The sequence below is a fragment of the Paroedura picta genome, chromosome 1 (genome assembly GCF_049243985.1).
Source record: "Paroedura picta isolate Pp20150507F chromosome 1, Ppicta_v3.0, whole genome shotgun sequence".
Classification (NCBI taxonomy): Eukaryota; Metazoa; Chordata; class Lepidosauria; order Squamata; family Gekkonidae; genus Paroedura; species Paroedura picta.
The window spans coordinates 15,331,162-15,396,536 of NC_135369.1; the positions used below are offsets into that span (position 1 = coordinate 15,331,162).

General features: G+C 48.9%; 1 protein-coding gene across 2 annotated transcripts; it reads right to left on the minus strand.

The window, feature by feature from the left end:
* Positions 1-23,641: 23,641 nt before the first annotated feature.
* Positions 23,642-56,044, minus strand: VSIG8 (V-set and immunoglobulin domain containing 8). 2 transcript variants are annotated; one of them, XM_077325628.1, is made up of 8 exons: positions 55,870-56,044; positions 39,667-39,845; positions 35,520-35,721; positions 34,456-34,617; positions 33,221-33,340; positions 30,630-30,855; positions 23,995-24,136; positions 23,642-23,913 (listed from the first exon to the last, which is right to left on the minus strand). In XM_077325628.1, exons 1-8 carry the CDS (start codon positions 55,916-55,918, stop codon positions 23,656-23,658), a joined length of 1,338 nt encoding a protein of 445 aa, XP_077181743.1. In that variant the 5' UTR covers positions 55,919-56,044; the 3' UTR covers positions 23,642-23,655. The 2 variants fall into 2 exon arrangements, with proteins under 2 accessions (XP_077181743.1, XP_077181658.1); XM_077325543.1 differs by having other exon boundaries at positions 23,642-24,136.
* Positions 56,045-65,375: the final 9,331 nt, after the last annotated feature.

Sequence of the window (65,375 nt, forward strand, 5' to 3'; positions counted from 1 at the left end):
GCCACAAACTCAGGCTCAAAAAGGCTGGGCACCCCTGGTCTAGTGGTACTCAAAAGACCAGAGCTTTTGGGGGATAGTATTCAGTGATACCAACACTTTGGGGAGATGTGCTCTCCCAGTCCTGAGGGGAGAACTGGTGGAAATTGGCCCAGCTGTATATATGAATAGTGGCCTTTTTTGTGAAAAATAAAAAAGCACAGCTCAAGACTAACGTGTTTATTGTGACAGAAGCTTCTGTTCCTACAAATGTGTCACTCTCAAGGCTTTTGGTATTTTTTTAATACCTTGGCCTACATAAGCTGCAGAGAAACTTTCTTAGGAGGTCACTGAAGAGGTGTCTCAGCTATGACAGAGAGGACTTAAATAAACCACATAGAGATTTGAATCATGACTGTGGTTAGGGCAGGGAGACAGCTGAAGTGTGGCCTACGTCTCATTTTCGTTTCACCCTTCCACCAGGAGGGCGGTTCTCTGTGATTCGAGGACAGGGCTGCAAGCCTCCAGGAGGGACCTGGGGATCCCCTAGAACTACAGCTCATTTCTAGACTCCAGTTCTCCTGGCTGCTTGGGAGGGGGCTCATGGGAATTGTAGTTCATGGATATCTGGAGAGCCACAGTTTGGCCACCCCTGCACTATGGCAATGCACCCCTACTGAGGTCCCTGTCCTCCCTAGGCTCTACCCTCAAATTGTCAGGATTTTCCCAATGTGGATGTGGCGTCTCTAACCCCCATCCCATTCCGGTAGCCAGGGGGAACCTGACAACCGTATTCTGGGACGCTGAATAAAAATCCTGGATGGGTTCACACTGTCGGTGACCTCCCAGGGCTGTTCAAGGTAGGTGGGAAACTGCTTGAAGCAAGCTGGCCAAACCCCAGATGTGGTTACCAACTCTGGCTTAGGAATTCCCTGGTGATTTGGGGGCAGCACCTAGGATGGTGAAGTCAAGGGAAGAGTAGGGTCGCTAGACTCCAAACCCTGCTCCCTCGTCACTGATTACCTGGCTGGTGAGGTGACTCTCCAGTAGAAATACAAAGGCCTAGAAGGGGATTTTACTGGGTTTCTAACAGAGGATTGTAACCCGCTATGAGCCTCCGGGGAGCGGTGGGCAATAAATTTAATAAATAACAATAACAACAATAACAATAACAATACTAATAATAGACCATGTTTTCTACTTCGTACAGGAAGTGATATCATGCCCGCAACTTCTGGGCAAAAACTCTATGGTATAAGCTAGATTTACCATAGAGTTTTTGCCCAAGTGTCCGAGCATTGCCCAGAAGTAGCGGGCATGAAACATGTTTGTTGTTGTTGTTGTTGTTGTTGTTGTTGTTGTTGTTGTTGTTGTTGTTGTTGTTGTTGTTGTTGTTGTTGTTGTTGTTGTGTGAAGGGCACTTCCTACGCAGGCCAGGAAAGGACAGCAGTCTGGAATCTCTGGTCCAGACATATCAATTCTAAGTGGCCTTTCTCAGCTACTACGATTTTGAACAGAACAGCAGCTTTGAACTCACGGTCCTGTGGTTTTTAACCAGCTGTTTCCTCCCTGAGAGTTCTGAAAACCCTCAAGAAAGCAGCCTCCTAGAAAGACTCCCTAGAAAGATTTGCAAGAGGAGGAAGGTGGAAACACACCTGTCACCATCATGTATCGCTGGGCCACAGAACCATGAACCCTGCAAAGCAGCTGACAGAAGGCAGTGGGGGTGCTAACCTCAAGGTGGGGCCTGGAGATCTCCTGGGATGACAGCTGGTCTCTAGGGTGTAAACTGCACGGAGCTTTTATTCCAACCCCAGGTCTCCCTCACCACGTGCAGAACACTTTCCTGTTTCAATGGGGAGGGGGGGGGGGAAGAGGAAGACCCGAGTTCAAAGCGATCTGATTTCAAAAGGATTGACAATGGAATAAAGAAAGTAAGTGCAGACTCTGCCCAGGTTACGGAGCTCAGGTACCCTGGATAAAATGGCTGCTTTAGAAGGTGGACTCTAGAGTAGCGATCCCCAACCTGTGGGCTGCGGACCACATGTGGTCCGTCGACTAATTGGAGGTGGGCCGCGAAGGACGCCTTCTCCCCCCCCCCCCGGCCCTTTACTTCATCCCCCCCTTTACAACACACTTTGGGTGTCCTTGTCTCCCATCACTCCCAGATGGGACTATCTCGTTGCAGAGAAACAAGCTCAGAGTTCCCATTGATTTGTCATTGTCACGAGTTAAAATTTCCATGAAAATAAAATGTTCCTTATGTTCATGGTTGTGGCGTGTCTGTATCTTATTTTGAAGGGATGTTTAAACATGACCATAGCGATCAGAGACCACTGCTCTAGAGCATCCCATCCCATCAAAATTCTTCCCTTACCCAAACTCCACCTTCCTCAGGCTTCACTCCCAAATCTCCAGGGATTTCCCATCCCAAAGGTGGCAACCCCAGAAAGCGGCCATTTCCTACTCTGGGTCAGGAAACTTTTGGAGATGTGGTTTAGGAGAGGAGAGGAGCCTTGGGATTATGTACCCATCGTCCACCTTCCAAAACAGCCATTCTCTCTTGCTGACTCCAAGCTGGGAAATTCCTCAATTTTGGGGGATTGGAGCCCAGGGAAGGTGCAGTTTGGGGAGCAGAAGGACCCCAGTAGGATATATACAAAGCCATCCAGTCCACGCAGCCATTTCCCCCCAGGGCACCTGATTTCTGTGGTCCTGGAGATCAGTTGCAATCCCAGGAGATTTCCAGGCCCCACCTGGAGGGGAAGCAAAGAAGAAGAAAAAACGATGTATCGGCTTTTTCAAGAAAGAAATCGCATTTACTCCTAATCCCTCATGCTGTCTTGTTATACAATAGCACAGAATTCCAGTCCTTCACACCCTTGTGACCGAAATTCTGTCCTGTTGTCTAATAAGGCAACACGAGCGATTCGAAGTCAAGATAATTTCTTTCTTGAAAAAGCCGATACGGTGATTTCCCTCCTACTTTGCTGGTTCTGTGACATGGCCAAGCCTTCTTTTGCTGCAACCAACTAGAATCATAGAATCATAGAGTTGGAAGGGGCCATACAGGCCATCTAGTCCAACCCCCTGTCCAACGCAGGATCAGCCCTAAGCATCCTAAAGCATCCAAGAAAAGTGTGTATCCAGCCTTTGCTTGAAGACTGCCAGTGAGGGGGAGCTCACCACCTCCTTAGGCAGCCTATTCCACTGCTGAACTACTCTGACTGTGTATGACTATGTCAGACTACTGTGACTATGTCACTGTAACTACTCTGACTATGTCATTTGAAGGGAAGATATTACAGCTAAAGTTCACATACTTTTCACAGAATCATAGAATTGGAAGGGGCCAGACAGGCCATCTAGTACAACCCCCTGCTCAACGCAGGATCAGCCCGAACACATCATGTGATCAAACTCGCTAGAAAAATCATTGATAAGAACAGATCCTACACTTGATCTTAGCCAAGCGTCGAGAAGCTAGAAAAATCACTAATGCTCGGCATGGCCAGCAGCAAAAGGAAACAGGGTCGCCAAAGGATCTGCTGGCTCCACACGATCAAAGCCGACACAGGGATGACCATGAACCAACTGAAAGAAGCAGTCAGAGACAGGGGCGCATGGCAAAGACTTTCCTATAGAATCGCTGAGGGTCGGACACGACTGAACGGATGACATCATCATCATCATCATCATCATCATCATCATCATCATCATCATCATCTTTTGCTGCCCTGCTGGAGGGTGACAGACCTCTCTCCAGGGGAACTGATCTCGATAACACGGATGTGGATTGTAATTCTGGGAGGTCATCAAGCCCTCGCCTTGAGCTTGGCGAGCCAACCCTGCCTTATGCCCAAGGCGGGAAGGCAAACCAGCTGTTTCTCCCAGGCTAATTCAGCCAATGAAAGCACGAATCGCTTAACCCTCTTGGCTTTCTCCTGCCTCTCTGGCTCCGTCATCTGGAAGAACATTGTACGGCCACAAGGAATGACTCACTCGGAACGCTCTCATTCGGAGGGGACGGTGACCTGTGCTCAGGAAACATCCTTCTCTTGGCACAGAAAAAGTCCCTACGGTGGCATAATTAGCAAGCAGAAATCCTGCAAGCAGAACTGGTTGGGCCCAATGTTTTCAAAATGATTCAACAGGGAGGGTACCCGGAGCAGCTTGGATCCTCCGTAGGTCCCTGTTTTCTCAGCATGTCATGATTTATGGGCATTCATGTGTGTCAGAGATTCTCCGGTCTATGTCCGGGCAGGCACATTGTGGCAGCCGCGAGGGGAGGGAAAGTGGGGAGGCCTGAAATCCAGCTGTCGCAGATCCTATGCCAGTCTATCTAGCCACCCAAATCTTTGTGAACGTCTGCATGTTTGGTATTTCACCAGCTCTACCAATGTTTTGGTTGGCCAAATTTGCAATTGTCCTGGGTTTGCATGCAGAAAATTGATGGATTCTGTTGCACAGCGGCACTTCTTAGGGAGTGGCAAGTGGTTAGAGCAGCCCTTTTCAACCTTTCGACTGTGAAGGAGCCTCTGAAATATTTCTCGGGCGCTAAGGAACCCTTGAAGTGGTGCCATGCCCTTTCAGAGAAGTGGGCGCAGAAGTAAGATGCGGGAGCCAGCCAATCAACTGACCTGTCATTTACTATTTCCATTGTGGAAAAAGATGCCTGTAGAGCCATAGGGGAGGTGGGCTTCAGTGAGGTCTAGCAATGTCAGTAGCCATTGGAATTTCTGGAAAAGGCCACATTCCCCCTGGGGAGCTCTTGAGGAATGCCAGGTTTCCCCAGAACCATGGCTGGAATTCCTGGGTTAGAGTGTCACAATCAAATTTGGGAGATCCAGGTTCATCTAGCATCTCTAAGAGGAAGAGTCTTAATTCTTGTTTCATCAATTTCCCCTAGAAATCCAACAATCCATTTTTCTCTTTTTTTCAGAAATTGTCTTCCATGTCAACTCCATTCCATTTTGATCAAAGCAGCAATTCAAAGGGTTTTTCTGCATTTGCATTTTCCTTGTAAATGACTGTTTCTTGTGTGTGTATGGGGGGGGGGGGAGTGTTTCTCTCTTCTGTGCATGCTCTGCTCCCTCTAGTGGTCGTTTCTATATTACACCCATTTATGTCCAGCATTGTTGTTGTTGTTAGGTGCAAAGTCCTGTCTGACCCATCGCGACCCCACGGACAATGATCCTCCAGGCCTTCCTGTCCTCTACCATTCCCCGGAGTCCTTTTAAGTTTGCACCTACTGCTTCAGTGTCTCCATCCAGCCACCTCATTCTCTGTCGTCCCCTTCTTCTTTTGCCCCCAATCGCTCCCAGCATTAGGCTCTTCTCCAGGGAGTCCTTCCTGTTCAGTATTGAGGATGCACAATTTTTTACTGCCATTTATCATTTGGGAGTATATTCCCAGAGACGCTATCTCCGAATGAGGAAGTTCTACGAATAGCCATTAATCCTCCATGAATTTGTCAAAACCCCCTTTCCTGCCCCATACCCTTCAGAGCTGCTGCCAGTCTGGATGGAGACTGCTGAACTAACCGGGCCAATAGGCTGACTCAGCATCACGTGTTCTTCGGTAGAAATAAGAAACATGTCTAGGCAAGGCACATTTAAATCTGGAAGTGGTGGGGAAGGGGGTGGGAGCATGGCCAGCATTGAGCAGAGTGCAGATTGTGCAGGCACATCTTGCCCATTTCTACTTCCACTGCAGGATGCCATTTCTAACCCCCCTCCCCGCAGGGTTGCTAGCTACCCTATGGGATTGCAATTTCTTCCTTCCCTGGATCACCAACCAGGCTATGTGGAGCTTGAAAAAGTACAACTGATGCAATAAATTAGTTCACTGCTTGGAGAATTCTTCTAAGTCAATGGGTTATTTATTTCCTTGAGGAACTTGATAATATTATAACTCCTGTTGGGGCGACTGTAGAAGCCACCCTGCAAAACTTGGGACTACCAGATCCTCGTTTGGACTTCAGTTGGAACTAACCTGTTGGACTGTTATCTGAACTATTTTCTGTATTACACTTGTATTGTTGTATTATTGTACACATAAAAAGAGTACTGTTCGGTTACTACTTATGATTGTCTTTATGATACTTTACAAATGACTATTTTGTACTTTGGGAGGGATTATTTACAATAGTTTCCAAGTCACAATTAAACAGCCCCTGTTTTCCTGATATTTTCCATTTACTGTGCACCCCAGTTTTCGTTTGTCGTATTCTTCAGGTTCCACCTGGGGACTGGCATCCTTATCCGCGCCCCATGTGGCAGAGTCCTTGACGTTCCAGTCACCAAATCATCCAATTTGTGCCATTCTGCCCTTGTCCATTAACTGGCCATATTTTCCCCGCTTTGCTTGGTAAACTTTGCATCTTAACATCCAGGCCTTGGAGGCCAAAGATTTATTTGGCTGCTGGGTGGCTTGGAACGCTTGAAGTGCCACCGTGCGCAGTCTTGTGGCGTGGCCAAGCCCAGTTATGGGGCAGGAATGTTTGGTTCTGGCTCTTCAGTTCCTCTCAACACGATGCTGGTTTCCCTCCTTGGTTTAACTGGATTAATTTTACTCCTTAATCATGCTGATGTCTCATGCTTGCTGGCAGAATATGCCTGGCTTATGTGTAGCTTTCTCCTTTCGTTTCTGGCAGTGCTCTGTTTGATGTGGGACACATCTTCTGATGCAGCCCCTGGGACGGAAATGGGTACGGATGTGACATTCATAGCCCTGCGCCAGAGAGCCCGCCAGAAGATGCTGGGGCAGCACAGGCCATTTTGGGAGGAGGCCAGACCACAGCCACACTGCCTGGGCAGTTGTGGGGCAGCATGGTGGTTGGGCAGGGCAGTGTGGTGGTCAGGCAGCTGCCCCACTTGGCCAGGGGACATTGTGAGGCAGTGTGGAGGCTGGGTGGAGCAGCACTGCCACCAAGGTGAGGAAAGGGGGAAGGGGGAGGGAGCAGGGAGTCTGAGTGGTAGGGAGGCTCTGGAGGCCATTGTGGAAGCTGGGCATCTTGCTGAGGCAGAGGCACTGCTCCGGGGGCCATCCCCAGTTCTCTCAGAGTCCTCCCAGCTCCACTCACCTCACAGGATGCCTGTTGTGGTGAGAGGTGAGGAAGGTAATTGTGAGGCACTTTGAGACACATGAAGCTTGCTGGGTGACCTTGGACAAGTCATAGTTCTCTCAGAGCTCCCTCAGCCCCACCTATCTCCTACAGCCAGCTTGGTGTAGTGGTTAGGAGTGCGGACTTATAACCAACGAGCCGGGTTTGATTTCCCGCTCCCCCACATGCAGTCAGCTGGGTGATTTTGGGCCATTTACAGCCCTGATAAAGCTGGTCTGACTGAACAGTAATATCAGGGTTCTCTCAGCCTCACCCACCTCACAGGGTGTCTGTTGTGGGGAGAGGAAAGGGAAGGCGAGTGTAAGCCGCTTTGGGTAGAGAAAAGCGGCCTATAAGAACCAACTCTTCTTCTTCATAGGGTGTATGTTGTGAGGAAGAGGAAGGGGATATGACTGAAAGTCGCTTTGAGACAACTTTAGTTAGTAAAAGCGGGGAACAAAAACAACAGCTCCTTCTTGTCCTTTTCTTCTTCCTGGTCACCCTGCTCCTAGTCTCACACTCTGGCTGCTACAGCTGCACACTTCTGCAACTCTTTGTGGTTTATTTCCTCTCTGCCCTAGGAAAATGTTCTACTCTATCTGTGGAAGTTTTTCTCATTTGCCCCACCCACGACTCTCCCCCCTTCCCTTCCCTTCCCTTCCCTTCCCTCCTTCCCTTCCCTTCCCTTCCCTTCCCTTCCCTTCCCTTCTGCCTTCCCTTCCCTTCCCTTCCCTTCCCTTCCCTTCTGCCTTCCCTTCCCTTCCCTTCCCTTCCCTTCCCTTCCCTTCTGCCTTCCCTTCCCTTCCCTTCCCTTCCCTTCTGCCTTCCCTTCCCTTCCCTTCCCTTCTGCCTTCCCTTCCCTTCCCTTCTGCCTTCCCTTCCCTTCCCTTCCCTTCTGCCTTCCCTTCCCTTCCCTTCTGCCTTCCCTTCCCTTCCCTTCCCTTCCCTTCCCTTCTGCCTTCCCTTCCCTTCCCTTCCCTTCCCTTCTGCCTTCCCTTCCCTTCCCTTCTGCCTTCCCTTCCCTTCCCTTCTGCCTTCCCTTCCCTTCTGCCTTCCCTTCCCTTCCCTTCCCTTCTGCCTTCCCTTCCCTTCCCTTCCCTTCCGCCTCTGCTACCTCCTCTATTTTCCCACAGCTATCCTGGTTTCCATCAAGAGCCTAACATCAAAGAAAGCTAATGTGGGCACACCGCCGAGACAATTGAGGCAGTTTATCCAAGCTGCTCTTGGCAACAACAGTCTTCTACAGTAGACCCATCTTGAATCTCATCTGGTGTGTGTGTATTTGTGTGTGTGTGTGTGTGTGTGTGTCATGCACCCTCCAGTGTTTTCCCAGACGAAAAGAGAAGCATGCTTGGAACATGTCTCATTCCAAGGATCTGCATCCCACCGCTCCAGGCTCAGTTCCGACAGTACAGTAGGATGTTTTGTCATCCGGGTTTAAACACACAGTTGAAAAATATCCTACAAGATAATCAGCAGGTCAAAATATACTTAGTTGCAGGGTGTGTGAAGTGGCAGGATGTGCCAGGTGCATTTGGGTTCATGCCCATGTAATTCCCCAAAATTATGTTCTAGACACAAAAACCCTGCTGGTTCCTCTGTCGACCTCTAGGTGGAGCCAGGACTGTTTCTGCATTTGAGACATACCTTGCTTCAGCCTCATTTTGGATTTCGGTTGGATGCTGGAAGTCGACACTAGGCTTTCCACATCTGGAAATTCGCCGTATGTTTTCCGCATCTGATTTGGAAGGAGGCAGCCTCCCATCATGCTTTGCTCCCTTCCCCTTTTCCAAAAAGTTTATTTTTTGCAAAATAGTGCAAGCTTGTATCTTCCTTTTCATTGTGCCCCTTAATTCCACCATGCTGTGCCCTCAATCGCCTCCCCCCTGCCCCCAGGCATATTGTATGTGATTTTTTAAAAAAGTAACTAGCCACATTACAGTGTTGTGGCAGCGTAGCAAAAACGATGCTATTTTTAATGATTAGAGACAGCATTGTAACACAGTCACCCTTTATTATAAAGACGTCAGATATTTTGGGACAGAGCAAGGGGGAAGAAATGGAGGGGGGAGGGAGGATGGTGAAAGGAAGGGGGTGGGCACAAACGAATCAAAATGGCAACCAATGGGAAAACCTTGAATGCAAGGATTTCTCCATTGAGCTGCTCCAAATTAGAATCCTCGTTAAAAAAATTAAATTGCTGTAACCGGGAAATACTTAACTGCTGGGTATGTGAGTGTGCACTTTGGGTCAGCGACTAGAAATCTTGTTGGTCTCTAGGGTGCTGCTGAGCTCGAGTTGAGCTGTTCTACCTCACAAGGTTGTTATGAGGATAAGATGGATGAGGGGAGAGCTTCTTGGAAGGAGAGTTATTTTCTAGGGGTCAGGAAATAGAGCACAGGATCTCTCTCTCTCATCTATCTATCTATCTATCTATCTATCTATCTATCTATCTATCTATCTATCTATCTATCTATCTATCTATCTATCTATCTATCTATCTATCTATCTATCTATCTATCTATCTATCTATCCATCCATCCATCCATCCATCCATCCATCCATCCATCCATCCATCCATCCATCCATCCATCCATCCATCCATCCATCTATCCTTCCATCCATCCATCCATCCATCCATCCATCCACCCACCCACCCACCCATCCATCCACCCACCCACCCACCCATCCATCCATCCACCCATCCATCCATCCATCCATGGGGGCAGCTACAAGCAAATACAGCTTCAGGAAAGAAGAGGATAAACATCTGGAGCAAACGTCCCCGAGTGGTTCTTAGCCACAAGGTCTAGATGGAAGACTCTGTCTGGAGCAGTGATGCTCTGTATTCTGGGGGGGGGGGAGGCTTCTGGAGTTATAGCCTCACTGGTGGACCTCCTGAGGGTACCTGGCTTCCAGCCACTGTGTGATGCAGCATGTTGGACTGGACAGGCCATTGGTCTAATTCAACATGGGTTCTTTTACGTTCTTATGTTTAGGGCAGTGATGCTCTGTATTATTTGGTGTTTGTGGGGCCACAGTGGGAAGGATTCTGGAGTTCTGGCCTCACTGCTGGACCTCCTGATGGCCAATGGGTTTTGGCCCAGGGTCTTGGCCACTGTGTGACACGAAGTGTTGAATTGGATGAGCCATTGGCCTGATCCAACATGGCTTCCCTTACGTTCTTATCTGCTTGTCACTCACAACCCTCAGAGATCCACCAGGAATAAGCAGGTTGCTTCCTCTCTCTGATCTCAGCAACCACAGCCTTCTCAAGTAGGTATCACTACCCTCCTATTGTGAGAGATTTTGGGAAAGGCAAACATAAACATGAGCATTCCAGGAGCCCTGTAGGAGAGGCCAGTATCGACGTCATCCTAAGGTAGCTTGGCGTGGCTGAAAAGATGCTGGCTTACCACCGCGTGAATGCACAAACCAAGGATGTTTGGGCTGCCAGCTCCCTCTCTTCCTTTTACTACAAGACACTCAACATTCCTTTTTCGCTCTGCCAAGTGAGCACGGCCTTGGAGATTCGCCTTCCTGAAAAGTACACGCCTGTTTTGCCAAATTGCAGGCGAGGTTGTTTTGCTGGGCGAACGCAGCCAAGCTGAGCCCGAAGAAATGTGGGGGTGCGCATGCTTCTCCAGCCCAAAAGTTGCCACTTCTTACCCACAAGAATGCGATCGCATACCTGAAGATACGTCATAGCAGAGAGGGTTCCCGCCTTCATGGTTTACCTCAGTTTTTGTAAGATGGAATAGTTTACCCTGGGTGATAACTGAGTTCTCTGAAGACAATGGGTGGCATGGCCTTTGCTACAGAAAATGCAGGGCCACAGAGCAGAAATGGCAGGTCCTCATCCCAACACATAGAATCATAGAATCATAGAGCTGGAAGGGACCTCCTGGGTCATCTAGTCCAACCCCCTGCACTATGCAGGACACTCACAACCCTCTCGCTCATCCACTGTCACCTGACACCCCCTTAAGCCTTCACAGAATCAGCCTCTCCGTCAGATGGCTATCCAGTCTCTGCTTAAAAATTTCCAAAGATGGAGAACCCACCACCTCCCGAGGAAGCCTGTTCCACTGAGGAACCACTCTAACTGTCAGGGACTTCTTCCGGATGTTTAGACGGAATTTCTTTTGAATTAATTTCATCCCATTGGTTCTGGTTTGTCCCTCTGGAGCACCGGCTCTGCAATGGGCTATGAGTCCCTCTGCATTGTGATTGGTACCCAGTGGAAAACCCACTTATTTGTATGTGTGTGCTCTCTTCCATTTTATCCTCACAACAACCCTGCAAGGACAGGTTAAGCTGAAAGTGCATGGTTGGCCGAGGTTCACCCAGCAAGCCTCTGTGACACAGCGGGAATTTATATTTTTAATTTATATTTATATTTTAATTTAAAATTGGTCGCCCCAGACTAGGAATCAGATCCTAGTCCAGGGGTGGCCAAACTGTGGCTCTCCAGATGTCCATGGACTACAATTCCCATGAGCCCCTGGGAATTGTAGTCCATGGACATCTGGAGAGCCACAGTTTGGCCATCCCTGGACTAGTTCACTACTGGATTCCCAGAAGACTCTTGCTGCTCCTCCCTCTCCCTTCACACTTTTAAAAACTTTCTAGCTTTCCCTGTTTCTATGTTTAGGGGAAATTGGCTCACCAGACGCTGTCTGTGCATGTAGGTCACTGTATTTGGGGGGGAGGAAGGCTTTTAATTTGATTGTGTTGCCGTGCTGATAATTAATAATAATTCTTCATCATTCATGAATACTGATAATTCAACCATGGAAAGAGAGGGTGAGAGATGGGCAGCCATGTTGTTGTTGTTGTTATTAAATTTATTACCCACCACTCCCAAGCAGACTCTAGTGGTTTTGTTGTTGTTGTTAGGTGTGAAGTAGTGTCCGACCCATCGTGACCCCATGGACAATGATCCTCCAGGCCTTCCTGTCCTCTACCATTCCCCGGAGTCCATTTAGAGATGTCCAATTAAAACCGTAAAAACCCTATTAAAACGGACAAAAATTACAGATGTAAGTCTGTCTGCAGCAGTAGAACAGAGCCAGAGTCCAGGATCACCTTCAAGACTAACATTATTTGGGTCAGGGGAGGGGCTCTCGTGAGTCACGGCTCATTTCTTCAGATACTCTGATGGGTTTCCATTCTGTACAGCTAAATGCGGTGCCTTCCAGGGAAATAGATCGAGATGGGTAGCCAAGAGTAGAAAAGAGCAAGACTCCAGCAGCATCTTAAAGACTAACAAAATCTGTGGCACGGAAAGAGCTTTCGTGAGTCACAGCTCACTTCTTCGAAATAACTATCTGAAGATGTGAGAAGTGACTCACAAAAATTTGTTGCAATAGCTCCTAATCCAGACAGCTGGGTTTGACTCCCCGCTCCTCCACATGCAGCCAGCTGGGTGACTTTGGGCTGGTCACAGTTGATTTCATAGAAACATAGAGTTGGAAGAGGCCATACAGGCCATTGAGTCCAACCCCCTGTTCAGTGCAGGATTAGCTTAAAGCATCCATGATGGCTCTGTCCAGCTGCTGCTTGAAGACTGCCAGTGAGGGGGAGCTCACCACCTCGTTGGGCAGCCCATTCCACTGCTGAACTATGCAGATTGTGAACAATTTTATTCCTGATATCTAGCCAGTACTGTTCTACACATAGTTTAAAGCCATTACTGCAACTCTTATCCTCTGCTGCCAAAAGGAACCACTCTGTCCTCCTCCAAGAGCCAACCTTTAAGATATTTCAAGAGAGCCATCTTGTCCCTCCAGGGTGAACATTCCCAAATCCTTCAGCCTTTCCTCACAGGGCTTGGTCCACAGGCCCCAGATCATCCCTGCCCCTCTCCTCTGCACCCTCTCCAATTTGTTCACGTCCTTTTTGAAGTGAGGCCTCCAGAATGGCACACAGGACTCCAGGGACTTATCTGCACTGGGCTTTTAAAGCTTGTTGGGCTCTGTTTAGAAAACGCCATCTGCACCTGGCCCCGATTTCTACTCTGATAGAATCATAGAATCATAGAACCATAGAGTTGGAAGGGGCCATACAGGCCATCTAGTCCAACCCCCTGCTCAACGCAGGATCATAGAATCATAGAACCATAGAGTCGGAAGGGGCCATACAGGCCATCTAGTCCAACCCCCTGCTCTACGCAGGATCATAGAATCATAGAATCATAGAGTTGGAAGGGGCCCTACAGGCCATCTAGTCCAACCCCCTGCTCTACGCAGGATCATAGAATCATAGAATTGGAAGGGGCCATACAGGCCATCTAGTCCAACCCCCTGCTCTACGCAGGATCATAGAATCATAGAACCATAGAGTTGGAAGGGGCCATACAGGCCATCTAGTCCAACCCCCTGCTCAACGCAGGATCATAGAATCATAGAATCATAGAGTTGGAAGGGGCCATACAGGCCATCTAGTCCAACCCCCTGCTCTACGCAGGATCATAGAATCATAGAATTGGAAGGGGCCATACAGGCCATCTAATCCAACCCCCTGCTCAACGCAGGATCATAGAATCATAGAATCATAGAGTTGGAAGGGGCCATACAGGCCATCTAGTCCAACCCCCTGCTCAACGCAGGATCATAGAATCATAGAATCATAGAGTTGGAAGGGGCCATACAGGCCATCTAGTCCAACCCCCTGCTCTACGCAGGATCATAGAATCATAGAGTTGGAAGGGGCCATAGAGGCCATCTAGTCCAACCCCCTGCTCAACGCAGGATCATAGAATCATAGAATCATAGAGTTGGAAGGGGCCATACAGGCCATCTAGTCCAACCCCCTGCTCTACGCAGGATCATAGAATCATAGAGTTGGAAGGGGCCATAGAGGCCATCTAGTCCAACCCCCTGCTCTACGCAGGATCATAGAATCATAGAGTTGGAAGGGGCCATACAGGCCATCTAGTCCAACCCCCTGCTCAACGCAGGATCATAGAATCATAGAATCATAGAGTTGGAAGGGGCCATACAGGCCATCTAGTCCAACCCCCTGCTCTACGCAGGATCATAGAATCATAGAGTTGGAAGGGGCCATACAGGCCATCTAGTCCAACCCCCTGCTCAACGCAGGATCATAGAATCATAGAATCATAGAGTTGGAAGGGGCCATACAGGCCATCTAGTCCAACCCCCTGCTCAACGCAGGATCATAGAATCATAGAATCATAGAGTTGGAAGGGGCCCTACAGGCCATCTAGTCCAACCCCCTGCTCTACGCAGGATCATAGAATCATAGAATTGGAAGGGGCCATACAGGCCATCTAGTCCAACCCCCTGCTCTACGCAGGATCATAGAATCATAGAACCATAGAGTTGGAAGGGGCCATACAGGCCATCTAGTCCAACCCCCTGCTCAACGCAGGATCATAGAATCATAGAATCATAGAGTTGGAAGGGGCCATACAGGCCATCTAGTCCAACCCCCTGCTCTACGCAGGATCATAGAATCATAGAATTGGAAGGGGCCATACAGGCCATCTAATCCAACCCCCTGCTCAACGCAGGATCATAGAATCATAGAATCATAGAGTTGGAAGGGGCCATACAGGCCATCTAGTCCAACCCCCTGCTCAACGCAGGATCATAGAATCATAGAATCATAGAGTTGGAAGGGGCCATACAGGCCATCTAGTCCAACCCCCTGCTCTACGCAGGATCATAGAATCATAGAGTTGGAAGGGGCCATAGAGGCCATCTAGTCCAACCCCCTGCTCAACGCAGGATCATAGAATCATAGAATCATAGAGTTGGAAGGGGCCATACAGGCCATCTAGTCCAACCCCCTGCTCTACGCAGGATCATAGAATCATAGAGTTGGAAGGGGCCATAGAGGCCATCTAATCCAACCCCCTGCTCAACGCAGGATCAGCCCAAAGCATCCTAAAGCATCCAATGCTTGGTTTTTTCTTACCATCTGCACAGCTGTAGTATTGACTCTGCAGTCCTACTACTTATTCTCCTGCATCCCCAAGAATGGATTGACTCCACTCCAATGGGGATATGCGGGCCCACAACATTCTTTTTCAAGTGCTGATGCCTCTGGAGTTTCTTTTCCCACCTGCCACTCATGCCTCCAGCACGGAGATTGTGCTGAGGTCTCTGCTCATTGGTTGGCTCCCAGTAGCAGCAGACCTTTTCCGGTGCTGCCTAAAATCTGAGCTCTCTGAGTAATGCAAGAAGCGCCCATACTAAAAAAAGAGTTAAAGATCAGCCCACACGTACTTCATGGGGGGAAGAGGAAAAATGGGCTGCTCTTTCTTTCCAAGCTCAGCAATTTGTTGCTTAAAGTGAAGAAGAGACATTGGGGGGAAAGTGAGAGAAAAGACCAGAAAACAGTATGCTCATCAGTAAAGACTTCTGAAAAGTGTTTTCCCTCCCTCCCCTTCCCCCTTACAATCATTTTTAAAAGGAAGTGTTAAGAGTTAAGCTTCTCCTTAACTTTATACCACTAAAGTGTGAAATGCAAATCCCAGAATTGAAAGCCCTGCTCCTGCTGGAAACCAATCAACAGACCAATTAACAGCCAGCTGGAGCTTCACAAAACCACCGCTCCCCTCCCTGCACTCTAGCTATAAGGCGCCTACAGGTGCTGGCACACACCTGGTCTCCCCCCCACCCGCCCTGATCAAGCAGGGAGGAGAGAGGAGACTGACAATTGGAACAACAGCGTCTGAGTGAAAGCTGTTTCAAGTTAAAAAAAAAAGGAACATTACAGATCTATTGCAAGATCCAGGTTCAGATTGATCAAAATTCAGCAGGATCGAGAGTAGAAAAAAATTGTGACTACAGACAATACCCAGGTGTAGTATGACCAATTCATCACAGCAGGACTATGAAATCTTGTGATTTTGATGTGATGCCTCTGTTGATACAGCCACCGGATGCATTTTATTACATGGAGAGACTGTTATTGTGTGTGTGCATGTTTTACCTCATATTCGCGTCTTACTAATATCCTATGCAATTAATTTTCTTAATAAACAATTAAGCAGTCTTCCCTTTGTCTGTTTCTTTCTGGGGGCAAACTGCGGCTCAGGGCCCCGATATACACCTGGCAGAAGATCCTAACAATAATTACCCAGGATGCGCATGGGCAGGTGTGTGGACACACATGGGGCCCACTCCTATAGTTGAGGGGCACTCCGGTGCAGGCCATTTTGGCAACAGGGCGGATGCAGAAAAAACATCCTTTGTAAATGAAGAAACCAACCACCCAATCAACCAAAAACGTTCTGATGAAAACAGAGTGTGGTCTTGGAAACACTGAATATTAAGATCACCCAAGAGTCAACAGGCAGTTGGCTAAGAACATAAGGGGAACATCAGCCAACACTTTTGGCGGCAATTCTAAGAGCAGACTGATGTCACTTCAGGGAAGTGATGTAACACTGACAGCTGACAGCGAATATTTCCAAGATTTATTTCTCTCCCTGCTGGCTTTCTGAAGTGGTGGTGGGAAAAGGGGAAAGGGATTCCCCTACCCCTGTTGGGAGCAAAGCAGGCCTACTTTTTAAGGTGCCACACAACTCTTCCTTCCTTTTGCAAAACAGGCGAGCGCAGAAAGGGCCAAATGGTTTCGTTGTTGCATAATAAGCCCGTTTCCAAACCTCAGAGAGTAATTACTGATGCTTGATATGTTATTTCGGGTTCTGACTGCGAAGAAATTAAGCATCAGTTGAGAAATTACATCCCTTTCCATTACTACCTGGGGTTCTGAAATACGGTATTATGCAATCCAATTATCAGCCTCTTTCCAGATTCTTTCTGTCGGGGGGAAAAATAAAACAAATGCCTTCAACACGAATAGACCGTGGTGCAACTTTTCATGGCAAAAGAGCCCAATTTTAGGTGCATTTGTGCAGTTATGAGGCTTTATCAGCACGGCCACCTCTTCCATTCTGCCCCCCAATGAGCGCCTTAGATGGCAGCTAAAATTTGCTCTGGCTCCGAAGAAGTACGATTGGCCTCAAACAGAGGCAGGGCCTTTCTAGCCCTTGCCCCGGGGCCTGGTGGAATGCAGTGCCCACGGAGATGAGGGCCCTGTTGGATTGAAAGGCCTGCAAAATGGAACTATTCTACCAGGCCTACGGTTGAGGCTGGGAATCACACCACCTGATAACATCATTTTGGTTGCCCCCCCCCCCCGCCCCCACTGTGGAAAGACATATAGGGAAACATCCATTGGAGAATCCAGGGCGATTCTGTCCACTAAAGCAGGGGTAGTCAACCTGTGGCCCTCCAGATGTCCATGGACTACAATTCCCATGAGCCCCTGCCAGCATTTGCTGGCAGGGGCTCATGGGAATTGTCGTCCATGGACATCTGGAGGACCACAGGTTGACTACCCCTGCACGAAAGAATGAAACCCTCCTTAATGTTTGACTAACTGGTGTATATCTTGGGGAGCCTGTAAAATATTTCTGAATGCAATAGTGGTTTTAATGTGATTGACTGTGTTTTATCGATTCGTGGTGCCTGCCCCTGAACCTCATGGGAAGGGCGTGTTGTAAGAATAAAGATTTATGAATCATTGTTTATTTTTTAAAAGTAGGGCCTGGACCCCTTCCATCTTTTGACATAGGACTACGAGTTTCCTGCTTGGGGCAGGAGATTACCTGGCCCGCAGCTGCACCTGTGGCTGGCAGGAGGGAAAAAAGCAGAGGCGGATAGTCAGTGTGGATGTGATGTCACTTTGAGGGGTAGCATGGAATGCCATTAATGGCTTTAAGAACTCCCTGTGGCCCTGGCTCCAACCAGTTGCCAGCCATAAAATAATAGAGTGGGAAGGGACCTCCTGGGTCATCTAGTCCAACCCCCTGCACTATGCAGGACACTCACAACCCTCTCGCTCATCCACCGTAACCTGCCACCCCCTTGAGCGTTCGCAGAATCAGCCTCTCCGTCAGATGGCTATCCAGCCTTTGTTTAAAATTTCCCAAAGATGGAGAACCACCCCCTCCCGAGGAAGCCTGTTCCACTGAGAAACCACTCTGTCAGGAACTTCTTCCGGATGTTTAGATGCAATTTCTTTTGAATTGATTTCATCCCATTGGTTCTGGTCCATCTCTCCGGGGCAAGAGAGAACAATTCTGCTCCGTCCTTGATATGGCAGCCTTTTAAATACTTGAAGATGGCTATCAGATCCCCTCTTAGTCGTCTCCTCTCTAGGCTAAACAGACCAAGCTCCCCCAACCTTTCTTCATACGTCTTGGTCGCCAAACCCCTCACCATCTTTGTTGCCCTCCTCTGGACATGCTCCAGTTTGTCTACATCCCTCGTCAACTGGGGTGCCCAAAACTGAACACAGGACTCCAGTGGCTATACTTTTTAAACAGCACATAAAAACATGCCTGACCTCGGCCAGGGCCAGGGCCTTTTCGGTCCTGGCCCCTACATGAAGAAGAAGAAGAATAGTTGGTTCTTATATGCCGCTTTTCCCTACCCGAAGGAGGCTCAAAGCGGCTTACAGTCGCCTTCCCATTCCTCTCCCCACAACAGACACCCTGTGGGGTGGGTGAGGCTGAGAGAGCCCTGATATCACTGCTCGGTCAGAACAGGTTTATCAGTGCCGTGGCGAGCCCAAGGTCACCCAGCTGGTTGCATGTGGGGGAGCTCAGAATCGAAACCGGCATGCCAGATTAGAAGTCCGCACTCCTAACCACTACACCAAACTGGCACCACCAAACCTGGTGGAATGAGCTCCCTGAAGAGCTACGGGCTCTGTCAGAGCTCTCTGGGCCATTCCGCACCAGGATCTATGTTGCAAATTGGTTTCGGAATGAAAAAACGCCATTTTAAATAGTGGAATTCGTCATTATGCATACCTGCCTTTGTGGTGGAATCCAGTTGCGTTTCTATCGTTTCCCACAGGTTTCCGGTCTCGGCAAAAATCGCTAACCAGGAAGCGATATTGCCGAGCTTTGTCCTGCCCCTGGCTGTCAATCAAATTAGCAGCCAATGGGCGGCCATTATCATGCTCCCGAAAAGCCCCTTTCCCTTTAAGGAAGGTTAAAAAAAAACACGTTGCAACGAATCTGCGTTGATCCGTTGCAACGGAGAGACCCATCTAGCTAGCAGGTGGTGTTTGAGCTGCCGTTTCATCATTGCCACGCTCCCCCCAAGTGAACCCCCCCCCGCACGGGCTCGATTTTCGGCCGAAAATAGAGTGAAAAATAAACCAGCAAACGGGGCTGTGTGGTGCTTGATGCTTGGTGACTTAAAACAGCTCTGGGGAGCGACTGCAGCCGTGGAAGCCTCGCTGGGTAAACGAAGGCTCGCCGGTGCGTTGATCTCCGCTCGTTCCGAGAAAAAAAAATGGCGATCGCTTCGCCAGAAGATCAGAGGAGAGAGCCAGGGGGAGGGACTTTGCAGAAACCGCAACAATGGTAACGCACAGAACTTTCCCACTATTGTTGCAGATTGGTTGCAAGAGTGTAGCACTTTCCGGAGGGTGAATCCACTTTTTGGGATTTCCCTTAAAGCGCTACAACGAAGCGCTTTTTGCGGATTGGTTTCAGGAGTGTGGCAGATTGTCAACAACGTTGTGTATAACAGCAAATTAGTAGCAATTTCAATTTACAACCATTGTGCAATTTTGAACGAGTGCGGAATGGCCCTCTGAGTTCTGCAGGGCCTGCAAAATGGAGCTCTTTTGCCAGGTGTTTGTCTGAGGCCAGGAGGCGATTCCAGGGGTTAAGATCAGGCTCCCCGCTCCACTCTGCCCTAAGGGTCGAGGCCAGTACTAGATTGGCCTTGATTCAGCAGGTCCCATGTGACATCATCCCAATTTTCCACCGGCCCGTCTTTGGTCCACCCATCCAGCTCATGTGGGATGTAAATTGAAATTATTTATCACCATAAATTGTATCTGAGTTTTAGAATGTTCGTTTAATGGGGTTTTAATGGGGATATTATTGTTTTATTGTATGGATTGCATGGTGAAATTGCAAACCGCTGCGAGCCAGTTCTGGGAGCGGCGGTTATATAAATCCATTAATAAATAAACAAATCAATAAAAGAAAGCATTAAAGTGAGGCCTTTTTGAGGCCTTCCGCTGGCAAACCTCTTTTGCCTGTCATCGCTCTAAGGGGCAGTGGGAGAAAAAAAAATCAACAATTGCATCCTTGCACTACAAATCACTTACAGAGAAAATCCCCAAGGTGATTTGAGTAGTTCTAGGAATCTCTGGAAACTCTATGATTTTACTACAGAGTTGCCTGTAACTCCTAGAGCTACCTAACCTCACTTCCATGTTTTTTCCTGGGATTGACATCGTGGTGCATAGGACAATCCTCCCATGTTCCTGCTCCAAAACTCCCCCTAGATTTTTCTTACATTGAATTTATTTTGCCATGCTGGTCAACTGGAGCAGACCCAGTGTAACTCCATCTCCTTGGCTCTAAAAATGAGACATAGCCTTAAAGGGGTAAACAGCAGATTTATTTAACCACAAAAATATTTGGAAGTCCAATACTGTTCAGTCTATACAACCTTTTTTTTTTTTCTCCAGAAGACTATCTTGGCAAAAATAAAATTATTCATATTAAAACGATAGCAGGAGACGAACCACGTACAAATCTTAAAACACACAGAAATGAAGACAAATAATACTGAATCTCATGTACAGTTATCAAAACAGTCTCCTGGACTGTTAAGGGTTTAAAATAAAAATATTTGCTATCAAAAGGGCTCGCAAATGGTTAAGTATTTAACAGCTATGATCGTCTACATGCACAAAATCGGATCTTGCAATGGAGATTTTACAGTCTCTCCGAAATGAACGTGTTGGATTTCTTTTGTTTTCAGAAAGGTAGATGTGCCCTTCTTTTTATAATGTACATACACAATTTGGGAAGAGAGAGAAGGCGAGAGAACACAACACCACCTCCTAAACACCCATGAACTCTCCCTGTGCTGTAAAGGTAAAGGTATTCCCTGTGCAAGCACCGAGTCATGTCTGACCCTTGGGGTGACGCCCTCTAGCGTTTTCATGGCAGACTCAATACAGGGTGGTTTGCCAGTGCCTTCCCCAGTCATTACGTTTACCCCCCAGCAAGCTGGGTACTCATTTGACCGACCTCGGAAAGATGGAAGGCTGAGTCAACCTTGAGCCGGCTGCTGGGATTGAACTCCCAGCCTCATGGACAAAGCTTTCAGGCTTATCACTCTGCGCCACAAGAGGCTCTTCCCTGTACTATAACTTATGAACAAATCCAGGGCCCCCTCACACCCCACAGAGTCCTCTTGTTCCCCATGGGGGTCCTATGTTTTATGACTTCTGTGGTCAGAACAACTAGATACAAGTCCAGCAGTGCTGTAGACCACTAGGACTGGAAGGGAATAAGCTTTTGAGAGTCAAAGTTCCCCTCGCCAGGTACAACTAGGAACAGAGATTCTTCTTATAGCCCACTCAGGAAGTCACAGGAGTATTGGACTGAGGGATCTCCATTCCTGACAAAGAGAGTTTTGGTTCTCAAAAGTTTACACCCCATTCCCTAAATCTTGTTGGGGCCACTAGACTCAAATCTAGCCTTTCTTCTGCAGCCCAAATTGCACTCAGGCATGCAGGCCTAGCTTGGGACTATAGCTTGAGCAGATACTAATATGGAGAACCAGGTTTGATTCCCCGCTCCTCCTCTATAAGCAGCCAGCTGGGTGACCTAGTCACAGTTCTGGTAGAGCTGTTCTCACAGAGTAGTTCTGTCAGAGCTTCCTCAGCTTCATGTACCTCACAGGTTGTCTGTCATGGGCAGAGGTAGGGAGAGTAATTGTAAGCTACTTCAGGTAGTGAAAAGCGAAATATAAAGCCAACTTTTTTTCCTCTTTCACAGGAAGAAAGGGCCCTGGAGAGCCCCTATTTGTCCTATTAGAGGAACTTATTTGTTGGGATAGTGTAGGTCTTCTGAACAGGGCCAAACAGATGCCCCCAGGGCTGTTCCAGGTTGGGAAAACTGCACAGAATGAAGACTTAAGCTTCCTGTCCCTGAGGGGCACAGTTTCCCATCCAAATCAGACCCGGGGGCAATGGGACATTAAGTTCCAAGCCCAAAATTCCCACAAAAGGAGACCTGACAGGATGCGTGAGACCCAAGGACTGCGTAATGTTGGAATCAATTACTATATGCTCAACTGCTTTTAATTATTATTTTAATTTGTTGCAAGAGCCAATTGTTAATGAACACCTGCTACATATCAGAGCTATACTTATAACTTATCAGATGTAGCTCTGAGGAAGAATTCGGCATCACCGTCTTATGTTCAAAATAGTCTTGAAGAAAACTCTCTCAAAAGAACTCACATAGATTGTAAATATATCTGTAAATAACGCAGGCATTACAAACATGCCATAAATCATAAGAAGAGCCCTTCTGGATCAGACCAATCATCCATCCAGTCCAGCTTCCTGCCTCACACAGTGGCCAAGAAGTTCCTCTGGAGGGCCAACAACAGGGCAGGGAGGCCGAGGCCTTCATAAAAACATAAGAAGAGCCCTGCTTGGTCAGACCAGTGGCCCATCAAATCCAGCATCCTGTCTCATTCAGTGGCCAGCCAGTCCCTCTGCAGGGCCAGCAACAGGGCAAAGAGGCCGAGGTCTTTCCCTGATGTTTCCTCCTGGCTCTGGGACTCAGAGGTAGAATGCCTCTGAATGTGGAGATTCCCCTCAGGCACCAGTGCTTGGTCATCCAGAGGAAACCCAGGTTTGTCTTGCAGCTTGGGCAAAAAGGGGAGTCCATAACATGGGTGGGAGCGGTGGGATTGTACTTCCCTTGGAGAGAAGTGAGTCTGAATGAGTGAGCCAAGGGGGAGCAAGTGATAATAAACTCCACGTGCTGTGCTCATAGGAGATCCTGCCACCCATGGTCACTCAGGGATCCCTGAAACTTCCTTATGCCCACATGGAGATGGCTTGTCCATGGCTGGGAGAGGATGCCATTGATCCCATGGAGAAAAATGATGCCATTGGCTCCTGTCCATGTGATCATTTCATTCACACGGTACCTGACACCCACTCATAGAGCAGCAAATCCACAGATAGAGCAGCAAATGACACAGTTTACTAATGTAACAGAATTAATTTTTGTTATATATCCCCACTGTCATGTAGGGAGTTCTTAGTCTGAGGAAGAGGGCTTGCACTCGAAAGCTCACGCCTTGAATAAATCTTTGTTGGTCTTAAAGATGCTACTGATTTAATCAGATGACTCTGATTTAATTGTGCAAATCCAATGTAGTCCTGGAATAACATTCGAAAGACCTCTGGCTGATTTCATAACAAAAGATGTATCTCTTGCTTTGCCATAGAAACCCTTCCCTGCTTCCCCCCTCACCTTAGTTAAGGTCCCCTGGAGGTCGGCAGGCTGATAGACCACGTTCTTAATAAATAGGTAAACCAATCACGACTCTCGCTGGCCAACAGGCTGAAATCTGATTTCCAGGCTTGAAGGACAGAGAGATGGCAAAGCTTTCTGCAAAGACCGGAGTCATTCCCACTTCCCCCTCTTCCTCCCGCCCCTCCCCCAACCCGCCATACCCACCCTGGACTCATATCAAAAGCCCTTCTTTGCTCGCCGATCTCATCATGACCACGGCACCGTTGTAAGATCGGGGGGTGCTTCTGTCGTTCCACTGGGTGCTGTCCGTGTCCGAAGGAGGAGGGTTGTAATTGCGTGGGTCAGTGTAGATTTGGGCCTGGGAAGGCGAGTTGTTGGACTGCCTACTCTTGGTGTAGATGGGAGAGGAGTTCACGGGAGTGTAGGGCGACCTCCCCTTGATGGTGTAGATGGGGTCGGGTGCATCGCTCTGATCGGAAACATCGGGAGATTGGATGTCAGCGGCTAGAATAAGACTCAATTCACTGGCAGGGGGAGAGGTCATCTTTACCTGAACGATGGGGGGCATGTGCTTGCGGCCTTTAGTATACTGGACGACGTTCCGGGATTGGTAGGGGATGAGGGAGTGCATGCTGCTCGCTCGGCTGAAGGCCTGGCTGCCAGGCCTGCTTGGGGGAGCTTCGGCATCGAGGCTACAGGTGGGAAGGGGGGAAAAAAGGAAGGATCGTCAGTTGTGGGGCAGAAGAACACCAAAATCCTGCTAAATCTAGTCCAGCATCCCATCTGACACACCATGGCCAGCCAGTTCCTTTAGGTGGACAACAATTGGTGGCCTTCCCCTGATATCGCGCTACTCTGAGATTCAGGGGCTTCGCGCATCTGAATGTGGAGTTTCCTCTCAAGTCTAGTAGCCACTGATAGACCTATCCTCCGTGAATCTGCCTAATCCCCTTTTAAAGCTGTTTATCCCAGTGGCCATCACTGTTGGTGGAGTTTAAATGTGCAAAGCAGCCAAGCATTGGCTGCTTAATGAATAGTTTTATTAGAAAGAGAGGAGAGAGATAGTCCTAACTCTCTGACTCACTACATTTTCACAACTGTGAACTCACACAAGGATTTGATTTTCCAAAGAGTGTGGTGTGGTCGGTGGTGCAACAACTAACTTCCTTTTAATGACCTCAAACATCAATATATCGCTAGAGCATTGCAACAGGAGGCTTAGCTGATTCTCCAAATTCCTATTATTCATTAGAGAAATAAGTAAGTCTCTGTCCTTCTCCCTTGTAGAGATATGCCTAGAGACTAACTTTAAAAAAAATGAATACTGGGCATTCAAAGAACCTGCTAAGCTTTTTGTGACAATGCTTCAGCAATATAGCAACATTTTAGGAACTTTTTGAAAATATGAAAACCAGGGTGGGGCAGAGAGGAAAGGAAGTGGTTTGACCATGATGGTTCAGTCATCAAAAAGTGGGCTGGAGGTGAGTGGGCAGGAGAATTACAACCAACAGGAAGATTATGCAGTAGGGAAAAGGAGACTCAGAATCAGCTTCCAGGAAAAGAACAGGATAAAAGAGGTCTCAAAAGGACTGGGAGGAACTGGAAAAAAACAAACGAACAAAAACAAAGTGAAAACTAAAGTGGCAAAAAACGCACGTGGAATTGAGGGGATAAACTGCAGCAAAACGGGGCCACCACCGAAGGCACAAACCATGTGGAAAGCCCACAGTTGTCGCATAGCCTATGGCAGTACAGAAATCAGGGGGAACAGGGGGAGTTATGGGGAAATTTCCTGGTGGGCCACGGCCTTGGAAGCCCACTGGAGCAAGCCAAGCCCGTGTGGCTTTTGGAGAGCCAGTGACATGGGCTAGTCTGCTCCGACTTGACCAGCACCACCGATGAAGAGTATTGCTGTCAATGGTACATCAACAGCCACCGGCTGGATTCTGGAGATTTCTGGTGGGGGGAGGGGAATCATTTGGGCATGAAACTGGGGTCATTATGAGTAGGCAGGAAGTTGTGATTTCCTGCTTTGTGCAGGGGGTTGGACTAGATGACCCTAGGGGTCCCTTCCAACTCCATGATTCTATGCGTTTCCCGGCTAAACGTTTCACATTTACTATTTGTTCCCTTCTTCTGATTTTCGCAGGTGGTTCCATTTTCTCTCCCACTGGCAGTCTTCAAGCAAAGGTTGGATACACACTTTTCTTGGATGCTTTAGGATGCTTAGGGCTGATACTGCATAGAGCAGGGGGTTGGACTAGATGGCCTGTACGGCCCCTTCCAACTCTATGATTCTGTGATTCTATGATCCTGCGTTGAGCAGGGGGTTGGCCTAGATGGCCGGCGTGGCATCTTCCAACTCTATGATTCTGTGATTCTATGATTCTAGCTGATGCTACTGTCCAAATCTGAGCTGAGTTGCCTTGCATGGAAAGCTCGTAAGGCTCTGGCCCATTTCTACCTCCTAGGGAAGTAGAAAAAACTGCCTCCAGTCACGGAGGGAGGAATACCCATCTTCACCCTAGTGCCAGGTGCCAGCACGCTCAACCTGTATCTCTGTGAAGGAACGGAAAGGACAAGGACACCCAGCATGTCCCCTGCTCTCTCCTTGCAGTGAGTGTTCACGGCTTCCTCCTGAGAACTTCCAACTGGGAGGCCTCACAACACATTCCAGTCGGTTCAGGAATGTGAAGCCGGCTCTTCCCTCCTCGTCACCCGAAATTGTTTGTTTACTTCTGCGTTTCCCGGCTAAACGTTTCACATTTCCTATTTGTTCCCTTCTTCGGATTTTCGCGGGTGGCTCCATTTTCTCTCCCACCCAACCCTTCCCTTTTACTCCTCCTAGCTCCTAATTAGGTTTCCATTCTTTCCCATCATCACCTGTTGGTTTCCTGGGTTTGTCATTTCGTTTCTCGTTAGATTGGGAGCCCGAGGGGAGGCCCATCGGGCTATTGAGCACTAGTTGGCAACACACCCAGTGGTTAAGGCGCTTAACACATAGTAAATACTGTTTTCATGTCACGCTGAAAACCAGAGAAGTAATTGCTATATTTATTTTAAAAAGAGCAGTTCCGATTTGCTGTCTTTGTAGCTTCATCACCCGTCACCTTGTTATGTCAACAGAGAGACGAGGAGGAGAAACGGGTCGAGCTGGTGACGCAAGATCCGTGGCTATGAAATGGCTGGGCTTTTCCATCAGAAACCATGTGCCTGGTTTCTGTGGCTTGAGACGAACAGCGTTTGGTCACTGTATCTGCATTACGGTAGTCTGCACAGGGCTTTTAACCCACTGCCAGCTTGAATAAACCCCTCCCGTCTACACTGAATTCGATTTCCATTTTGATTTTGGCTGCTTTAAATTTTCCCTCTGCAACATGCATGATTGATCCGGAGTGACATGATATCCAGAAGTGGATATAAGCCTCAGTATTCAGAAAATCACCATCAGTAAGTTTGCAGATTTCTGCTTTTTGCGAATTAACTTCCTTCTCCATGCTTCGGAGCAAAGCAGTCTTCCCTGATTGGCCAGGGCGTCAGTTCAAATAGAATCATAGAACCACAGAATCATAGAGTTGGAAGGGGCCATACAGGCCATCTAGTCCAAACCCCTGCTCTACGCAGGATCAGCCCTAAGCATCCTAAAGCATCCAAAAAAGTGTGTATCCAACCTTTGCTTGAAGACTGCCAGTGAGGGGGAGCTCACCACCTCCTTAGGCAGCCTATTCCACTGCTGAACTACTCTGACTGTGAAAAATTCAAAGACTTCCTGGTCCCCCGTTGCAAGGCTTGTCTTAAAGTGACTGCGCTCCAGAAGCCCTGACTTCTCTCAGCAGATATTTGCCTCTTGGATTTATTCCCCCCTCCTCTGCTGTCTCCAATCCTCTCCACCCCACCCCTATTCAAAAAAAGAGACTTCTGCGGCTCTTGGCTCCCCTCCCCGTTCTGAGCTTCCCCAATCAAGTACAGAACACTTTCTGTTTCAATGGGGGGGGGGGAGACAGAGGAAGACCTGAGTTCAAATCAATCTGAATTAAAGCAGGATCCACAACAGGAAAAACAAAGTAAGTACAGAATCAGCTTGGGACCGTCAGTTTCCCTTTGGACATCAGTGGGGGATGGGAGGGCAGGTTTGCCAGATCCAGTTTGGGAAACTCCTGGAGATTTAGGGAAGATGCCTGGGGAAGACAGGGACCTCAGTGGAGCACAGTGTCATAGAGCCTGCCCTCCAGAGCAGCCATTTTCTCTAGGGGAACTGATTTCTGGAGATGTAGCTGTAATTCCAGGGGATTCCCTGGTCCCACATGGAGGCTGGCATCCCTAGTCTGGATCTAAATGAAGAAGGAACAATTTGGGAAATCGTCCTTTCACAAAAAGAACCAGATGGACACTCAGGGGTTGCCAACACAGTGTCTATCGGCACCATAGCACCCTCTGACACCTTTCCTGGCATCCTCCAAGTATTTTTTGAAAGCGGGTGACTCCAGGCAGGGCTTTTTATTATCATGACTTCCAATCAGCCATGGGACAATCAGGGAAGACTGCTTTGCTCCAAGGCACAGAGCTGTGAGTTAATCCACAAAAGGGAGCCATCTACACATTTACTGATGCTGGTTTTTGAAATATCAGGGCTTACATCCACTCCAGGATATCGCGGCGAAAACATAGAGTCACCATGAATCAAACATGCATGTTGCAGAGGGAAAGTGCCCAAAATCAAAATGGAAATTAAATTCAGTGTAGATGGGGGGGGGATTTATTCGAATGGGGAGTGGGTAAAAAGCCCCGTGCAGACGACACCCAGGAATATATTGGTTCTTGTTGTTGGAATAGGCAATGTCTGGTGTACAAAGTTAAGAGGAAGAAGAAGACCCCGAAGGGGGCAACAAGAAGACTGTTAGATAGGTCAGAGAGTTCAGAACCTTTCTGTCTTTTAAGTGTGCCTTTTGTCTGGCCCTAGACTGATACTCTCAGGGCAATTTCCTCTTTCTTCTCTCCGTCACTCTCTCTCTTGAGCTAGCTATGTAGGCAGCACTATCCGATCTCTTCCTTTGCTCTACCAGAAATGTCCTTCCATAAGTAAACTTTTTCCTCCTTTCACCTAAAATACAGAGTGTGCATATCAATGAATTATCCGCTGTGCTAACCCTTGTTTGTGCTTTAACTGTTGTAACACTGCGGTCACGTTTTTCTCCAAACAGTAACATTGGGTTTTGTTTTCCTTGCTGAGCAGTGGATTATTGTGCCTACGCATTCCCTTTGCCCATATTGTTAGAATTCCAAATAGGGTGAGGACCCCCAAGCTAAGTGATCTCCATGCAATAAAGAATGGGACTTGGGAACACATCTTGTCTGTGCTCCCCCAACCTGATTTGGACTGGAAAAGTCATACGTCAAATGTGAGAGAACTTCTTTCCCAACAGTTTCCCCAGTTTGTTTGTTTGTTTATTTGGCTTTTTATTTATTTGTTTGCTTTATTTATTTATTTTGGATCTTCACATCATGACCTCACTGGGAAGATTTCCCAGAATTCCAACTCATCTCCTGATGATTCATTCCTGGGGGCGGGGGAGGGAATGGCTGCTTTGGAGGGTAGATTTGTTGCCATTACCCCTCACTGAGGCCTCTCCCTTTCCAAAACTCTAGTCTCTCTCCAGGTTCTTTCTCCAAATCTCTCAGAGCAGGTAACCCTCCCCTTCCCCTCATAACACTTTCCTTATCTGAAACAGCCGTGCAGCTGTTTTGGGATTAAAAAGTCACACCGGAGGAGGCTGAAATCTGTTTCTCCTTCTGTCCCCAACTCAAATAAGAAATTTGCACTTAGGGTTGTCAGTTTTGAAGAAGAAGAAGAAGAAGAAGAAGAAGAAGAAGAAGAAGAAGAAGAAGAAGAGTTGGTTCTTATATGCCACTTTTCCCTACTCAAAGGAGGCTCAAAGCGGCTTTGGGTGGACAGCCTGCCCAGTATTCTCAGGACCCGAACGAAGAAGGACAAAAGCAACTTAGAAGATAATTCCATCATACAACCTGTGTCTCTGTTTCTTTGCAGCAACAAGGGCTAAATCTGCACAGAGCTTTTATTCCAATCTCAGGTTGATTTGGGTTGCCATCTCCACTGAATGCTATTTCCATTTTGATTCTGTCTGATTTAAATTTTCCCTCTGCAACAAGCATGATTGATCCAGAGTGACCCTAAGTTTTCCCCGCAATATCCTAGAGTGGATATAACCCTCAATATTTGAAAAATTGGCATGAGAAAGCATTTAGAGCTCTCTGCTTCTCCGAACTTGCTGCCTTGAGCCTGCAACGCTGTAGAAAAGCCCTGATTGGCCAGGGCGTCAGTTCAAAGGCTTTCTAGTTCCCAGGTTGCAAGCTTGCCTTAAAGGGGAAGCCCTAATTTCTCTCGGCAGAGTTTCCAGAAGTCCTAATTTCTCTTGGCAAAGATTTGCCTCTTGGATTTATTCTCCCTCCTCTGCTGTCTCCAATCTTCTAACCCTGCCCTTCAAGAAAAGAAAGAAAGAGACTCCTGCTGCGCTTGGTTCCCCCCCCCTTCTGACCTTCCCTAATCACATGGAGAACACTTTCTGTTTCAGTGGGGAGGGCGGAACAGAGGAAGGCCCGAGTTCAAATCGAGCTGGATTCAGCAGGATCCACAACGGAACAAACAAGGCAAGTGCAGAATCAGCCAAGTTCTGCATGTACAATATCAGGATGCCCCTTCTCGAGAAATAACCATGACAGAGGAAATTCAGCCAGGGATACAAAATGTCCACTATTTGCCTCAGGTTTGGCAACAGTTTCAGGAAGCTGGAAGAGAAATGGACCACCTGAAAGCCCTTCCCAGTACCTGAGAGGCTCGAGGCCTGGGCGGAGAGAGGGTGCCCTGGATCTTTTGCAGCTGAGGTTGCAAATATTTTGGCTTCGGTGGCAGCTGCCACCACAGTATGAAAATCTCCACAATGTGATTAAAGGTAAGCAGTGGCAGCCATTTTGTGGCTGGCTCCGCCTCTGGGGGCAGCCATTTTGCAGCAGTACTTCCAAGAATGACAACTGTTGTCTCAGCTACAGAGAGGAGGAAACGGCTCTATGGTGTAACATCCCTGCAGAGCTTCCTCCCCTCTCAGAATCGCCAGGAATCCCCCAAGCTCACCCCTGGCCTGTGGATTCCCCCGGAAGAGAAAAGCTTACCGGATGTCATTGCCTTTGGTCCCCGCGTACTCCGGCACATCATCGATGTTGTCCCCTCCGGCGATGCAACAGTCCCAGCAGTACCGGTCCCCACAGTAGCATCCAACTCCTGATCCGCAGAATCCGTTCCCCCTGCTCAAGCAGCAGGCGATACCTCCCAAGATCAGGCACAAGCCGAGGAGGCAGGCGAGGACCGATCCCCCGATGATCCAGTAACGGCTGAACCCTACGAGGGGTGGGAAGCATGTCAGGAAATGCCTCATCGTTCCCTCCAAGGGAAAGCCGGGGCTCTCTCAGGGGTAATTCGAGAGGACAACAAGGGCAACTAGCTCTGGGTTGGCAAACGCCTGGAGATTTGGGGGTTTGATAACCATTTTCAAGTATTTAAAAGGCTGCCATGTAGAGGATGGAGCAGAGTTGTTCTCTCTTGCCCCAGAGGGACGGACCACAAGGGGATGAAATTAATGCAAAAGAAATTCCGTCTAAACATCCGGAAGAAGTTCCTGACAGTTAGAACAGTTCCTCAGCGGAACAGGCTTCCTCGGGGGGGGGGGGGGGGTCCTCCATCTTTTTTAAACAGAGGCTGGAGAGCCATCTGACAGAGAGCCTGATTCTGTGTTTAATGGGGTTACAATGGATGAGTGATGGGGTTGTGGGTGTCCTGCATATTGCAGGGGTTTGGACTAGATTACCCAGGAGGTTGCTTCCAACTCTGTTATTCTATGATTCTTTTTGTTTTTAATATTAAACAGTCCTAAACAGCAGGGGTAGTCAAACTGCGGCCCTCCAGATGTCCATGGATTACAGTTCCCAGGAGCCCCTGCCAGCATTTGCTGGCAGGGGCTCCTGGGAATTGTAGTCCATGGACATCTGGAAGGCCGCAGTTTGACTACCCCTGTGTTAGAGAATAGCTGCGAGGCAAAGATACTCAGTAAATATTATTGCGTATTGTTTGCAAAGAGCCGTTCATATGCGTGGCTCTGTTGGCAGAACATTAAGGCCCCTGAGAAAATCTACAGCAGAATCTGAGGTGCGCCTCAGGGTGCGCCTCCCCCCTGCAGATTTTCGGCACATGAAAAGAGGGTGAAAGTCTGGAACAAGAATGTCTCGGCCTGTTGCACGGAAAGCTCTTCAAAATGGCGGCAGCTTCCTCACGAAGGCCCTGAGCCCTACAGTTAAGGTTGGGTCTGCGGAGACCCGGGTTCAAGTCCTCACAGATCAGCCGTCGCATTTATAAAGTTGCCCTGCGGTAGACTGTACAAACCCTTCCTGCCTCAGAAGGTTGTGAGGATAAAATGGATGATGGACGAACCCTGGGACAACCTTGCAGGAAGGGAGGGGAGCAAAAAGTGGTTTCTGAGGAGAGGTTATCCGGAGTGAAAGAGGAGGAACACAGGGAAACAGCGCAGGCAATTCTTCTGCCCACGAGTTCTGCTGTTGCGTTTTGATCACTATCAAGACAAACAGCTTGGTCTGAGATAAACGAGTTTTGTACGTCATTTTATAGCTTGTTGGGATGAGGTGCTGGACTTTGGGAGGCGCTCTGAGAGAACCGCCCTGAGTCTCAGGGGAGGGAGGTAGGTAGGTAGGTAGGTAGGTAGGTAAATAAATAAATAAATAAATAAATAAATAAATAAACACACACACACATACACACACACAGAGTCAGGGGGGAAATTTGAAAAACATAGGTAGATAACAAATCTGAGGTAAATTTTGAAAGGACTCGAATTAAACGATTCTTTCTTTTGCCTCCCCTTCTCTTGTGATGAGAGAACTCGTGAGACCTACAAACTCAAACACAGCGTCCCCCCCCTGCTTTGTATAACAGGTTAGTTCCTGAGAAATAATAATGAGAAAAGCTGGTTCTTCTATGCCGCTTTCCTCTACCCGAAGGAGTCTCAGAGCAGCTTACAGTCACCTTCCCTTTCCTCTCCCCACAACAGACACCCTGTGAGGTGGGTGAGGCTGAGAGAGCCCTGGTATTAGTGAAGAAGAAGAAGAAGAAGAAGAAGAAGAAGAAGAAGAAGAAGAAGAAGAAGAAGAAGAAGAAGAAGAAGAAGAAGAAGAAGAAGAAGAAGGAGTTGGTTCTTATATGCCGCTTTTCTCTACCTGAAGGAGTCTCAGAGTGGCTTATATTCGCCTTCCCTTTCCTCTCCCCACAACAGACACCCTGTGAGGGAGGTGAGGCTGAGAGAGCCCTGATATCACTGCCCGGTCAGAACAGTTTCATCAGTGCTGTGGTGAGCCCAAGGTCACCCAGCTGGCTGCATGTGGGGGAGTGCAGAATCGAACTCGGCTCGCCAGACCAGAAGTCCGCTCTCCTAACCACTATTAATTTTAATGGAGGGAGTGGGGGCCCACAAAAGTTATAGCATGGCTTCGGAGGGTGGACTCTTTGGCTCTCCAGATGTCCATGGACTACAATTCCCATGAGCCCCTCCCAACTGAGTTGTAATCCATGCTCACCTGAAGAGCCATCGATTGCCCACCTCTATGGCGTTATACTCTGCTGAAGTCCCTCCCTTCCCCAAACCCCTCCCTCCCCAGGCATTTCCCTCCCCAGAGCTGGCAAGCTTAGCCACACCTACCGCCTATGATGACATCTACGGAACAATAGGCCACGCCCACGTTGTTAGTCACGCTGCACCGGTAGGTGCCCAAATGTTCCTCGGCCAGGCCGTAGATATGAAAGTCCCCAGGCACAGATCCTATTGGGAAGAAAGAGAGAGGGTTGGGGCCAAACCAAGGGATTAGGTGCCTTCGGCCAACTCCTAGCAATGCCCTCCCAAAGCAGAGAGGATTAAGGACTGGCTGTCAAGAGATTTTCGAAAATTCCAGCACAGCAGGCTGAATACCTCTGAATTTGGCACGTGGGAACTTTGAGATGGATAAGCCTCCATTGGAAGTTCCCAATGTGAACTTTGATTAGGGGTGGGGACAAACCAGAGAAAGGCGGTTCACAGCGTGCTTGGTTCGTGAGCCATAAGCTGCCACGATCTTTTGAGTGCCAAACGAATTGGTTCGTTTGTGATATGGCAGAACAGCTCTCTGGGGAGCATGAGACAACAAACTCACAGGAGATCTCTAGCTGACTCTTCTCTACTTACCTTCCAGGGATGGTGAGGATTAGATTCACGGTCCACATACCAGCCCCCCAAAGAAGGTGCCCCCAGGAAAGTGCCTTCTGGGGAACTGACAGGTACAACTTCAGGAAGGTATCGAACGGGCCCTATGCAAGCTAGAGACATCAGACTCATGGGGGATCTTCCCCTGATGCTCCTCTACATACCTTCCAACTGCCCCCGCCCCCATAGCTTTGAAGCTTGGTCAACCTTTTGATTGAGCAGAGACAATCTCTCTCGAATTGTATCCATTCACACATCGCCACAATCATGAAAGTTCATAAAGTTTGTCCTGCCATGAACTTCAATTCATGAACTGGCCAGAATTCATCACGCACTTTAGTTTGTGAGCCGGTTTGTGTCCATCCCTAACTTTGGGATCCTTTTTTGGCTTTGTGACCATATCTGTGAGAAGAACAATACTAGTGATCCACAATTCTAGGGCTTTCAGGAACCTTCTAACAACCGGGGGGGGGGGGGGGGGATGACTTACCAGCAGCAAAAGTAGGCCTAGGCTGGCATTGTCAGCAACATGGTGACCACTTCCTGCGTGCCCTGGAAGTGATGATGACATCACTTCCTGTGTGCCCTGGAAGTGATGTTATCTTGTGGCAGTGAGTCCCACAAGTATAATTATGCATTGCTGCCCTGTTCTTCCTTCCAAAGAATGTCCTTTATATCTCAGGACCTTTGTCACTTACCGATCCCACTGGGAGACAGCCAATCCCTGAAGGCCTGCCCGTACATCATGGACCAACGATAACTGAGTGGAGGGGAGCCCGCCGAAGCAAAGCAGCGTAAAGTAATGTCGTTCCCATAATCCACCTCACCGACTATCATGCACTGAGGAACTGCTGGCCGTTCTGGTTGGCAGAGATGGAAACAAGAAACCGGTATCAGGACAAGCAGGTTTTTATGCCTGGGGGGATGCCTACTGTTAGAGGTTCCCCCCTCACCCCCATAATTGTATCCGGAGATCAGCATCGTGCCTCTCCTTTTCTGACACCAAAACCTCCTAACTGATTCCCCGCATGCACAAGGATGGCCTGGGAATTTATGCAGTCCAGGGTTGAGTAGGCATGCAGGCCCAAGTAGAATTACCACGTATGGCCTGGAAATTTGGGCAACAAGCATGGTTGTCAAGCAGCAGGAGGAGCAGGAGGTGGGACATGGGGGGGGGGGGGGGCGAGACATTCTCTATGCTGCTGCGTCACTTCCAGTGGAAAACTGAAGTTACACAGGGTAGCTCTAGGAAATGACAAAAAGTCTCTGGTAAACCATGGAGTTTCTGGCGATTCCTAGAGCTACCCTATGTGTTTTCCATTGCAAGTGAGGTAATGGTGCAGCTGAAAACATTTTTTTTCCCTCTCCTGCTGCCTCTCCAAGTGGCATTGGCAACTACGGCTGTCAGGGAAGGGCAGAGTTTGTGGAGGTGAGGGAGCTCAGTGGGACAGAGCTATCGCTCTAGGATTCCTGTTTCTACTAGACTCTCTGGTGTTACATAGAGTTAATCTCTGTAGTCTGGAGATCAGTTACAATTTGCTATTGCCTTCTTCTGTGTAGCGACCCTCAACTTCCTCAGTGGTCTCCCATCCAAGTCCTAACCAGGGCTGACCTTCCTTAGCTTCTGAGATCTGACAGGATCGGGCTACCCTGGGTCACCCAGTTCCGGGAAAACCGTGTATGAGGGGAGCCAGTTACAGATCCCATAACCAGTGGATCCGTTGACCCTCAACCCTCACACACCCTACAAAAGACATCCCACCTTGCACGGTGATGGTCACTTTGTGGGTGGCCTCAGTGGTTTTCTTCACCGTGCACTCGTACGTGGCCGAGTCGGCGATCTGAACGTCCCGAAGCTGCATGGAGGCGTCGTACAAGCTGGGGTCGGCGGAGGTGAACCCGACCCTTTGCTGGAGATCAGGCGGCCCAGGGCGGATGATCTGGTGGTCATGGTAGCTCAGCAACTTGTAGGGGCAAAGAGAAGAAGGGGGAACAAACTCAGTGATGACGATGAGGATGTGAGCCATTCAGTCGAGTCCGACTCTTGGCAGCCCTATGACTCAACTTTCGCCAAGATATTCGATCTTGTATAATGTTCCAGCCGATGTACATTTTGATTGTGTCTCACCACTGTATTCTTTGTCAGACTGGTTTCCTTTTACCACTGACCAATCCCAGCGTAATTGCTTTCTCCATTGAGTTAGATCGCATGATATGGCCACAGTTGGTGAGCCGGGATTTTGTGATTTTGCCTTCCAGAGATAAAACTCAGTAAGCCAGCCCAGAACTCTGAGAAAGGGAATGTGGATGTCATGTCCCCAGAAGGCAAAAACTGTATGCAGAATCCGGCTCCTTCAGAATCTCAGCTTCTGTTAGAATCATAGAATCATAGAGTTGGAAGGGGCCATACAGGTCATCTAGTCCAACCCCCTGCTCAACGCAGGATCAGCCCTAAGCATCCTAAAGCATCCAAGAAAAGTGTGTATCCAACCTTAGCTTGAAGACTGCCAGTGAGGCTGATTCTGTGAAGGCTCAAGGGGGTGGCAGATTAGAGTGGATGAGCGAGAGGGTTGTGAGTGTCCTGCACCATGCAGGGGGTTGGACTAGATGACCCAGAAGGTCCCTTCCAACTCTATGATTCTATGATTCTATGATTCTATGATTCTATGATTCTGATGGGCCTATAAGCTGTTTCCTTGAAAGGGTACAGAGGAGAGCGACGAAGATGATCTGGGGCCAAGGAACCAAGCCCTATGAAGATAGGTTGAGGGACTTGGGAATGTTCAGCCTGGAGAAAAGGAGGTTGAGAGGGGACATGATAGCCCTCTTTAAGTATTTGAAAGGTTGTCATTTGGAGGAGGGCAGGATGCTGTTTCCGTTGACTGCAGAGGAGAGGATACACAGTAATGGGTTTAAACTACAATGATATAGGCTAGATATCAGGAAACCTTTTCAGGGTTTTTCCTTCCAGATCCTCCTCGCTCTTGGTAAATCACTTCCGGGTCTCTATTCCCCCCACAGGCTTCTTGCCAGTTTTTTGAAAGGAGAGAGGATTTCCCCTGGTTTCTCAAATACGGAAGCTCAGGGAGAGGCGCCAAATCAGGGGATCCCCAGGCCAGTTGGGGAATAGCAATCCTTTATCTTAAGAGACCAACAAGATCTGTGGGGTATAGGATTTCGAGAGTCAAAGCATCAGGTATCTGATGAAGACAGCTTAGCAAAGTTCATATCCCCAAAATATTGTTGGTTTCTAAGGCGCTACTGGACTCAAATCTAGCACTAGCCCAGGGGTGACCAAACTGTGGCTCTCCAGATGTCTACGGGCTACAATGCCGCTGGCAGGGAATTATGGGAATTGTAGTTCATGGAAATCTGTAAAGTCACAATTTGGCCACCCCTGCATCTAATCCAACCTTTCTCAACCTTTTTACCACTGAGAAACCCCTGAAACATTCTTCAGGGTTTGAGAAACCCCAGAAGTGGCAGGATCATGCAGAGCTGTAGACACACCCCCCCGGGGCCCCTCCCCTTCCCACCCCCTCCAGGACCATAATTGGTCATTAGGAGGGTCAACATGAACATATATGGTGATATCACCTGATAAATGTTTAGCAGATTAACTCCCACCCATTCAGGAAACCCTTCCAGGGCCATCAAGAAACTCCAGGGTTTCCCAAAACCCTGGCTGAGAAACCCTGGTCTAGCCCCTGGCTGAATACACTACTCCGTGCCACCAGACGAGAATATTTGGTTCTTATAGGCCACTTTTCTCTACCCGAAGGAGTCTCAAAACGGCTTACAATCGCCATCCCTTCCTCTCCCCACAACGCACATCCTGCAAGGTAGATGTGTCTAAGAGAGCTCTGACAGAGCTGCTCTGCAAGAACTGCTCTGAGAGAACTGTGGTAAGCCCAAGTTTGCCCAGATGGCTGCATGGGGAGGAGTGGGGAATCTAACTGAGCTAGCTCTTGGTGCAGCTGGTGCACAGTGGCGGAACCACTTCCGACGGCCACGGAAGCAGCACTCCCAGCTGCACATGGTGCCCCGCAGTGTCACTGAAAGCATGTGGTGTGCAGTTTGTGAGCAGGCCAAGGGGGGTGGGCAGGAAGGGAATGCAAGCAGAGAGATGGTGGGTACACAGGGGAGTGTCATCCCTAGGCCCTCTGTCCAGAGGGCCTCCCCCAAACCTGGAACCGGCCCTGTATATGTATGAAGTGGTATTGTATGAAGTCAGGCCCCTGGTCCTTCTGGCTGAATAGATCTGCTTGCTTAGGCTACCAATTACAATTGGGAAATTTCTGGAGGTTTTAGAGCAGTGCCTGGGAAGGCCAGTTTGGGGATGGGAGGAGGAAGAAGAAGAGTTGGTTCTTATATGCCGCTTTTCTCTACCTGAAGGAGGCTCAAAGCGGCTTCCAATCCCCTTCCCTTTCCTCTCCCCACAACAGACACCCTGTGAGGGAGGTGAGGCTGAGAGCCCTGAGGTTACTGCTCTGTCAGAACAGCTTTATCAGTGCTGTGACTAGACCAAGGTCACCCAGCTGGCTTCATGTGGGACAGTGCAGAATCGAACCCGGCTCACCAGATTAGAAGTTTGCACTCCTGACCATTACACCAAACTGGCAGGAACCTCAGCAGGGATGTGCATCACTCTAGGTATCCTGTTTCTCTAGGAGTCTGTTAGTCTTCTTCCAAAACTGCCGTTTCCACCATGGGAACTGAATTTGGTAGTCTGGAGATTTTATTTTAGTTCTGGACTATCTCCAGGCCCGCCTGTAGGGGTTGGCAACCCTACATATACCATACCTCTAAAACATGAAAGCTTAACTTGGAGGAGCAAGGTGGCAATTAAAATGTATTCAATCGAGATTTACCAAAGCTATAAATAAGGGCTGCAGTGAAAAGAGCTTTGTTAACATTGTAACCTGCCACGAGCCAGCTTCAGGAGTGGCGGGGAATAAATTTCATAATAAATAAATAAATAATAAGTTCGCAAGCTCTCTAGGATCTTTGACAAGGAAAGGTCTTTCCCAACACCTGAGATCCTTTAATTGGAGACGCCAGGAAACAAACCTGGAAACTTCACATGCAAAGCAGGAATTTCAACACTCCCAGATTTAAGTTGGCACCTTCACTGATAAGAACATGATACTGGGCCAAACTGTGGGCTCAGATGGTTCAGAACTGTCTACTCTGACTGGCAGCAGTTGAGAAACACCTTTCCCAATGTGAAGGGTTGTGGCTCAGTGGCAGTCTATCTGCTTAACACGCCATAGGTTCCAGGTTCAATCTCCGGCATCTCCAGTTAAACGAGCACAAGACTATCAGGAGGGCCCTGCTGGGTCAGATCAGGGAGGGTCCAACCAGTCCAGCCTCCTGCCTCACCGAGGGGGCAGCCAGTCCCTCTGCAGGGCCAGCAACAGGGCAGGGAGGCCGAGGCCTTCCCCTCATAAGGACACAGGAGAGCCCTGCTGGGTCAGACCAGGGAGGGTCCCTCCAGTCCAGCCTCCTGCCTCACCCAGGGGCCAGCCAGTCCCTCTGCAGGGCCAGCCACAGGGCAGGGAGGCCGAGGCCTTCCCCTCATAAGGACACAGGAGAGCCCTGCTGGGTCAGACCAGGGAGGGTCCCTCCAGACCAGCCTCCTGCCTCACACAGGGGCCAGCCAGTCCCTCTGCAGGGCCAGCCAAAGGGCAGGGAGGCCGAGGCCTTCCCCTCATAAGGACACAGGGGAGCCCTGCTGGGTCAGACCAGGGAGGGTCCCTCCAGTCCAGCCTCCTGCCTTACACAGGGGTCACCCAGTCCCTCTACAGGGCCAGCCACAGGGCAGGGAGGCCGAGGCCTTCCCCTGATGTCACCTCCTGGTACTGAGATGTGGCTGGCTGCCACTGGATGTGCAGGCTCCCAAAACTCACCGGGTTGGCCTGCGGAAACTGCCCGGGTTTCACCTGCCTCCACTGGATATCCCAAGCGCTGTCGGGAGTGTTGTCTTCTGGGTCGGTCGAAAAGGGGCACCCTAGTTTGACGGACTCTCCCTTGGGCAGGTAGATGGTCTTCTGTCCATCTTCCGTGATCCGGACGGCAGAACTCAGCGCTAAAATGAGAACCACAGAGCCTCATCAGTATGGTTTCTCCAAGGGAAAAAGGTCCCCGCCCACAATGCCTTTAGCCATTATTGACCCTCCCACCAGGACATCTTTGCCCAATCCTTTCCCAGCCCTGGATTAAGAAACTGGGGGCCCTGTGGGTGGGCAGGTAGTTGTGAGTGTCCTGCATGGTGCAAGGGGTTGGAGTAGATGACCCTGGAGGTCCCTTCCAACTCTATGATTCTATGACTAGATGACCCAGGAGGTCTCTTCCAACTCTTCCAATTCAATGACTAGATGACCTAGGAGGTCTCTTCCAACTCTATGATTCTATGATTCTATGACTAGATGACCCAGGAGGTCTCTTCCAAATCTATGATTCTATGATGACCCAGGAGGTCTCTTCCAACTCTATGATTCTATGACTAGATGACCCAGGAAGCCTCTTCCAGCTCTATGATTCAATGACTATTTGACCCAGGAGGTCCCTTCCAACTCTATGATTCTATGATTCTATGACTGGATGACCCAGGAGGTCTCTTCCAAATCTATGATTCTATGATGACCCAGGAGGTCTCTTCCAACTCTATGATTCTATGACTAGATGACCCAGGAAGTCTCCTCCAGCTCTATGATTCAATGACTAGATGACCCAGGAGGTCCCTTCCAACTCTATGATTCTAGGTTTCTAAGAACTTCAGAAGAACCCTTGTGCATCACAGCAGTGGACCATCTGGTCCAGCATCCTCGCTCTCTATGGCAACCTAGGAGACCCCGTGGCATAGACTCCTGTTCCCTATCATGGTTTCACAGCGCATAGAGGAATGGGGGGTGGGAGACTCAGCATGGTGCTGACGCCATGACTTCATCACATGGGCACAAAGCTGCAGGATTTACACAGAGGCTGGTGAATCTAGAGCTCACATGATGCTCCTACGTCTGTTTTGCCCAGGAAGTGATGTCACAGCATTGGCGTAACAGCGATTGAGAAGGTTCCCCACCTCATGCCATTTCCTGGGAGAACTCATTGTCCCGGAAGGAGCTTCCCTAGATCCTGCCTCCCGGCACTGGTATCCAGAGGTTTGCTGCCTCTGTACATGGAGGCTCCCTCTAGTCATGGATGTGTCCTCTATGAACCTTATTACCTGTCTAAGCCGCCTTCGCACGGGGCCATGCCTATATCCAGCGGCAGCGAGTTCCCCAGTTTCATGACTTGCTGAATAAAGAAGCGTTTCCTTGTCTCTGCATTGATTTGCATGGCTGCGATCGAGACGAAACTCGTGAGCAGGTAGCCAAACACACCTGGCCGGCAAGCCCCGTTTGCTCACGAGCTCTTAATGGTTTCTGCGTAACTCGAAACGGGAGGCGCTTAGCATATGTTTGCATTTGCCTCCCGGGCAGCGAGAAGACCTTGTGAGCGCATGCGCAGAATTTACCGGGTCACCGGGGTCGATGGGAATTGTAGTTTTCTAAGCTTTCCCGTGCTATTCTGGAGGCTGCGTGGGCGGGGACAAGCTATCCATTCTTCAGCCCAAATTTACGCAGGGGGATACCGAGAAAGATTGGAGCTTGTCCTCTGTGCAAAGAGGCATCCGCCACACTAAATTAATCCCTCCTTTTTGGAAAGGCAAGGTTTGTGGCTTGAGGGTAAAGTTGCCAACTCCAGCTTGGAACAATCCCTGGAGAATTGGGGGCAGAGCCTGGGGAAGGCGGGGTTTGGGAAGGAGAGGGAGCTCCGCAGCGATATCATGCAAAGGGGACCGATCTCGGTTGCCTAGAGAGCAGTTGTAATTCGAGGAGACCTCCAGGTCCCATCTGGAGACTGGCAACCCAGTGGAGAGACCTTGCCAGGCACGTATTTGGCTCAAAGCCTATTGAATGCGTGCAGAAGGCCAACTATTTTGGGCAGGGGTAGTCAAACTGCGGCCCTCCAGATGTCCATGGACTACAATTCCCAGGAGCCCCTGCCAGCATTCGCTGGCAGGGGCTCCTGGGAATTGTAGTCCATGGACATCTGGAGGGCCGCAGTTTGACTACCCCTGATTTTGGGACTGATGGGGATGTGTAAGCAAAAAACGTGCACGTTTTTTGAAATGCATGGGTCTAGGGATGCCAACCTCCAGGTGGGACCTGGGGAACCTCCAGAATCACAGCTCATCTCCAGACTACAGAGATCCGTCTTCTGGAAAATGTGGCTGCTTTGGAGGGTGCACTCTTTGGCAATGAACCCCACTGAGGTTCTTCCCAGGCTCCATCCCCAAATCTTCGGCATCTCTCCAACCTGGATAAGGCAAACCTACCCCACCACCCTTCCTCGCTGGAGGGACAATCCTACCTGGGCCCCTTGCAAGGCAGGTAGGGGAAGAAAATGCCCAGGAGTCCACATTAGTAACGTGCCCATTTCAGAAGTGTTCCAACTGTGTCTAAGGGGCGTGTCATCTCTGCATTCGTCATCCCCGGTCCCAATAATAGTAATTGTTATTGTAATCTTAATCGTAACATCAACAACAGTAATCATTTTTATAACCTGCCCTTCCCGGTTTGCTCAGCAGGATAAGGTCACAGCAACTCATGAAACTGCTTTATGCTGAATCAGACCTTTGATCCATCAAAGTCAGTATTGTCTACCCAGGCTGGCAGCGGCTCTCCAGGGCATCAGGTGCCCGACGACCTGCTCCTTTTAACTGGAGGCATGAGGACCGAGGCCTTCTGCAGGAGAAGCAGATGCCCTTGCTGCAGAACCACAACCTGTCCCCTGTGACCGCCTTGTACCAAATCAGACTGAGAGTCCCATCAAAGTCCGTATTGTCTGACTGGCAGCAGCTCTCCAATTTCCATCTTTGGAAATTTTTAAACAGAGGCTGGAGAGCCCTCTGAGGCAGGATCCTGGCCACCCACGCATCGCTAGATCCCAACTGAAAGATCCAGTCAGTTTAAAATGAAACTGGCAAATAGCGCACACTGGCAGGAAGATCTATTGCGTGGCTTGTGTATATATTTTGGAGATTGGGGGGGATTCTGTTCAGTTCAACTCAGCTGTTTGCACGCTTCCCTTGAACCCACGGATTTAGCAATGACCAATAGGAGAATAACCTAATGCTGGGAGCAATCGAGGGCAAAAGAAGAAGGGGACGACAGAGAATGAGGTAGCTGGATGGAGTCACTGAAGCAGTCGGTGCGAACTTAAATGGACTCCGGGGAATGGTAGAGGACAGGAAGGCCTGGAGGATCATTGTCCGTGGGGTCACGATGGGTCGGACACGACTTCGCACCTAACAACAACAAAATATGTAGCATTTATGTAAGTATTTGACCAATATGGTCAAATCACCCGATAAATGTTGAGCAAATATTTAAATATATGAAAAAATAATTCACTCCCTTCCTTCCAGGACCATCAAGATACCCCAGGGTTTCATGAAACCCTGGTTGAGACAGCCTGCCCCAGGTGGATATGTACCAATCAGCACGGACAGCCAGCAAAATAAATGTTAACACAATCTCTTGAAAAGCCATGAATCAGCAAACTCAGGCAAGCATGGACACATTTCCCTCGCTGACCTTTGTGTTGCTTTAAACATTCACCGTAATTCATTCCAATTGCCCATTAGCATCTTTCATTCCTTTCCATCTGCTAATATAGGACAGAGCAGGCCAGCCATTGACTAACTTCATCATGTCCATTCAAAATAATAATTTCTTCCCCCTTGTGGATATCCTGCCTCAAATGGAGAGGCCAGCCTTATGCAAAACGATTCCGGATTTCATTATGAATGCTAATCTTGCCTGGGTGTGGTCCGCCTCCGTAAAGTCATGCCAAAAAAATTAAAATAACCATCGGTGGCCAGGTCTCTGTTGGCGGGAGGGAGCAAATCCATCCAGTAAGCTAAACACGAGCAGGCAGTGTGATGCAGCGGTAAAAAAGGCGAATGCCATTTTGGGCTGTATCAACAGGGGCATCACGTCAAAATCACAAGATGTCATAGTCCCATTGTATACGGTACGGGTCAGACCACACCTGGAGTACTGTGTGCAGTTCTGGAGGCCTCACTTCAAGAAGGACGTAGATAAAATTGAAAGAGTACAGAGGAGAGCGACGAAGATGATCTGGGGCCAAGGGACCAAGCCCTATGAAGATAGGTTGAGGGACTTGGGAATGTTCAGCCTGGAGAAAAGGAGGTTGAGAGGGGACATGATAGCCCTCTTTAAGTATTTGAAAGGCTGTCACTTGGAGGAGGGCAGGACGCTGTTTCTGTTGGCTGCAGAGGAGAGGACACGCAGTAATGGGTTTAAACTACAAGTACAACGATATAGATATCAGGAAAAAGATTTTCACAGTCAGAGTAGTTCAGCAGTCAGATTTTTCTGAACCAGCTTTTCGCATGAAGAACTTCACTAACCTTTGACTATTGCCAGAACCTTGCCAGGCAGCAGAGCTAAGTCCCTCAGGGGAAAATGGCTGCTCCGGAAGGGGAACCCCATAACATTAAACTCCACTGAGGTACCTTCCCATCCCAAATCCCGCCTACTCCCGGAGCCATTCCGCACCGGGATCCATGTTGCAAATTGTTTGCAGAACGAAAAATCGCCATTTTAAATAGTGGACTTTGTCGTTATGCACACCTGCCTTTGTAGTGGAATCCAGTTGCGTTTCTATCGTTTCCTACAGGGTTCCGGTCTCAGCAAAAATCCTAGGCAGGAAGCGCTGTTGCCGATCTCGTCCCGCCCCTGGCCGTCAAGCAGCCAATGGGTGGCCATTAGCATGCTCCCAAACAGCCCCTTTCCCTTTAAGGAAGGTTTTTTAAAAAAACACACACACACACCAGTTGCAACGAATATGCGTTGATTCATTGCAACGGAGAGACCCATTCAGCTAGCAGGTGGTGTTTGAGCTGTCATTTCATCGTTGCCACGCTGCCCTCGAGTGAAACCCCCCCCCCCTCACGGGCACGATTTTCGGCCGAAAACAGTGTGAAAAATAAAGGGAAAATAAACCAGCAAACGGGCCTCTGTGTTGCTTGTGCTTGGTGACTTTAAACAGAGGAACTGCAGCCGGGGAAGCCTCACTGGGTAAACGAAGGCTCGCTGGTGCGTTGATCTCCGCTCGCTCAGAGAAAAAAAAATGGCGATCGCTTCGCTGGAAGATCAGAGGAGAGAGCCAGGGGGAGGGATTTTGCAGAAACCACAACAATGGTAACGCACAGAACCTTCCTGCTAGTTTTGCAGATTGGTTGCAGGAGTGTAGCGCTTTCCGGAGGGTGAATCCACTTTTTGGGATTTCCCTGAAAGCGCTATAACGAACCGCTTTTTGCGGATCGGTTTCAGGTGTGTGGCAGATTGTCAACGACGTTGTGCATAACGGCAAAACTGTAGCGATTTCAATTAGTAACCATTGTGCTATTTTGGACGAATGCCCAACGGCCCCCGGTTCTGCCCCCAAAGGCTTTCCCAACCCATATCTGGCAGCTTCTTTGGTGGCCATGTATCTGCCCTGTGGCCATTATAACGTTCAAATTGGCCCTTGGTTACAGATGCTGAGAGTTTTACAGGGAGTTGTCATTATATAAATGTGTCATCCACCCTGTATTTTTGAAGACAGGGCGGAATATAAATCCCAACATACATTAATAAATAAACGAAAAGATCTGAAGGCACCAAATTCCCTTTCTTACCCCGACGTCAAGCTCATGGGAGCCGTCAGCAATGTATAATACTACATTCCTACGCGCTGCATGCATTCCGCTCACATAGGATAATGCACTTTCAATGTGCTTTGGCAGCTGGATTTTCCTGTGTGGGACCGTTAATGCACTGGAGGTTTCACGCCAAGCTGCAGACTGGAGTTTTAGCTGTGGCAGGTTGCCCCACCTCTTCCTGCACCCACACGGGGGAACATTTGGCCTGGTGTACCTCATCTGCCCCCAATTTGTGCTCCTGCATGGGAGCTGAGACACTGAAGTTCCCAGTGCATAAATGGGTCAGAAGAGGAAAATTTTCTTCTAAAGTGCATTGAAAGTGCATTATCTCCTGGAATAGAGAGATTAGTTTAATCCAGTGGGGCTCTTCTTATGTTCTCTGTGTACCCTAGGATCAACAGCAGTGAAACATAAGCCATGCACAGTAAAAAAAAAAAAATCAGAAATGTAGCCCCCCCCCAAAAAAAAATCATTAGGAGCATGAAAATCAGGAGTTGTGCAACCACGTCACAAAAGGAGTCAGTTTTTATACCCCGCTTTTCACTGTTCAAAGGAGTCTCAATGCCTCTTACAATCGCCTTCCCTTCCTCTCCCCCACAACAGACAGTCTGCAAGGCAGGTGGGGCTGAGAGAGCTCTGAGAGAAACTGCTCTGTGAGAACAGCTCTAACAGAACCATGACTGGCCCAAGGTCACCCAACAGGCTGCACACGGAGGGGTGCGGAATCAAACTCGGCTTGCCAGATTAGAAGCCGCTGCTCTAAACCACAACACCGTGCTGGTGTAGGAACCACGCTGGTGTAAGAACACCCTGAAACAGTAACTGCAGAAAAATCAAGTAGATACCTGGAGAGGCAAAGACAGAGCCAAGATGCTGTAATGGAATTTAAAAAGCAGGGAAGACAATAGAACTACGGCAGAGGAGAACACCAAAGCAGGATCCTGTTTCAAATCTGTTTCCCCTCTTTGGCTTGTGCTGCTTCTGGGTGGGCCCAAGCTGAGCCCTTGTACACCCTAGAGGGGGTCCCGGTCCCCAGAACTGAACCAAGTAACCCCCTGCTAGCCCTGGATCTGCCTCAGTTTCCCTACCCTGTGCAAACATCAGCCAATGCCTCAGGAGACCCGTCCTCCCCTGGGTCTGCGGTTACCAACTCCAGAGTGGGAAATACCTGGAGATTTGTGATCAGAGCTCGAGGAGAACGGGGCTTGGGAAGGGCTGAGGGCATCAATAGGGTCTAATGCAGGGGCAGTCAAACTGCGGCCCTCCAGATGTCCATGGACTACAATTCCCAGGAGCCCCTGCCAGCAAACGCTGGCAGGGGCTCCTGGGAATTGTAGTCCATGGACATCTGGAGGGCCGCAGTTTGACTACCCCTGGTCTAATGCCATAGATCCCGATTTCCAAAGTGGCCATTTTCTCCAGGTGAACTGTTCTCCGTCGCCTGGCAACCAGTTGCAATCCCAGGAGGTCTCCAGCCCCCACCTGGAGGCTGGCACCCCTACCTGGGGCCTAAGATTCTCAGCTTTGTCAACATAACAATGGAGGGCGTTGCAAAGCTGTGATGCCACGGGGAAGGCCCCGTCCACAGTAGCCAGCTCTTTCCCTTCCAAGGGTGGTGGTGGGGGCGCACGGAACCAGATTTCGAAAGCTCAGCTCTCCAGCAGATTTACACAGGACTCTTTAGATCTGCTAGACACCTAATCCAAGATTAGGAAAACGGGGTCTTTCCAAGTTAAAAGAAGGACCCGCTCTTTAGGATGCTTTAGGATGCTCGGGCTGATCCTGCGCTGAGCAGAGGGTTGGACTAGATGGCCTGTATGGCCCCTTCCAACTCTATGATTCTATGATTCTATGATCCTGCGTTGAGCAGGGGGTTGGACTAGATGGCCTGTATGGCCCCTTCCAACTCTATGATTCTATGATTCTATGATCCTGCGTTGAGCAGGGGGTTGGACTAGATGGCCTGTATGGCCCCTTCCAACTCTATGATTCTATGATTCTATGATCCTGCGTTGAGCAGGGGGTTGGACTAGATGGCCTGTATGGCCCCTTCCAACTCTATGATTCTATGATCCTGCATTGAGCAGGGGGTTGGACTAGATGGCCTGTATGGCCCCTCCCAACTCTATGATTCTATGATTCTTTAAATGGTGCCCTGAAGCAGTTGTTAGCCGGGTGTCCTCCTTCGAGGACATTCCCAATAAATCTTTGCCACTTCCTCCTAGCTGTCTTGCCTCATCCAGTATCTTAAACGCCGCCAGTTCTATATCTGATCTCCCACGTTCAATTTGCCTATCCAGCCTGGGGTTGCACACCATTTAGGAAGAGCTGTGTCACAAATTGCCCTCCGGCTATGGTTGAAACGGCCTTCTCTAGTATCAGGAACGTTTTTTAAAAGTTTAGCCCTTTTGATCTGTTAATTCCTTTTCTTGCACACCTAACTCCCTTCTTGGGGATGTTTCCCCTTTGGCCTCCAAATGCTACTGGATCTAAGATTCATATTCCCTGTTGATTTTAAAAAAAAACACGCACACCTCTTGCGTTGATTTGAAATGCTTTGAGAGCTGTTCAGAGCCAAAATATGACAGTGACCTGAAGAAATCTACTGCCTCCGTATTCGGCGCTGTTGGGTTGTTTCCCGTTCACAGCACCCCTATGAATTCATGTCTTCTGAAATGGCTAGTCGTCCACAGCTTTGCTAAGGCCTTTCAAACCAAGGGCCGGGGCTTCCTTGACTGACGCAGTCTATCTTTTCTTGGGTCTTCTAGTGGGACAGCAGTTTGATCCTGATACTCCACAGAACTGCGGGTGATTCCAAACTTCATCACTTTATCCCAGTTTTGGAGCCATTTGGGCTCCTGCAGGTAAATCAGATGAACCTTGCCTTTTTCGGATACGTTTTGTGCATAAGGTGGGCCGATCAGCTTTAGAGGACATGTCCTCTTCCTTGGTGGCCCGTCCTCTTTTGGGCTCCTTTGAAAAAGCTGATGAAAATGCCCTCTTTTTGTGTTGGCAGGTTAGGAATATCCTGAGTTAGTTGTTGTTGTTGTTAGGTGCGAGGTCGTGTCCGACCCATCGCGACTCCACGGACCATGATCCTCCAGGCCTTCCTGTCCTCTATCATTCCCCGGAGTCCATTTAAGTTTGCACCGACTGCTTCAGTGACTCCATCCAGCCGCCTCATTCTCTGTCGTCCCCTTCTTCTTTCGCCCTCGATTGCTCCCAGCTTAGTACTAGCGATCAAAAATATAGATTGTGAAATGGTAGTTGACATAAAGATCCTCCATTCAAAGCAGTCAGTCAGGAAATAGGTCCTCCTTTTTGCTTTTCGGAAGATGGTCACCCTAGCATAAGGGAGGGCCCAGAGAGCTGGCTACGAAGATGTGTTTCTAAACAGCTTATAATAAGAGGAATAATAACTTTTATTTTTATCGCTCAGGCTTCCCAGTTGGTTCGGGGCAGGTAACAACGCGTCGTAAAGTTACGTCAATAACAACCGATAACAATCTAACTTTTCAAATTAAATTATATTAAATTGTATTATGGACTTATTCAACCGCCTCTTTTAGGGTCTTGTAAAGGGGATCTCTGTTTCTGCTGGTTGGTTGGTTTGGGTTACTGGTTTTGTGAGGAGTGGGGACAGCGTTGACTCGGTGATAACTTCCTGGCCTCCACGGTAGACCTGACGGAACAGCTCTGTTTTACAGGCCCTCTGGAACCACTGAGACTTTGCTTGGTCTGCTGGTACTTAGTGCCTGGAAATCTTCTTACCCAAGATTCCCTATCATCCGACTCAGCCTGGTCCTTTTCAGCGGTGGCCCCATTTTGCGGAATGGGCTCCTTGGTGGGGTGAAGGGGAGAATCTTTGTCACAGAAAGCCTACACGGGTATTTAGGGGGCTTGGGCGGCAGACATAGGGTTTCTTTGTGGAGTGTTCCTAAATTAAATCTTTTATGCTTGTTGTTTTAATAGCAGAGATCAGAGGTCCCTATTGGGACTTTCGGACTTGGCTGGGTCCTGAGTCCATCCGGAGAGACAGAACTGCAGAGTAACAGAGCGCTTTGAACGTGTGTAGTTATTGGTTAACTCTGTGGATGAGGCACAGATCCAGACTCACAGCACTTCAAGTTTTAAAAGAGAGTAATCTTTACTGCATGGTTGTTTACAGAAATATATTCATCTGCTTCAGTCTCCTTACTGAATCAGAGTACAAAAGCTTAAAGGATAGTTACAATGAAAACACTTTGCAAGCCCCTATGGCTGGCTCAGGCAGACTACATGCCGACACATCAGCAGAGAGCCTTAATAGAGCATGCTTCTTGCTTCAGCAATGAACACACATTTGTTCTCCTCTTCCTAAATAAAGAGGAAGTGGGCGGGGGCTCATCTTAAACATGGGAATCCTCAGGACATGTGCACGGGTTTCTTTCCTCACCTGTATCCACTTGATGCATTAGTGAGCACACAGGTGCAGCTCGGCTGCTTAAACAGCTTAACAACAGCCCTTCAAGGGTGACTTCACCCAATTACTGGCTGATTGCAATCCCAACAGTCCCTAGCCTTTTTGAGCCTGCTGGCACCTTTGGTTTCTGATCCAGAGTAAAAGGGGTGCCACAAAACGGCACAAAGCCGGCCCCAAAACAGCACTTGCACACCTCGAAGCTCCTTGAGCAGTGGTGGCAGCTGCTGCCAAAGCAACATTTTAAGAAATCTGCACAGCCAATCTAAACTCCAATGGCCAATCAGTAGCCTTGGTGGGCAAAAGTCCCACCTAGCCCCGCCCACTGTCTAAGAACACTTGTAAGGTGTCAGGAAAGGCACAGGAGAGGTGCCATGGCTCCCTCGGGCACCACGTTGGGGACCCCTGGTGCAAATTGTGTGCTGGCAAGGGAAAGTAGGATTGGAATGGTTGAATCAACAACACTGAATTTGCCTGGCACCATTTTGAACGGGGGGGGGGGGGGGAGAGAGGCATTCTCTGGCTTCATTTAGTTACAAGGTACTTTAAAAGCAAAGTAAATGCCACATTGTTCTGTTGGAATATGAGAGCTCTGCAGTGTGCATGATTCAACAGAATATGAAAAGCATCCTGTAGGGGGCATTGCATATTTAGCATACTTAGTGGAACTTCCTGGAGACTCCAGTGCCCTGATTGGCTCAGTGGGAGACTTCCTGCTCCTTTGAGTACACTTCCTCCCTGCTTGCCTCCAGGCACAAGAGTCTGAATGACCGAGGAACCAGTTAGCTATTAGACCTTGGACTCTGCCTCTGTCTTTCTAAATAAAACTATTTCATTCTTTTAAGCATTCTGGTCCTCGTCTCTCTCTGCATATTTAAACCCTGCCAACACTTTCTAAAGCATTTATACCCTGCCCTTCTTCCGAGGAGCTCGGGGAATCCTGCAGGTTTCTCCCTGCCAACAACCCTGCGAGGCTGGTTAGGCAACAACCCTGCGAGGCTGACTGCCTTGAAGTCACCTAGCCGTCTTTCCTGGCAAGGGTGGAGACTTGAACCCAGGACTCCTGACCACAGTTCTGCACTGCCACCCCTACACACCACACTAGCTCTCTTTCTGGTTTCCAGCATTAGATCGGTGAGTTCTGCAGGAGTAATTCGAGCAAAAGAAAAGCAGCAGCCGTGGGGGGGGGGGGGGGCTTAATATATGCAGTAAAAATGGGTGGCTGGATTTCATTTTTAGATTTCCTTGTACTTAATTTAATAGTTTTATGTGTTTATGGCTGTATTTTATCCCAACAGGATTTAGCGGTGATGGAATCCACCCCGAGGCACACGAGAGAGAGCAGAAAATAAACACAATAACAATAATAAACAATAAACTATCTTGTAATGCATCAGAAGAGGTTACTCCATTCCACCTGGATGGTTTTGCAATCCAAAGTGCAGGGAATGGGTCACTGTGGATGGGTGAGGGGGCGTAGTTAGGGTTCCTTACAGGTTAATCAGATTCAGCACACACCTCTTCTGGTTTTCAGGGATACGATCTTGTATTGGGTAAGTTCTCGGCGTACGAAAACCAGGGAGTCACGGAACCTCTGTTTTCAGGAGGCTCCGGAACTGTGAACCTCCGATGAACAAATTACGGAGTGACCAATCTGCATACAATTTTGTTTCCATTTACAAATGAGTGAAGGGTAGCAGCTCTGCTTTGCTGCAATAGGGACAAAGCTGATAGAAAGGGGGGAAGATTCAATCTGACATGCTGCCCTTACTAAGCCTCCCCAGGAGCCACTATGGCAGTGGTTTTCAACATAGGCGTTGGGACCCCTTTGGAGGTCGAATGACCCTTTCGCAGGGGTCACGGCATGGCAAGCAGCTTGGCTGGGGGAGGGGGCGCCATCCACACAACAGCCTTGCGGGGTAGATCGAGATAGAGCCTTCATCTGTCAGGAGCAGTGGAAAAGAGCAAGATCGGCGTGGTGGGACAAGAGGCAGAACTGAACTGAGAAACCCCATTGGGAAAACCAATTTAAAAGTGGATACACACTTTTCTTGGATGCTTTAGGATGCTTTGGGCTGATCCTGCGTTGAGCAGGGGGTTGGACTAGATGGCCTGTATGGCCCCTTCCAACTCTATGATTCTATGATTCTATGATATATACAGTCGTGAACAATGGATCTTAATGCCATCGGTCAGTGAAAGAACCCTTGCATAATTTCATGGTTGGGGGTCACCACAACATGAGGAACTGTATTAAAGGGTCGCATTAGGAAGGCTGAGAACCACTGCGCTATGGGCTTCTCTCCGGCCCTCCTGTAAACCCTCGATTCCTACTCATTACTGAAAATAAAATGATGCATAACATGGAGGATTGTCAATATCCCAAAAGGAGGATCAGAGTAGAGGCCGCCTTTCTGGTCCTCTTCGCCACCGTCAGCCGTTCGCGATCGAAACGACTGGCAAGGCGGCTTCCCGTCCTCCGATTTTTCCACTTGATAAGTAGTTTTGTGGAAACCCAGATCATCGTGCGGCGACTGCCAAAACCTGCCCTAAACTGAAATTGCTACCTAGCGTAATCAAGGGCTACGATAATTCGCTAGGAATCAGCAACCTGTTTGCCGGCTCCATCTAAAGTCAAAATTAGGGTACGGGAGACACTCCAACCGGCCTTGTTTACGGGAACCATCCTGATTTTCTGGTTCCTGCCCCAGCTAAATCCCAGCTCTTCTTCCCATTCCACAAGAGGAGCTGAGTCCACAAAGGAACATTTTTCTGTATCCCTGGGCTCCCCCTGCCCCCATGTTAAAAAATCTATTCCAGCAGATAACCCTGAGCGTAGTATAGCCCCAGTCAGATTCTCTGCACCAAATCGATTTGGGAAGTAGAACGTCGAAAGCTGGATCTTTTAGGCGTTCTTCAACCCACTTCCTTGACTTTTTTAATTTCCCTTGTTTTTTAAAAAGTTTCTAAGCTAAAAGATTTTAGGGAAAGGAGACACACATGGAACTGACAACTGCAGATACAAAGCCAGGGTTGGGGAGGCCTGAGCTGAATTCAGTCCTTCAGTCAGGACCCTGGTTAGGTCACCAATTGCCAACCGTCTCTTAAACTAGCCTACCTTACAAGGTTGTTGGGAAGGAACGGGGCTGTAGCGTGGAGGTTCAGGGGAGGGCCAGCTTCAGGGATGGTTAGAAGAAGAAGAAGAAGAAGAAGAAGAAGAAGAAGAAGAAGAAGAAGAAGAAGAAGAAGAAGAAGAAGAAGAAGAAGAAGAAGAAGAAGAAGAAGAAGAGTTGGTTCTTATATGCCGCTTTTCCCTACCCGAAGGAGGCTCAAAACAGCTTACAATCGCCTTCCCTTTCCTCTCCCCACAACAGACACCCTGTGAGGGAGGTGAGGCTGAGAGAGCCCTGAGATTACTGAAGAAGAAGAAGAAGAAGAAGGAGTTGGTTCTTATATGCCGCTTTTCCCTACCCGAAGGAGTCTCAGAGCGGCTTACAGTCGCCTTCCCATTCCTCTCCCCACAAGGAAGGGCAGACTCCCACCAGGCATAAGTGCTCTGCCCCACCTGATCTGGGCCTGGCCCTTTGGTAATCTCGGATGGCCAGTCCCCTCCGTGGAACAATACCAGCCAAACGGATGGAATCCATGCAGATGGAGAAAAGGTAAAAAGGAACGGGAAAACTTCATACAAAGCTAGCAGGCTTTGATGAATTCCTGTACACCACAGCAGCATTGTCTAGACGAAAGCAAGCCCAGATTTCTGTACTTATTTCTCAGTACCATTTAAGGGTTTATTGCTCTGTTTGCCCCAACCGAGATGTCCCAGGGCTAGCCTGATCCCACCAGACTTCAGAAGCTAAACAGGGTCAACCCTGGTTGATCCCTGGATGGCAGTCCCAGGGTCACCATGCAGGGGCAAGCAATGCCAAACCTCCTCGGTTCAGCTCTTGCCTTGAAACCCCTATGTCAGAGGTGGCCAAACTGGCTCTCCAGAGGTCCATAGACTACAATTCCCAGAGGCTCATGGGAACTGTAGTCCACTGACATCTGGAGAGACACAGGTGGCCACCCCTGCCCTATCGAGCTGCCATACGTCAGCTGTGAATTGACGGCGGGAAAAGAAGAAATAAAGAAAATGCTGTTTTGTATCTTTGGATTACCATGGCTTGCAGGATCCATTCTGCTGGGGGAGGTGCTCCCCCCAACCCACCCCCCCAGTGCAAAGATATGTGGGATCCAACCCTTTCATTTCCCTCACAGCGATCAAGTCCTGTATTTTAGGATTTTATTTTAGAATGCTGTATTTTAAAAAATCAGTAAACCAACCACTGCCACCCATCTGCACACGAGGATGGAAGAAGATTCCAACCACTCTCCTGTCCCCCCTTTATGCCTGGATCACCTTCTCCAAAAGTATATTGGGAGGATCACCTGCTTTCCTTCCCTGCTCCAAACTCACCTTTCTTACTGCAGCAAAACCGTGGGCAAATTTGCAAACCTTCATCCCTCTAACTACAGCTAAGCTTAAGAAAAGGTAAACCCCCCCCCCCTCCCTCCAGTCATTCCTCCTCTATCAGGGAACTGCTCCATGCAAACACAAGCCTCCTTGCTGGAGAAATCGCGTAACCTTATAATCTGAGGAAGAGTGCTTGCACTCGAAAGCTCACGCCTTGAATAAATCTTTGTTGGTCTTAAAGGTGCTACTGGGCTCTGATTTTATTAACCTTACTCCAATTAAATACTGATTAATCCCTTTGAAGATTTAGAGCAGGGGTAGTCAAACTGCGGCCCTCCAGATGTCCATGGACTACAATTCCCAGTAGCCCCAGCCAGCAAACGCTGGCAGGGGCTCCTGGGAATTGTAGTCCATGGACATCTGGAGGGCCGCAGTTTGACTACCCCTGATTTAGAGTGTCAAGTAGGCAGGTTTAATATAATTATAATACTTTAAAAACTTAATGGATTGTTTGACTTTGTTAAATATTACTTATTATATTTGCATTGTTTTTATCTGATGTTACCCACCCTTGGTCAACCAGGGAAGGGCCGGATATAAAAATAAATAATCATTGACATTATTATTATTAATAATAATAATTATTATTATTACTGATATTCTAGATGTTCTTTTTCTATCCACCTATCTGGTAGTCCATCAGGCCAAAAAATATTTTGTTTCCAACACAGGTCTGAACAACGGCGTACGCATATATATTTGCAGCAAAATAAGAAATAAAAAGACGGCTTAAGCAACAAAGGCAGAAATCCGGTCGCACCTTTAAGAATCACAGAATCATAGAGTTGGAAGGGGCCATAGAGGCCATCTAGTCCAACCCCCTGCTCAACGCAGGATCAGCCCAGAGCATCCTAAAGCATCCAAGAAAAGTGTGTATCCAACCTTTGCTTGAAGACTGCCAGTGAGGGGGAAATCACCACCTCCTTAGACAGCCCATTCCACTGCTGAACTTCTTGGATTGGGACATTTTTTTCATAGAATCATAGAGCTTGAAGGGGCCAAACAGGCCATCTAGTCCAACCCCCTGCTCAACGCAGGATCAGCCCTGAGCATCCTAAAGCATCCAAGAAAAGTGTGTATCCAGCCTTTGCTTGAAGACTGCCAGTGAGGGGTAGCTCACCACCTCCTTAGGCAGCCTATTCCACTGCTGAACTACTCTCACTGTGAAAATTTTTTCCTGATATCTAGCCTATATCGTTGTACTTGTATCTATTTTAACAATCCAAGTGTGAGACTGGAATCTCCTTGCGGGCAGGGGACTCTCTGGCCGAGCTCTGCAGAATAGCAACCGCCGAATGTTCCTGTGGAAGGAAATAGTCTGAAAGAAAAACCGATATTCCCAGCAGGCGAAGAGGCTGTACCTGAAATGATACACAGCAGCAGGAGCCGACAAGTCCTGGCGCGGGTCATGACCGTCGGGTGGATCTGGCTGTGAAGATGGGGAGAGATTGCAGCCGGATCCCACGCAGGCTGCCGTCTGCCAGAGGCACTGAGCAGGTCTGGAGAGGCGCAGCTGTTTTGATCGCTGCAGCACGCTTGGTCTCTCCCGGCAAAGATTCCTTTGGGTTGACTGAGGGAGGTGACTGAGCACCTTGCAGCTGCTGGACGAACCACTCACCCATCCCAGTTTCCTTTAAACTCTGTCCGTGCTGCACAATTAGGCAATACTTTCATCTCGGCTCTGGCCCCGGCAGATGCAGAGGACAGAGGTCCTGTGCCAGGATACAGAGAGCGGCTTTGGGCATGGCCCCAGGGTAAGCCCGGAGGGCTGTTTCCTCATTTCTTTGAGCGCCAAACCTGCCTAGAATCAGCGAATCACGTGTTGGGTCATCTAGTCCAACCCCCTTGCACTCACAACTGCTTGCCCACTCACCGTGACCCCCAATTCCATGCCCAGATTAACCCCCCCACTACCCCCTCAAGAAAACCAGAATCCCTGGCCAGTCTGGCCTGGAGGAAATTCGCCTCCCAACTCCAAAGTGGGGATTGGCATTTCCCTGGGCATGCCAGAAAGGGCCTGTTAAATCCGTGGGCTCAGAGGCCAGAGCACTGGGGGTTCGTTTCAGCTCTTTATTGGGACCCCAGTTGTAAGCAAGAGGGATAACGGGACTAGAAAACCCACACAAAACCCCGAATTTATGTACATAGTGGAAAAAAGGATCTTTCGAGCACTGAGCCAGGGGTTGGGCTAGATCAGGGGTAGTCAACCTGTGGTCCTCCAGATGTTCATGGACGACAATTCCCATGAGCCCCTGCCAGCATTTGCTGGCAGGGGCTCATGGGAATTGTCGTCCATGAACATTTGGAGGACCACAGGTTGACTACCCCTGGGCTAGATGACCTGTAAGGCCCCATCCAACTCTATGGTTCTATGATTCTATTCCCACCAGTATGCGGTATTGGTCAGGTTCATTTTAACCTGATTGGATCCTGCAGGTGGATCCAACACGCACTGGCCAATTGCATACTCGGGATTATTATCCTGCCTCGGACTTCAAACTCAGGCCTTGGCAGGTTTACAGACACCACAGGGCCACAAGAGCCAAGCTCTGAAATAACCTTTCCTGCCGACCCACTCACAATCTGCCTTTAAGAAAGGGTTGTTTTATGGGATTTTAATGCAAACGATTGTTTATACTTTTCGAGAGCAGCAGTATAAAAATTAAAAAATGGATGGATAGATGGATGGATGGATGGATGGATGGATGGATGGATGGATGGATGGATGGAAGGAAGGAAGGAAGGAAGGAAGGAAGGAAGGAAGGAAGGAAGGAAGGAAGGAAGGACGGACGGACGGACGGACAGACGGACAGACAGAATCAGCGTTTCTCCTGCAGAACTGCCACCGACACCAAAACTTTAGAACTCGTTCTCCAGGTAGAGCCGTCCATCTGCCTCTCTCTGTGCCTTTCACCCGCAGGTGAAGACTTTTTCGGTTGCCTCAGGCATACCCCCAAAGAATGGTTGCCAGCCCTCCTTCAAGGGTGGATTGCTGATGTCTTTTTTTTTTAATTGATTTTTAAAAACAATTTAACGTGTATTTTTAATAGCTCACGTATTATAATGGTTCATGAACCAGCTTGTCGTAGTGGTTAGGAGTGGCAGCTTCTAATTTGGCGAGCCGGGTTTGATTCCCCTATTCTCCACATGCAGTCAGCTGGGTGACCCTGGGCCCTGACAGTGCTGTTCTCACAGAGCAGTAACATAAAATCATAGAATCATAAGGCTGGAAGGGACCTCCGGGATCATCTTGTCTAATCCACTGCAGATTGCAGGAAAGGGCCACAAGAGCCAAGCACTGACACAATCCCTTCTGCCCACCCACTCACAACCTGCCTACGTTCATAAAATCAGCCTCTCCGTCAGATGGCTCTCCAGCCTCTGCTTATAATCTTCCAAAGATGGAGAACCCACCACCTCCTGAGGAAGCCTGTTCCACTGAGAAACCGCTCTGACTGTCAGGAACTGTCAGGAGCGGATATTAAGCCGAAGGTTGTTTTAAATTAATTTCATCCCATTGGTTCTGGTCTGACCCTCTGGGGCAGGGGTAGTCAAACTGCGGCCCTCCAGATGTCCATGGACTACAATTCCCAGAAGCCCCTGCCAGCCTTCGCTGGCAGGGGCTCCTGGGAATTGTAGTCCATGGACATCTGGAGGGCCGCAGTTTGATTACCCCTGCTCTGGGGCAACAAAAACAAGTTTGCTCCATCCTCCATGTGACAACCCTTCAAGTATCCCCTCTCAGTCGCCTTCTCTCCAGGCTAAACTGACCAAGCTCCCCCAGCCTTTCTTCATACGTCTTGGTCTCCAAACCCCTCAAAGTGAACACAGGACTCCAAGTGAGGCCGAACCAGAGCAAAGCGGTAACGTCACCTCCCGTGATCTGGACACGATACTCCTTTTGATACAGCCCCAAAAAACATTTTTAACCACTGAGTCACACTGCTGACTCATGTTCAGTGTATGGTTTACTAAGACATCAGGGCTCTTTCAGCCTCCCCTCCCGCACAGGGTGTCTGTTGTGGGGAGAGGAAAGGGAAGGGAAATGTAAGCCACTTTGAGACTCCTTCGGGTAGAGAAAAGGATATTAAAAGGATATAAAGAACAACTCTTCTTCTCCTCCTCCTCCTTTTTCTTCTTCTACATTCACCATCTTGTAGGCCCCGATCAGGGGAAAAGGCAGCATAAAAATGCTTTAAATCAAGCAACAAATAGCTTGCAGATTAAGCCAATGAGCCAGTTTAAACTTCCTCCCCCACCCCCCCGCCACTGATGGGGGGACGAGGGGCCTGCAGAATTACCAGCTCCACATTCGGAAATGCAAGGAGATTTGGGGATGGAGCTTGGGGAGGACAGGGCCCTCACCTCAGGGCACCTGCAAATGTCTTACCACTGAGCTACTGTTCCTCCCCCTGACTCCTGCATGTAACATTTGAGCTGGAGGACTTATTTTTCAAAAATGCATTTAAATTTATTCATGTATTTACCAGCCTGCAATCAACGGATTAAAGAGCCAGGCTTGTAAACAGCCAGCAGCCTGGACTTTGGGAGGTGAGTCAGGAAAGCCAGCAGGTGAGGGGAAGTGCGTGCAACTTGGAGAAAAATAAACCGGGGCCCCTGCATCTATTTCTTCCGGCCGGCCACAAGTTAGGAACCTGAGCAAGTCTGGGCGGGCAAGATAAATATACCAATAAACTGCAGATTAGTAATTTTGCACACAGTTAAAGAACTTCTGGCCCCTGGAGTGTCAATTCTAATTTAAGCAGACGTACATTTTTGCCAAGGTTTTAACTCTGTGGCAGTCAGGAGTATATTTAAATCCAAAAGCGGCCGTTTTGTTGGTACAAGGCAACAGGTATTATTAATCGTCTTGTAATCCCCGGCCCAAAAGAGATCCTGGGTCATCTAGTCCAACCCCCTGCACTATGCAGGACACTCATATCCCTATTGCTCATCCACTGTAACCTGCCACCCCCTTAAGACGTCACAGAAGTAGCCTCTCCGTCAGATGGCTCTCCAGCCTATGTTTAAAAACCTCCAAAGATGGAGAACCCACCACCTCCCGAGGAAGCCTGTTATACTGAGGAACCGCTCTGACTGTCAGGAACTTCTTCCGGATGTTGAGACAGAATTTCTTTTGAATTACTTTCATCCCATTGGTTCTGGTCTGTCCCTCCCGGGCACGAGAAAACAATTCAGCTCCATCCTCTACATGGCAGCCTTTTAAATACTTGAAGATGGTTATCAGATCCCCTCTCAGTCGTCTCCTCTCCAGGCTAAAAAGACCAAGATCCCCCAACCTTTCCTCCTACGTCTTGGTCTCCAAACCCCTCACCATCTTCGATGGAGCTCTTCTACTGGGTTTATGGTTGAGGTCTGTTCGAACGTCCCAAAATACGATGAAAAAGGGTCTCTCCTGTTGCTAAGAGCTCATTGTCTGCCGCAATCTGAAGAACAAATTGGGGATACCGCCAATCGCTGGTCGATTAACTTTTAAATCTAATGTGATCGTTTAAATTGATTCTATTTCTGTCTTGTAAACCGCCCTGAGAGAGCTGTGTCTAGAAATTTAATAATAAACAAGTAAGCAAGCTTGTTCCTGCATCAACCGAAACCAAAGCAGCCACAGCAATTAAAAGGAGCACGCCCTTTAAAGGCCGGCCTGGCCAAAATTGACTTTTGTCCATTAAATCAGGGGTAGTCAACCTGTGGTCCTCCAGATGTCCATGGACTACAATTCCCAGGAGCCCCTGCCAGCTGGCAGGGGCTCCTGGGAATTGTAGTCAATGAACATCTGGAGGACCACAGGTTGACTACCTCTGCATTAAATAAGTGGACCAGCTGTCCTACCGCAGGCCTTTGTGGGAGTAAACCCTATTGCAGTAACTTATTTACCCCTGAGTAAGGAAATACTAGAGTGCATAAAGCCCAATATATCACTGGAAGGCAAAATCATGAAACTCCGGCTCACTTACTTTGGCCATCTTGTGCAAGCCAACCCAACGGAGAGAGCAATTATGCCAGGACTGGTCAGTGGTAAAAGGACGCCAGGCCGACCAAGAACACGGTGGTCAGATACAATCAGAATGGGCACTGGCCAGAGTATTATTCAACTAAAAGAAGCGGCCGATGTGGAGACAGCTGAGTCATGGGATCGCCAAGAATCGGACACGACAGAACGGCTAACATCATCATCAAGCACGGCTAGGGAAAAGCCTTAAAACAATTTGTCCCTCACAATTGAAATAAAAGGAGTAACACCCAGGCTCTCATAGGTATGTGGAACACATTCCTCCTTTGATCCATTCCCCCTCCCCCTCCCTCTCACTTTCCCTCCCCACTTCCCCCTCCCGTCATCTTCCCGAACTACTCCCCAGTCCCTCCCCCCCACACACAAACATGCAGGCAAAGAGTCCTCCCCCCTCCCTCCTTACCTGTTTGCCAAAAAGGGCCCCAGCCTCCTCTGGCCTGGAGGGCAGTGCCTGTACTTCTGTCATGGCCCCAGGAGACCTGCAACCTCTGCCCTGCCTCCCTGGGGCCTGTGGGGCGATGCCACGGCTTTGGTCAGGCATGTGGCCTCTGCCCCGGCCACACTGGCCTCCATCTCCACTGGCGGCCACCCTCCCTTGCGAGGGCCACTGGCCACCACTCCCTGGCCACCCTCCAGTTCCACCAGCCTCCCTCCTTTTCTGGCGTGCTCCGTGGGGCAGGACTACAGACACCATGTCCGTACCCATTTCCATCCCAGGAGGAGCACCACAAGATGTGTTCCACATTAAAAAAAACTGCTATATCTAGAAATCTATGCTATCCCCCATATACTGCAGGAAGTGATGGCAGCTACAAGGGTAGACTGCGGAAACATCCGGAGTAGAGGCCTATCAGTAGCTCTCAGCCACCATGTTTAGATGGAGCACTTTGTCTGGGGCAGGCAATCCCTGTGTTCTTTGTGCTTGGGGGGCCATCATGGGAGGGCTTCTGGAGTTCTGGTCCCACTGGTGTACCTCCTGACGGCCCCTGGGTTTTGGCCTCTGTGTGACACAGAATATTGGACTGGAGGGGCCACTGACCTGATCCAACATGGCTTCTCTTACATTGGTGTAGTGGTTAGGAGTGCAGACTTCCAATCTGGCGAGCCGGGTTTGATTCTGCACTCCCCCACATGCAGCCAGCTGGGTGACCTTGGGCTCGCCACGGCACTGATAAAGCTGTTCTGACTGAGCAGGAATATCAGGGCTCTCTCAGCCTCTCTCCCTCACAGGGTGTCTGTGGTGGGGAGAGGAAAGGGAAGGAGATTGTAAGCTGCTTTGAGACTCATTTGGGCAGAGAAAAGCTGCAACTCTTCTTCTTCTTCAGTAATCTCAGGGCTCTCTCAGCCTCACCTCCCTCACAGGGTGTCTGTTGTGGGTTGAGGAAGAGAAGTGATTGTAAGCCACTTTGAGGCTCCTGGAAGAGAAAAGCGGCATATAATATTCTTCTTCTTAATGTTCATTCTCAGCAAGTTGATGAAGTTCCATCTAGGCTGCACTATTTAGAACTGTGTGGGGAGGGCCGACATGAACTCAAGCTCTGACAAACAAACAAAAACATATCATTCCCTTTAGATAGAAATCCAACATGTAAAGGAGGAAGGTGGGCAAGTGCTACTCTTCTATAGGCAAGGAATGTGTATGTGAGGAAGAAAAGCCAGTCACATCCCCTTAGTGTCTGAATTGGAAAAGGTTGACGGCCTCAGCAGAAACAAGGTTTGAGGAAGTATATATGTAGAAAGTTCATATTGTATGAATTTGCATGATGGAATGTTCCAGTGACATCTTAGCTCATGCTTCAATACATCTGTTAGAATTTTAAGTTTACACCCCACTGGAATTTGCCCTACATTTTAAAAACAAATCCTTGCACATAGAAAAGGAGTGTGTCAGGGGGAAAGCTAAGCTAGAACCCATTTTCCTGACGGGCTGGTTTTCTGCACAAAAATCACTGCAAAGAGAAATCAGCCTGTCAGAGAAAAAGAATTTTGCCTAGTTTTGCCATCTCCCTGACACTCTTTTTTTCTGCATGCAGGGAATTAAAACAGGTTTTTTTTAAAAAAGAAAAAAAGAAAAAAAGATTGCAACAAATATGCCTTGATTCCTCCTAACGTAGAGATCCATCTAGCTGGCCTGTGACCTGGCGAGTCATCGTTACCACGCTCCCCCCAGTGAAAAGAAAAATCCCCCCCCCGCGTGGGTGCGATTTTTGGCCAAAAATAAAGGGAATTTGCAAACGAGGCTGTGTTATACTTAGGGGAGCTTTAAAGCACTTCTGTGGAGGGACTGTAGCTGGAGAAGCCTCGCTGGGTGAATGAAGGCTCACCGGTTCATTGCTTTCTGCTCGCTCCGAGGAAAAAAAAATGGCGATCGCTTTGCCGGAAGTTCGGAGGAGAGAGCCAGGGGGAGGGACTTTGCTGAAACTGCAACAATGGGAACGCACAGGTCTTTTTCGCTAGTGTTGCAGATTGTTTGAAAGAGTGTAGCGCTTTTCGGAGGGTGAATCCACTTTTCTGGATTTCCCTTTAAGCGCTACAACGAATCGCTTTTTGCGGGACAGTTTCAGGAGTGTGGCAGATTGTGTGCGACATCTTGTGGAACTGCAAATTAATAGCGTTTACAATTTGCAAGCCTTCGGCTACATTAAAGTCATGCGGAATGGACCCTAGTATCTCAGGGGTGGACATTCTGGTTGAGACCTCTTGCTGACACACTAGATTTCTGCATTCGGAGAAAAAAGTCTTTTTTGTTGAGAGGAATGTTCAGTCATACAAGACCCCATTGAAAACCTGAAGCAGTCCAGCACAAACACATTAACTCAATAAGAGCCTCCGGGGAGGGCGGAGGGCGGTATAGAAAAATAATAAATGAATGAATGAATGAATGAATGAATGAATGAATGAATGAATGAATGAATGAATGAATGAATGAATGAATGAATGAATGAATGAGCCCTGCTTGGATCAGCCCAGGGGTCCATCTAGTCCAGCATCCTGTCTCATACAGGGGCCCAAACCAGTTGCTCTGGATGGCAGAGAGGCCAAGATCTTCCCCCGGTATTGCCACCTGGCTCTGGGATTCAGAGGTTCACTGCCTCTGCATGTGGAGGCTCCCTTTAGCTACTGACAGACCACTCCTCCATAAATCTGTCTAACCTTTTTTTAAAGTTCACTGTGCCTGTGGCCATCACGACATCCTCTGGCAACAGATTTCACATTCCAATCACTTGCTGTATAAAGAAATAAAGGCTGATGTACCCTTGCATTTAAACACATCAGTTGAAAGGATTCATGCTTCTCCCAGTGTGGGATGGTGGTTAACAGCAGTGCAGTCTCATCTGGAGAACCAGCTTTGAGTCTCCATGCCCACGCATGAAGCCTGCTGGGGGACCTTGGGCCAGTCACAGCTCTCTCAGAGCTCTCTCAGCCCCACCCACCTCGCAAGGTGCTTGTGGTGGGGAGAGGAAGCGAAAGCAATTGGAAGGCACGTTGAGGTCTGCTGGGTGACCTCGGGCCAGTCCCAGTTCTCTCTGGATTCTCCTAGCCCCACCTGCCTCACAAGATACCTCTGGTGGGGAGAGGAAGGTGATTGGAAGCTGCTTTGAGACCTGCTGGGTGACCTTGGGCCAGTCACAGACCTGTGCTCACTGAACAGTCCTGTCAGAGCTCTCTCAGCCCCACCTATGTTGTGGGGAGAGGAAAGGAAGGCGATTGGAAGCTGCTCTGAGACTCCTTAAGGGAGAGAAAAGCAGGGTATGAAAACCCATTCTTCTTTTTCTTCTTCTTCCCCCCAAGCTGTCTTTTCAGGGGAAGTTCCGTTCTGACATGTCTCAAGAAGGATCGGCTACCTCCTCCACCCCAGCCCTGAAACAGGAAGGAAGAGAAGTGTGATTTCAAATTGACTTGCCTCCTCCGTGCCAGATCATCGGTCCTGACTCTTCCCCTGGCCAGATTTACGGGGTGAAGGGAACCAGCGTGCAGGGCAGGGCAAATGGCTCAGGTGTTAGACATTTTGAGGGGTGCCCCACATTTCACAAAACTACCACCCGGCAAACTGGCCAAGCCCGTCTCTGCTGAAGCTGATGCCACCCTGGCTTGCGAAAGCCCGTGTGGAAAAGGACTCATAAAAAACACACCCCTTGCATTTATATGATGCTTCGGGATGCAATCTGGACAACGGCCCTGGCAGGTGGGCCGGCACTGAGTACCACTGAGAGAGGTTGCAGCTCAGTTTGAGCATCTGGTTGACATGCGGAAAGGCCCCAGTTCAATCAAAGCTCTCCCCCACCTTCTGTATACATTTCCCTTGCGACTGCTGCTTCTTCTCTGATTTAAAACTAGGGTGGCCATTTTGTTCTTTTTTGGTTTGAAAGGTCAGCTTAGGAAATCATAACTGTCCTATAATCTGTTGCCACCATTGCAAAACTCCAGCAGCTGCAGGGGACGCAAAACCAGGCCGCGTGGCACGCCCTCCTCCGTGCTTGTGGGCATGCCTGTATTTTTGCGCAAGGACAAGCTGCATCGTATTCCTCCGAGGGAGACTGACTCCCAGAGACCCAGGGGAGGGAGCGGCACATGGGAGAAGGGCAAAAGCTAATAACGCAGGCTTGCAGAATTTTAACAAGGCATCTCCAGTAGGCAAAAAGAGAGGCCCTGGTTTAAGAGGGGCAAGAACCAGCAAAATAGGTATTGTCCCCGGTGAATAGGGAGAGTCAGTGTGTACAGCGTACACATGGATGCCTGGGAATCTTGCCTGTCCCCTCCCCTCCCCTCCCCTCCCCTCCCTGCTTTTCCTGAGCTTTGACTAAGTACTGCTTTTCAGGGCTACCTTGCTCACCT

Excerpts from the sequence above, each read along its gene's own strand:
- VSIG8 (XM_077325543.1), bottom strand. The coding sequence starts at position 55,918 with ATGACCCGCGCCAGGACTTGTCGGCTCCTGCTGCTGTGTATCATTTCA. Across the intron at positions 39,846-55,869 it reads GCTGCTGTGTATCATTTCAG|CGCTGAGTTCTGCCGTCCGG; the intron begins GTACAGCCTCTT and ends TTCTCATTTTAG. Across the intron at positions 34,618-35,519 it reads AGTGACCATCACCGTGCAAG|AACGGCCAGCAGTTCCTCAG; the intron begins GTGGGATGTCTT and ends TCTGCCAACCAG.